The following is a 72,089-nucleotide window of genomic DNA, read 5'->3' as shown; positions in this document are numbered from 1 at the left end:
TCTTCGAAGACAATTTTCAAAAAAACATGCACCACCATCACCATCATCATGATCTCCATTTTCCGGGCATTGAATCTTAATAACTAGGAAGATTAGTTACCTATGAAGAAGATGTTATCTGGGCATTGAAAAAGATTCAAGAAAGTAGTGGAATTGATGATAGAAAGTTGAAATGTGAGGTGGGTTATTGAAGAAGAAAGATGGGTGTTGTGTGTCTACAATAATAATGGTGGTGGTGGTGGTGGTCGGAAAATGAAGATCATGATGATGGTGGGTGGTGCATGTTTTTTTTGAAAATCGTTTTCAAAGACGAAATTCACTTGAAATTCATCAGCTCAGACGAATTTCAAAAAAAATGTGCGGCACGGTTTCATTGGTAGACGAAAACTATCAGCGGGAATCCAAATGTCATGACAGAGATGAATTTGGTTGGACTAAAATTGTAATTTCAACAACTTTTGGACTATTTTAAAGTTCTCTCTCCTCTAAAGGATTATTTTGATAATTTTCCCTTAATTCGTCCATTTAGATCTCAACTATGACTTACTTTTATCAAAGGTACATAATTTTTCCGTACACTTTTTTTTATTTGAATCAACCTTCTTAAGTTGTATGGGTTTGAATCAAAGATACATAATTTTCCTGAACTTGATCACGATGGTTCGTCTATTTAAGTGAAAGTCATATGTGGACTACCTATTCAAGTACTTAGAGGTTGTTTGTTAAGTGCTGAGTCATTAAGTGTTAAACCAGTAAGACGTCTGAATGTTTAAGAGACCTAGAGTCAGTAAGTGCTGAACCAATAAGTTTTGTTTGGTTGGACCTCTGAATAATTATACAGAATGACTATTTTACCCATCTGAAATATTTCGTGCTGAATGAAATATATATGTTTATTCAGAGCTACTAATAATTGTACCGAATGACCAAACTTTCATTATAACCAACCAAAATACATCTTAATACAAACTTTCATTAAAACCAACAAAATCCAAATTACATAAAAAAACCAACTTACAACCAACCAAACTAATACAGCCCATAAACCAAACCACCCATAACTTTTTGCAACAAGCTTAATCCACACAAGTACAACCACGAGTAAACATCCCATCCTAACAAAATCTTAAATATTATATCCAAATATCAAAACAAAAACCAAGGACCAACACACAAATAGCGATCTTCTTGTCCTCAATGATTTGTGTTCACTCCTAAATACTTGAAATAAGCAATAAGGTAGTCAAACCTTTTTAAATATTTTATGTTCGAGTACTCAATGAAAATAACAGTTATAATCAATATATAAACATTCCGACCATCAAAATAGTATTAACTATAATCAAAAAAGTTCTAAAATACTTGTGAGGCTAATATATGAAAAAAACTAAATATATGCAAACTGCTAACTGTACAAAATATATGCAAACTATTAAACAATATGAAAAAAACTAAATATATGCAAACTGCTAACTGTACAAAATATATGCAAACTATTAAACTAATGAAAGAACTTGCTAAAGAAGAAACCATATATATTAGAATTATATTAATTCAAACCATATTTATAATTTAGAGAAAATTATGATTTGTGTTCATGTGCTATAAGGATAGGGACACTATACATGTCTCATTCTCAAATTAAGTGATTTGTGTCATTATAGTTTTAGGACGGGTACACTATGACTCCTGCCATTATGACCTCGCCCAACCTGATGTTGTAATGAATCTAATGACTATTATGCCCCTTTTTGATGGATTATTCGCACTCCTTTGCTATCGAAAATTTTATTTTGTGTTCCTCTAACTTAATTTTCCTCTAATATTTAAATTATCTAATTATATTTTTAATTTCTCCTTTCAAAGTTATGGAAAAATCATTTAACCTCAAAATTTTTATGAAATTATAAAAGTAATAATAATTTTTTTTAAATTATAATAATGAAGGAAATTTAATCCCAAAAGTTTAAAAATTGTTATAATATATATATATATATATATCAAATAATATAAAAAATGTTATTTTTTAAACTATTGAACCAAATAAGACCAAAACTTCAACCCAAAACATGTTTATTTTTTTTAAGTTTTTAATTAAATTATATAAAAATTTCAACCCGAAACTTATAAAAATATGTTTTTTTTTAAAAAAACTTTTGAACCAAACGAGCCCAAAACTTTAAGTCGGACTAGTTTTTTTTTAGTTTACAACCAAATTATATCAAAACTTCAACCCGAAACTTATAAAACTTATTTTTTTTAACTTTTGAACTAAACGAGCCTAAAACTTCAAACTGAACTTTACACCCAAATTATACCAAAACTTCAACCCGAAACGTATAAAAACTTGTTTTTTTTAACTTTTGAACCAAACGAGTACAAAACTTCAATCCGATACTAGTTTTTTTAATAGTTCTCAACCAAATTATATCAAAACTTCAACCCGAAACTTATAAAAACTTGTTAAAAAGAAAACTTTTGAACCAAATGAGACCAAAACTTCAACCCGAAACTTTTAAAATTTTGTTTTTTTCTTTAAAGTTTTTAACCAAATGAGACCAAAACTTCAACCCGAAATTTTTTTTTACACTTTTTAACAAATTATACCAAAACTTCAACCCAAACTTATAACTTTTTTTTTTAATTTTTTTAACCAAATGAGACTAAAACTTCAACCTGAAACTAACAAAAACTTGTGTTTTTTAAACCTTTTAACTAAATGATACCAAAACTTTAACCCGAAACTAGTTTTATTTTTTTAAGTTTTTAAAATTTCAACCCGGAGTTATATAAACTTGTTTGTTATATAGTTTTGAACCAGATGAGATCAACTTAACTATTATACTATAACGAGTTTCCGGAAAAATTAATGATTAAGTATAACGAAGCGGTGTAGATTTATGGTGCTCGAAGATTCGATAGATGTTGACTTGGGTAGATTGGGTGTTGACTTGGGTGGTGCAACGGGTGAGGTGCTCAGGTGACGGTGGTGGTGATTTGGGGCCGGAAAATCGCAGGCATTGGTGGTGATTTAGGGCCAGAAAATCGCTAGCGACGTTGGTGATTTGAGGCCGGAAAACATGAGTGATTTGGGGCCAGCGGGGGTGGTAAATTGCGCCCAGCCATAAGCACATGGTCACAAATCATCATTATTATTATTATTATTTATGTAACTATTAAATTACCCTTGCTGAAATTGATAAATCTTACGACAACTAACCGTCAACTGACAGAGGGGCACATAATAAACGGCCGAAAAAGTTCAAGGGAACATATCACTCAATTTGAGAATGAGACTTGCATTGTGCCCCGCTCATATAACACAGTGAGAAACAAATACAAATAGTATATTGTTATTTTGTGTTCATTCTTGTTATAAAAAAGAGGCAGTGTTGGATAGAGAAAATTGATGTTCGTTTTCGTTTAAAACTTGGTGTATTTCACTACGTGAATATCAAATTTTAGCCACACATGTGGTCTGGGCAATTTGCCACACTTCGGCTTAAATGTGTGGCTAAAAGGTCTTTGACCATGTTTGAAAACCTTCCAGAATGTTTTGGCCACACATGTTATTCTTCATGTGACCATTCTATACCTACTCAGGTACTTTTCGCCACACTTTGAAAAAAACTGTGACAAAACCTAGCCACATTATAAAAACGTGTGGGGAAATGTGACCTACAGTCATAGTTTATTTGATCTTTGATACATGTGACCAAAAACACATGCATTAGCCACAAACTGTGACAGTTAACTAGCCACATGTTTTAATAGTGTGGCCAAATGTGACGAACGGCTACTGTATTGATAAGAGATGTGTCTAAAAGGTAAAAGATATAGCCACTTATATTACGTTGTGTGGCCTAATGTCACATTTGTTAGCCACATTTTTAATAATGTGGCGAAATATGACGAACAACCATTGTATTTATTAGTAATGTGGTTAAAACGCTTAAAATATATGGCCACTAATACGAGGTTGTGTGACCAAAGAGTAGTTTAGTTTTATATGGCTACAACGCTTTATTTTTCCTAAGTACCATCACCTTCACCTCCTCCCAATTACAAACCTAATCCATAAACATCGATTGAAGCTCATTACTCTTCTTCACCACTTTGATTCTTGCTCCAAACTTCATCAACCATCATGCGATCAAATCTAACGTGGGTTTTCAACATGATTAATTAGAACCCTAGAGATGTTAAAAAATGTTAGGGTTTGAGTTTTGTTAAGATCAGTTGGTTGACAGATTCGTTCTCTTTTATTGATTGGTCTGTAACTCGATGTTAAACAACGATTATGTAACATCTCAAATTTCAAGATTTTTATAAATATGGATTTTAAACCAAAGAGGGGTCAAAGAGGAAATAAAACAAAAGGGTGGATGATGTATATTTTTGTATGTTCTGGATGTGTGTGTGGACAGAAGAAGAAAACAAGCAAGAAGAAGAGAACGAGCAAGAAGGAGAACAGATGATTTCACTTCTCAAATTGATTATCAAATCGAGCATTAGAAAATACATAATCATCGTCTAGTAGATCGATTTTAAGTGTTTCTAACCCTAAAGTTGGGGCTTTGTTATCTACACTTCATGCATGATGATCGAGTACGTGTTTTATGTGATTATTGATAAACTGATAGTGATAATATTGATTATGTGATCTATTACTAGTTATAATTGTTGATTCTATCATAGTAGTGTCAAACTGTGTTCAAGAGCATACCATATTTGATGAACATAGTTGATAAATTATAGATCTTTTATGGATGTGGTTATATAATTATAATCTGTACACATAAGTTGATTGTTGTAATGCATCAAACATAAGAGGTCAATGTTAAAATGTGTGAGCAAATAGGCATTTCAGATCGTACGTAGAGATTTAAAGTAATGATTTCAAATGAATGCACACAAGGTGTTTGTGAAAATGTCTCAACCAACAAGGAATTAAAAGAGTTGTTAAGATGTGAAATTCATATTACTGTTGTCAATAAAGTTCGTATAAGATCAAAGAAAAATCGGGTGAATGTGTATTATACATGCTTGAAAACCTCTTTTTATGTACTAGGTTTCATCTTTGAACACGATAAGCTAATTCAGACTTAAAACGGATCAAAACAGTAGATTAAAATGATGACAGCATGCTGTTTGAAGTTAAATTATGTTGTTGTCATGTTCTTTGAATAATCATATAAAATAGTATTAAAATCCGAGAAAGATGTATTTTATATTCTTGAAAAGCTCCTTGAGTCTACTACGTTTTATATGTGAACATAAAAAGCTGTTTCAGATGAAATATTGTTCAAAACAGTTAGTTTCTAGAGCAATACAGCAGATTCAGCATACTGTTTTGACAGAAAATAGGTTGCTGACATGTTTTGCTAAAAATCACATATAATAAACCGTAGCTCCGATAAAGGTGAGCTTTATATGCTTGGAAACCTCTGTGAGTTTACTACATTTTACTTTTGAGCATATTAAGTTAGTTCTGACTTTTAACTGGTCAAAAGTTGAGGTGAATAGGTGCTGCACAAAAGGTGCAGCACTGAAAATAGTTTTTTTCATAATAATAAATGGTGTGCGCACTTGTTTAGAAGAGATTATGACATAACTGCTTTAATGTAAATTAATGCCATGATGTATGAAGTTTCTAAGTAGAGCCTAGTCGTATATGTACCGAGTTAACCGTTAAAACGGGGGAAGTGGATAAATGACTTGAAAATGATTAACTTATAACTTGATGAACACATTGATGATTCTTGGCTTTGTTAATTATTCGGTATAAATGAGAGTGGTATGAAAATACCGAGTGTCCACATTATGTATTTTAACTTGTTGAAAGTTGACTTTAACAATCTAGGTATGTTGAAGCTTGGAAGCCAACGAGTCAAATGGACGAAGTGTAATCAAGCTCCTACGAACAAGGGTAAGTTTATCTTACATCTATTTTAAGAAGTTACAAGTCTTATTAGTATGTTTTGATTTATTATGAATATCAAATGGATACGGGCCGCCTTGACCCATTAATTGAAAGTTGATTCTTTTGACTATACTTAGTGCGTACTGGTTGTTTTAACTCGTTACAGTTTGAAGTTTACCCTACCAAATGTCTAAGTGGGAATTACTCGTGTCTAGAATATAAATAGTACTAGCATTGTGTAGTACGGTTTGATTTGGGTTTCGGACCAGTTTGTCGATTATAATAATAATATAGTAACTAGATGAAGATTTGACTCGTTGGTGAATATTAAATTAGTAGCATGATTTAATTAGAGAAATGTTGATAAGTTGTTTAGACGGGTTGTAAATAATATGTTGAAAAGTTGTAACCGTTTCTAAAGTTGAATTTTAGTTGAGACGTGAAATAGCATTAAGATTAATTTAAATGAGTAGTAATTATGTTGATGGGTTATAATCGTGCTGATTAGAAACAGGTACGCGAAGCTTATGATCAATCGGGCGAGTTAAGATACATAATAAACTGAATCTTTGGAGTTGCATAACGGTAGCCAGCATAGACTACGCTGGACCTGGTTTGGCTTAATATCTTGACTAATGTTACTCCGGGATTAATATCTTATTTATATATAATATTTAAATATTGGCAATAACTAATATTTGGTATTAGATTGCTTTAGGCGAAGCCCACAAATGGAAGCGAAAAGCCGAAGATCAAGTGCTCGGATTTGGAAACCAATACACATCAAAGTGCAAGTTTCTAATATTGATAATGAATTATGAATAAATTTTAAAATATGTACTATCTTTGATTAAAAGACAAGTTCCTACGGATATTATACGTGATGTTCGGATATTATACGTGATGTGTGGATACATGTTAGGACTTTTGGTACTGTTGACATTACTTATTATCACCAACGATTTTTTTTAATTGAGTCGTTTCGACCCTGACCTGTTTCGACCCTGACCCGTTCCGACCCATAACCCATTTCGACCCAACCCAACCCATTTCGACCCAACCCAACCCATTTTCCACCCCTATGTTTAATGTATATTGACGGGTTAGGCGAGTTGTACCTCTTAAGACACAATTTAAAAAAATATTCTAAAATAATAATAAAAAAATCATAAGTCAAATTATAAATAAAAAACGGAAAAATTAAAAAAAAAACTAAAACATTTCCTCCGTATTTCTTGTTAAAAAAAATCGACCCGAAACCTATTTTGACACGTTCTGACCTTGACCCATTTTGACCCGGACCCGTTATGACCCGAACCTTTTGACCTTGACCATTCCGACCCGAACCATAACAACCCTTTTTTTAATTGGCCCGTTTGGACCTGACCCGTTTCGACCCAACCCAACCCAACCCATTTTCCAGCCCTATGTTTAATGTGTATTGACGGGTTATGCGAGTTGTACCTCTTAGACACAATTTAAAATTATATGCATAATGGGCCCATTAGAGATTTCAAGGCCCGATATGATCCATTAGGACATGTAAGAGTTGTTTTTATCTATTATGGTCTAATATGACTCCCTATAACACGATATAACCCTTAAATATCTAATGTTACATATCACATGCCATAATAGACCACTAAGAGATTTCAAGCCCTAATATGACCCATTAGAGCGACTATGACATGAAAAAGGCTATAATGGGCCACTAACACCAACAAGGCCCAATAAGACCTATGATGAAAGTATCACATGTTATCGGCCATTAACATCTAACTATGACTAATGACATTCCTATACAACCTTCTTAGAGCAACTATGATGTGATAAAGGCAATAATGGGCCACAAACACCAGTTAAGGTCCAATAAGGCCCATTGATGAAAGTAAGACATTTTGTTGGGCGTTAACCAAACTATGACTCACTAAACTCATAGTCAACCCTTTTAGAGTAACTATGATATGATAGAAACTACAATGGGTCACTAACAACAATCAAGGCCCAAGACGGCCCATTAATGCAAAGTATAACGACCAACTATGCCTATGGCTCACTACACTCATATACAACCCTCTTGTAGCAACAGGGACATGATAGATGCTATAATGGCCACTAGTACCATTCAAGGCCCATTGATGAATGTATGACATGTTTTGGGCGTTAACATCTAAGTATGAATAATGATAGTCATATACAAACTTCTTAAAGCAACTATGACGTAACCAAGGGACACTAACATCTAACTATGAGTCTATGACTAATGATAGCCAAATAAGGCATATTGACGAAAGTATGGTGTGTTTCAGGCGTTAACATCTAACCATGACTAATGACACTACTATACAATCTTTTAGAGCAACTGTGGCATGATAGATGCTATAATGAGACACTAACACCGATCAAGAACTAGGATGACCCACTAATAAGCGTATGGTTTATTATTGGGCGTTAACACTGATTACTACACTCTTATACAACTCTTTTAGAGCAACTATAAATATCACTTGTATTTATTTTATATGTTTTTATATTTAAAATACAATTTGTTATATTATTTAAGGTTTAATTAGTTGTTATATACACACACACACTAACAACTCTTTATTTTAATTAAAAGTAAAAATATTTAATTCTATATATTTCCTATTAATTTTACTTCCCTCAAAATTTCAAATTAAATTCACCCCCTCTTTTCTTCAAAAAATTTTGAATTACCCTGTCATTCTTAAATTTAATTTCTAATTAACCTACCTTTTTTTCTTTTTCTTTATTACTTCTTATTCTTCTTCTTCTTCTTCATCTCTCTACACCCACTATCTTTCATCTTTAATTCTCTAACTCACTCAATTTTTAACCAAATCCTTTGATTCCGGGCTCTAATCTTATTATTTTTGCGAGAGGAATTCACGTATGGTGTCGGTTTCCATCAATTCTATCTCGACTTTTGCCGGATTCGTGTTGAGTGTGAAGAACCCTAAGAACCAAGTTTTGGGATTTTCAATTTTAAGTGTTATTTTATGTAATTGAAGCTTAGTACATCTTCTTTCATCTCTAAAAAGGTATGTATTTCACTTGTAATTGAAGCTTAATACATCTTCTTTCATTGCTGACAGATTCGTTTTTGTTTATTTATTGGTATGTAACTTGATGTTAAACGATGATTATTGAACGATTGTTGATTCTAGGATATAGTACTATGAGTCTAGTTTCCAGAAAGGTAAAATTTGTAATTTTTGGACGAGTTTTGAATAGTTTTATAATTTTACAAAAACACTGGTCAAAGCTGATTTGGGGAGTTATATTCTGGTCTGTCTTTCCGACACCATAACTCCCTAATGACAAAACCAAACGGGTTGGTTCCAGTTCTAAAAATTAGTATTATGAGCTTTGAAGACAACCCAATTGGTCTTGCACAATTTGGATTAATGAGTTGATAGAACCATTAAACAAGTGTTTGTTGTGCAATCTGCTGAATTGTTGGTACATATCTTTAATGCTTGAATTATTGTGAGTTTTGTATGCATGAGAAAAATATAATAAAAATTGTTTGAGAAACCTAATTCAAATATTCTACTGTGGTAAATTTTGTAGAATTTATACTTCATCTTTTCATAGTGAATAAAATCAGTTTGTACATGTTATAATTTGTATCGTGAACTAAGTGATCATACGTTAAGTTGTATGATGAATGTTTGGTTGATTTGCCATGATACGATGTGTGAATACATGTTAGGAATTTTTAGTACAGTTGTCTAATGTGATTGTGCGTGAAGGTCTTTGTGCTATGCGTCGATTCAAGTTTTTATTTTTATATTTTTTACCCTATATATGTATCATATATTGTTTCTCTTTATAGGGTTGGAACACAGAAAAATAGCTAAAGAAGTCCGCGAGCGGGAGAGACAACCGCACGAAAGAGGGTAATGATGGCAGTATATCTCAGCATACGGGCGGTTCAATAGGGTTTGATGAGCATCGTATCCGCTTGGTAAGCTAGTTTTATTTGTAAATTCAATCTTAAAAAAATAGGTAAAAAATTATAATTGTTTGTGCTTTAACGTTTATTACATTACTTCTTATTAGGAAAAAGAACATGGTCGAAAAGTTAAGTGGATTGAAGTATTCTTAGATACCCACCTTAGCAAAGAAAGCAAGAAAAAGTATTGGGTGGGCGAGCTCAACATTAATAGCCTTGTTGCATTTTATTTTTGTACGGATGAGTCAGAACACGGTAAGTTATCTTTATCAATTTTCGTTTTGTTATATAATTAGGTATAACATATCAACCAGGGGCAAGCAAATGAAATAGACCGTTTCATATTTCATATACATGTGGTAACATAAAAACTGCTAACACTATAATTTAATATACATGTGGTATACTCATAAACGGGTTGGTTCGGTTTATAACTAAAAATTTAAATGAAAATTACATAATGATTTTGTGGGTGTAATATATAAACGGGTTGGTTCGGGTTCAGGTCCAAGAAACCAAACCGGAACCAAACCGTTAGTAACAGTTTGGTTTGGTTCGGTTTAAAAGTTATACGGTTTGGTTTTGGTTTACATAATAAAACAGTTACCAACGGTTTGGTTTATAGTTTGACGAAAAACCGCGAAAACCGGACCGTGAACACCCCTACTTGGCTTTGAGGTTTCGCCTTACATTAACCCTTTATTAGTTATAATGCTAATATTTTTAACAATTTTAGGTTCAAAAAGTTAGAGCCGAAATGGAAAAAGAACTAGAAAGTTATGTGTGATGAAAAGTTCACATTTTCGGAAAAGCATTATGTGTGACAAATGGTAATACAATAGCCACACCACAAACTACAAAAGAGTGTTTGACTGGCAAGTTCACATTTTTAGCCACATTGACAATAACCTCCAGTGTCTATAAGATATGATTAGCCACACAGTACCTCACTATGTGTGACGAAAAGTTTGACAATAGCCACACTTTAAATTACGAATAACATTATGTGTGACAAACGGTAAGACAATGGCTACACCACAAACTACAAAAGAGTTTTTGACTAGCAAGTTCACATTTTTAGCCACATTGACAATAATCTCCAGTGTCTATATGATATTATTAGCCGCACAGTACCTCACTATGTGTGATGAAAAGTTTGACAATAGCCACACTTTAAATTAAGAAAAGCATTATGTGTGACAAACGGTAAGACAATAGCCACACTATAATCTACAAAGGAGTGTTTGAGTGGCATGTAAACATATTTAGCCACTTTTAATGTAATATCCAGTGTCTATATCATATAATTAGCCACTCTATTATTAAATTTAAGTAGTCATTTCTTTGCTATATCCACACGGTATAGGTCACAATGCAAGCTTAACACAACCCTATTGGCCACATTAATTTAAAATTCATGTGGCTGAAACATGAATTCATGTGGCTATATAGATGCAATGGTCACTCATAGTAAATTTTCATGTGGCCATTTTCTACCGTTTAGCTACACTTATTGGAGAGGTTTCTTGATGGCCAGCAACTAATGCATGTACCCTTTAGCCACACTTATTACCACATAAGGCCACTAAAAACTCTGTGTGGCCATATCATACCCACGGTGTCGCGACCTTTGGCCACATATGACCTGAACCAAATGTTTGTGGCTAAAGGCCTACGGCCACACTTTTTTCGTGTGGCCGAAGGTCAATTTTCACGTAATGTTTGTTGTATTGTATTTGAGTGTTATATTGTATTCTAGTCTCTTACTAGGCTAGATGTTTATTTTATATTAATAATATGGTCGTTTTAAAAAAACTAATGAGTTTTATTATTTATTAGAATTATCTTAAAATTCAAACCATATTTATCCTAATAAAATAGAAAAAATATAATAAATAAAATAATATCAAACCTAACATATGTTTAAAACATGAGAACAAATTTATTAAGAAGCTACACAAAACAGTTTTTTTATTATATTCTTTTAAGAGGACAAACATATTAAATAATAATAATAATAATAATAATAAAATAAATACAAATAAAAGCAAAATTCATGGTTTCTCAATGTTGAATTTAAGAGAAATAGAATAGCGACTAGAATAAATATTATTTTTGGTTTATTCAGGGCTAATTCTTAAACGAGCGTGAGTGACAAAAAAATAAAATAAATAATAATAATAATATATATATTATTATTATTATTATTGGAAGACCAGCGTTGCTTCCTAGTGAGATTGGAAGACCAGTGTTGGGTGTGAAACTTCTTAGGGCATTGTTAGGTAGGATGCGGGGTTCATCAGTATTATGGCCGCGAAAAAGGGCTTCTCGTGCTGTGGAGCTGATAAGTTGTCTCCCATGGTTGCGGGATCCTCAATGCGAGCTCCTTTTATTCCGCTCATGTTTGGGAGTCAGAAAGTTGTTGTTTGGTCTCGAAATGTGCCAGCCTGCGTATGTAGGGGAAACTGCTTCTGTTTTTTAACAATGGCCTTCGGGGGCGACTAAGGATATCGTGAATTTTAGTGGTGCATTCTTTGGAGATTTTCAATGGAGGTCGGCGTCACTTTCGACCCGTTTTGGAGGTTTGGGTTTATGCTCAGCTTCAGATGAATCTACATACGCGTTTGTAACATCAAGTGCACAATCTTGGAAATTGCAAGATCATATTATTCGACGTTGTGGTTTTGATGTATGGGTAAAGGTATGCGTTTATAGGATGTAATCTCGTGCATTTAATTTGTTTATATGTTTCGAACGCGAATACTTTTGAGTGGTTTTATGTATACAGGTGTGCGGAGCTTAATGGAACTAGTTTGGAGCATTTATGATTCAATGAAAATGAAACTAATGATATATTATATGATAGAGAATTGAAATACGAAGACGTGGCCGCAAACGAGGAAGAAAACGGAGTTGGAATGAAGATTTTATAAAGAAAATGATGTTCGGAAATGATTTGTGCGCATCTAAAGTAAAATGAACATATTCGGGGCTAGAAAATGAGTTACGAAACCCATAATATATGAATTTTGGGTTTCTCAACGATGAAAGTATGAAAATGATATAATGGGAGCCATAAGCCAGAGCCTAAGGGTCGTAGCCTACGACCCTAGTGAAGCCTACAATGGCTTGGCCGTAGGCTACGGCCAGGTCTGACGGGATTTGCGTTTTGGGCTTGTTTTCTTCCATATTTAAGCCGGGATAAACCCTAAATAGATAATTCTTCATACTATAGCCACCAAGGACGATTTTAGGGCCATTCTCCACCATCATAACACATTCCAATCATCCATGTTATCATCCTTGCAACAATCAATGAAGCTATTCATGATCAAGATGCAAGGTTAAACCACTTGTGACCACTTCAGGTGTAGGGTTTTGTGTAATGGACTATGATCAGATTCTTTATGCTTAGTTGATTATAAACTTGAATGAGTTTTGTTATTTAATCTTGTTTACTTTGCCAATTAAATATTTAAACAGTTTGTGTTATTGATTATTGAATTTTGCATCACTTATCTGGTTGGGTTCATCAACATTTAGGACTATGTTCTTGTGTCATTGAACTAATAACCGCCAAGTCATTTCAACCTAATTGATTTTCATAATATAAAACTGGTAATTGGGTAGACCAGGTTCAGTTGTGTCAACAATTTGGTCAGGGTATTGTTTGTCATCACAACCCAACTATTAGGTATAGTAATTACTGCGCAATCAATTTATCTAAATCTGTGATTAGTTGGTCATCGCATTACCTGAACCTGAAATGATTCACATTTCTCCAATTGTTTACAGTCTACTTAAAGTAATCGTGTTTTATTAAATCATCTTTTATAAACCGCTTGACATCGGTTGTCCACCTTAATATAATAATTAATAATTATGAACTTTACTTGCACTTTTCACTGATTTCCTGTGGAGACGACCTTACTTACCCGTACTAGTTATAGTTATTTTAGCATTATAAATACTAGTTTTTTATTAGAGCACGACATGTACATCAGGTTTGCACATGTCACTTCCTGGTTTCGACCTTAGTGGTTTCCCTAATAAAGATATTGCCCCCCTAAAGCCCAACATGCTTTGGCGAGTGCCCTTTATAGTGGAATTGTCCAGAGTTTTAAAGTGAAGTTCAATCTATCCCCTCGTTAGAAAGCGCTTTTTTCATTGATTGCCTTCAGGCTCCTCGGGCTCAGGATTTCCTAATGGTTATCCCCACTAAGGGTCTGGGCCAACACATGTCGGTTTTGGAGTATCGAACCATCCTAAAGTATCGGCTAATGATCCTTTTGTTACCGGCAGATGAGCCATGCCCAATTTGCCGCAAGGCTTGTTTGGATTCTTTTGGTGAGCATGCGGTTCACTGCAAGGGATTGCATGGTTTAAGTATAGACATGATTTGGTGAGAAATATTTTATGCGATATTATTAAACGGGCATGAAATAATGTTAAAAATGAGGCCCCCGTTAACTTTCTGATGGATCCACTTGAAGGGAGGTCCACTTTACGACCAATCGATATACTTGTTTTTGGATGGGTAGGAGGGAAACACACTTGTGTGGACCTCACAGGAGTGTCTCCGCTTGTTGGGCTACAGGACAATGGGTTTGCAGCGAGGCAGGCTGCGTTGAAGGCAGCGTCGGGAAAAGTTGCTAATCACGAGAAAGCTTGTCAAGAGAAGCAACACGTGAAATTAACTTTATATATATTTTTAATTCTACCAACTAAATTTAACAAACTGTGAAAACTTTTGATTTTCGATTAGAGTAAATTGTCATTTTTGTATATATGGTTTGGACAGTTTTGTCATTTACGTTCAAAAGTTTGTTTTTGTCGTTTCCTTCCTCGTAATTCATATTTTTATCATTTTAGTTCAAATCACTAATTATGTTAGTTGAATTATATTAAGGGATATTTATGTCTTTTTTTAATATTTTGATTTTTATATTATATTATATTATATTATATTATATTATATTATATTACCATCACGACCATTAGAGAACCACCACCACCGAGCAACGTCGTCATTAGCGACCAATTCCACCACCATTTCCACCCACCACCCCCTTCTCTTATCTAAAATCTTCAACCATTACCATCACCGACAACCAATTCCTCCACCAATTTGGAACAATCGACCGACTCGTTAACAACCGCCATTGTTAGCACCAATTAGCAACTCAACAGCACAACCTTGTTTGAACAAGAGCTTGATCTACCATCTTCATCTCTCCACTCATGCACTCGTTTTTTCGGTATAACCACCACCACTCTACAATTCCAAAATCAGCCAGTGATTACAAAAATGGTAAAAAGAAAATTGAATGGAAAATTATATACTTGATAAAAATATGAAACCACGAGGACAAATGATTTAAAAAGATTTTGGATGAAAATGACAAAATTGACCAAATCACATAAACAGAAATGATAACTTACTTTACCGATAGTATTTCATTTTTGTATGTAAACTCGACCGGTATATATTTTCCTGTTTCTCTTATAGTAATGCATAAAATTACAACTTGCAAAACTTGATAGTATTTCATTTTTGTATACCTACTATATATGTATATGTTTTTGAGATAGACGGGACCGTTTGTTTGTTTTCACCTTATCACAAAGAGTCCCAGCAAACTAATATACCTTCCATTATCACTATTAATACACAGCTTTCCTCTGTTTTCAGATCAAACTCTAAACCAAATGGCATTTTGGAATTGGAGTTTTCTTCTTCTTGTGTTTGTTTCTGTCAATCGTAGCGTTGCAACTTCGTCTGATTCAAACCCGATCACTCAACAGAAGTTGGACCAAGTTTTAAACCTTCCTGGCCAAAGTTTCGATGTCGATTTTGCTCATTACTCTGGTTATGTAACTGTGAATAAAGAATATGGAAGAGCTTTGTTTTATTTGATGATGGAAGCTACTAATGATCCTTCGTCCAAACCATTAATTCTTTGGCTTGAAGGAGGCCAGTTTATTCATTTATTAATTTAATTAGTAACTTATGTTTAGCTTCAAATTTAGATTATTAATAGTGTTATTATGTTGTCATGATTTAGGGCCGGGATGTTCATCGCTTGCGTCTGCCATTGTTAACGGCGGGCCATTTCATGTTAATGAAGATGGAAAGCCTGTTTATTTGAATCCGTATTCTTGGAACACTGGTGGGGGTTTTTGATTTACTTTAACTAATTTTAGTACGGGTTTGATTGTCGGAGGGTTGCTTTATAGCTGTTTGTTAACTGAGATGCATCGGCAAATTTGTTGTTTGTTGAATCTCCGGTTGGAGTTGGCTATTCTTACTCTAATACCTCTTCGGATATTACAAGCAATGGGGATAAAAGAACCGGCATAACTTCTAACCCAAACCACCTACTCATGCAATAAAATGTTACTATCGCACCCTATGTATGTATTAATGTTTTCCTGTATAGTAATAACTAATGCTTGTGCACTTGTCTCGATTTTTACTATTCTGTTTTCAGCTGCGGATTCACTTCAATTTCTATTGAATTGGCTTGAACGATTTCCTCAATATATAGGAAGGGATTTCTACATAGCAGGCCAGAGCTATGCAGGTACATGAGTGTACACATTGTTCCTTTTATCCTAATATTATTATACCAAATAAGTAGTCTATGAATTAACTTTTGATATCAAAGAATTAATTTACGTATTCAAGTAGTTCTTTAAGGTATAAAACAAAAAACATAAAAGTACATTTAAGCCTACTGCACTTATAACGGATCATGAAAAACTGATATTTGATTAGTTCCGCTGTTTTGACCTTAAAAGTCAAAGAGTGTGATTTATGGTACGTATTTGAATTTTGATTAGTTTAAATTTTAAACCTTTCACAGGAAATTATGTTCCTCAACTCAGCCAAGCCATTGCGAGATATAACAAAGCAAATGCAGCAAGTCCAATTAATCTCAAGGGTTACATGGTACAATTAAAATTTTTCTCTGACCAAATTTGTTGTGCATTTTTTTTAAATAATTTAAATATTAAATGCAGGTGGGAAATGCCCTGACTGATGATTATAATGATCGTGTTGGACTTTTTCAATATATGTGGACAGTTGGTTTGATTTCTGACCAAACATACAAGAAGTTAAGCGAATTATGCAACCAGGAATCATTTATTCGTCCGTCAAGCGAGTGTGGCAAAATAATTGAAATTGCTAATCAAGAAATGGGTCACATTGATCCTTATAGCATTTTTACTCCTCCTTGTCCCAACAACAGTGTCACCAAGCGGTTTCTAAAAAGATGGCATGTGAGTATTAATGTATCATAATGTTTTATTTTAATTATTTACAGTGTTAGTTGCTTAATAATCACTGGAAGTGCTTGTTGTATGACAGAACGTCGGACCGATTGGGCAGAGTTATGATCCTTGCTCCGAAGAACGCTCTGTGGTTTACTTTAATTTACCCGAGGTTCAAAGTGCTCTCCATGTTAACAATTCCATAAAATGGGATATCTGCAGGTACTACATGTATATTAAGATAAATGGATACAAATTAAACATCATCTACAAATAATACAATTTTAATATCATAAGTTGTTGTGTACTTGTGTAGCGATGCTGTAAATAAGTATTGGAAAGATTCTCCTATATCGGTGCTTGATGTCCATCGAGAACTTATAAGTTATGGACTTCGAATTTGGATATACAGGTGTTTTTTTTCTATGTATTTTAATTATAAACTTTTGAAGACATTGCTTTAAATTTTGTTATTGATTATTTTAAACTTTGTTTTCTTACAGTGGAGATACAGATGCGGTGATTCCTGTTACCTCTACACGTCAAAGGATAGATGCTCTCAACCTTACCACAATCGGCCCATGGCGCGCCTGGTATGATGATGGCCAGGTACATCACTGCACATTCTATTTTGTCGGTCTAACATGAACCTCACCAATAACGTATGCGGGCCTATTGTGGGATATCTAGTCACACATAGGGCAGTTAATGGTTGTAGTTTCTCATTTGAGTGTTTTAAGGAAATTGAAATTTGTGATGGTTTTTGAAATAGGTGGGAGGATGGACACAAGAGTATGCAGGGTTAACTTTTGTAGCGGTGAGAGGAGCCGGGCACCAGGTTCCTTTGCATAAGCCGAAGCAAGCATTGACCCTTGTCAAGTCTTTCTTAGAGGGAACCTCAATGGCACCATTTGTTGATAAGTTGTTCGAGTCTTCATCGTAAGTTAACTATTAACCGCTTCTAATGATTCCATGTGCCTTTCTAAGCACGGTATTCGGTGGTCTTACACTTGGGTTAACATGGATAAGCTTTTTACGAAGAGCGTTTTTTCGTTGAGAGTAAAAGATGAAATTTGCCATGAGAATTTGATATTGTCAATGCTTTCTTCATCTTCAACCAATTAACTAGTATATATTGGTTAATCCTACTTGAGCAACCACTCATAAAGGACCATCAATAATTGTAACACGTCTCTTCAATGGACGATTGTTCATATAATTAAGTTTGTATTATTGGAACAACTTTGATGCACAATGTGGTTAATTTGTTATAGTATAACACCTACATTTTCATGTTTTTGATAACTAACTAAAACACATCAGAAAACCTAAGTCGCTCAAATGTTATAACACTTAGAAGATCTCCAACGCTAATTTCACAAACCTCCATTTTTATGTGCCACATTAAATTTCAAACCTCCTTACAAAACTTTATTTTTTCCATAACACTAAAGCTCTACCTCACTCTTTACATCTCGCCTCATTTTACTTTTATTTAACATAAATCAAATTTATTTTATAATAAATTTAATTATACGTATTAAATATATTTAACTAGAATAAAGTTATTAATTAATAAAAAACTTAAAAACAAAACACGAAATTTAAAATAAAGCATCCATATGATGCCTTTGTTAGGTGTCATATATACATATGTTTCAACACGCACATTGTACACTACACATGTCCCAACACATAAGAGCATTTACAATTTATTCATCAAACTATATCCAATAATATATTCTTTTAAAAACACATTCTATCCATTCTCAATTTTTTATTTATCTAAACTTGAATAAAAAAAAGTTGCTTAACTTTTAATATATGAAAAGTCACTATTCATCATCTATCGAATTTAAGAAAGTATATAAAAAAAATTAGTATATGCGAGTAAGATAAAGATAAAAATAGGGAATAACATGTGAAATGTTTTTAAAATGAGAGATAAATTTTGAAAAGTATGATTTATAGTTAAATATTTTTTTTGTGTAACAACGATGTTGATTGTATCATATATTAATTAAAAGGATCCAATTACAATAGAGAGGTGGGTAAGCGGGCAACAAGCTACGCCACACCCCCTTTTGAATGACAAGCCGATCCTACTGAAAACAAAGTTACAATTCTTTGGCGTCGATAAGTTATTGTGGACGACCAGTTGAACTCTTTCAAGAAACGTAATAACTTCGGGGGCAAGGGACCCAAATGTATCAAAAGCAAAAGGAATCAAGACGTGTTGATTCTCTACACATGCTTTCTCATGCTTAGAAATTTTTCCTGATTCCGCCTTCAACACAGCATGCCTAACAACTAACCCGGTATCCCTAAGCCCAACAAAGGGGGATACTCCAGTAAGGTCTATACAAGCGTGCTTCCCCTGCCCATCTAAACACTAGAATGTCTGTTGGCTAGAGAGTAGACCTCACTTCAAGGGGATCCGATAGAAAATTCACAGGAGCTTCTTTTTTTTTGCCGAGATCCCCGCTCGCTTTAACACATCACAAGTGACATCTTTGACCAAATCATGTATATTTAAAACTCGTAAGCTCCTTGAAATGAACGGCATGCTCACCAAAATTATTCAAACAAACTTTACGGCACACAGGGCATGACTCATCAAATAGGTATAGTGGGATCATTAAACGATATTTAAGAATGACCCGGTACTCCGCTGCTGACATGTGCTGCCCTAACCCTTCGATGGGGATGACGTTCAAGAATTCTTGAGCATGGGAAGCCTGAAGGTATTCTAACACCGCTCTCTGGCGAGTTGATAAGTTAAACTCCTCTCCCAAACTTTGGACGATTTTACTATAAAGGGCACTCGCGAAAGCATGTTGGGATTTAAGGGGGCGGTGTCCTTATTAGCGAACCCGCCAAGATCAAGATCGGGAAGGGAACTATGCAAAAAAACCAGCGCACACCCCTAATCCGAATCTAAACCATCAATACCACAATTCGGAAAAATGTGGTGTTGTAACTTCCAAGATTGTGCTTTCGATGCTACGAAAGCATATGTGGAAACATCCTCAGCTGAATATAAACCTAAGCCCCCAAAACGGATTGAGAGAGAGGCCAGTCTACATTGAAAATCCCCAAAAAATGGACACCCACATACCATAAAATTCTCGAACACCTCTCGAAGTCCATTGTAAAAAATAGAGACGACATCCTTAATGCTATGTGTAGAGGACGGACTACAAAATGAGGCGTTTTGTGCCATGTGGCGCCCATTCAGCAAAGGTGGGGTTTTTGTTTTAGGGGTCTAATGGTGTTGTAGCCCACTCTTCGCCTCACCCATTGTCACCTCCTTCTCGCCCCGGCGAGGTGTTCTTGCTCCAAAACCTAAATTGTCGCCCAATTTTGCCGCCCACTACACATACCCTAACAAACATAGGCTGGCATGTTCGGAGACCAAATAACAATTTAGCAACCCCCATACAGGAGCGAAGCATGAGGAGCTCACATTGAGGGTCACACAGACGAGTAAGACATCTCATTAGGTGTACTGCGTATGAAGCTCTATTATAGAATAAACTACTGATAAAATCGGCGTCCCGGCTAACCGCACCCCTAAGGAGTTTTACACCCAGCTTCGGCCTCCCAATCCTGCTAGGAAATAAACCTTTTTTTGTTTTTACCCTATTGCAAGACGGCAAAAAAAACTTCACCTTTTATAATATTGAGCTCGAGCCCCAAACATGGCCCTTCACGCTTAAAAATATCTAAGCCTTTAGCCATTTCAATGGCATATCCTATAATTGTGTCATCATCTAAGTACCATGCATGGAAAAGTAGCTTGCGACAATCTCGTACCTAATGAATGAGGGGGTGTAAAACTAACGCAAATAGGGGAGGACCCAAAGGATCCCCTTGTTGAACACTGGTAGTTGATGAAATACAATCGTTCCCTACATATAACCTAGTCGGTTGCCTGTATAGAAATCTGACCCATAGGGAGATAGATGGGCATCTAGCACGAACCTCCTGCAGGAGGGTCGTCCTATCCACCAAATTAAAGGTATTAGAAAAATCGACTGTAAGCAAGGCTAGCGACCAATCAGAATGGAATATATTTAGAAACCTAGTTGCGCTAAGAAGCACCGCATCCGCCCCTCTCGGGATCCCCACCCCGAATTGAAAGGATCCAAGGTATTTTGCCATCTCTTTCTCAACACTCCTTATATATACCTTAGATACAAGCCTTCTCCAAATTGTGGCTCCAAATTGGTTCCTTTAAGCTCCGATCACCTACAATCATAAAATCAATCAAAGTACTTGTGTTCGATACATGTAAAATTCGTTAATTTTCAATCCCGAAAACCCGACCCATTTTAAATTTTCGGTTTTGTTTATATATATTGAGTTTCGTTTTTATATTTTTGTATATGTATTCGTTAAACCGACCCATTTTGTCGTTTCAATATATTCCTATTTGTTGCTTAACAATAATATATTATTCATAATGATTTACGATTATTTAAAGTCTTTATTTAAACAAGTTCCAACATATATCCCAGTATAATATGAAAATATCCAAGTTTGTAAACTTTTATTACAATTATTAACACATTTCAAAGTACGAGGTTTAAAATGCAAATATACTTAATTCCATTTTTAATATAACTTGAAACTAGAGGGGTCAAAAGAGTAAAATTAACTTAAATTATATTATTATAATAAAACTAACCCTCCCTTTCCTCGTCCACGTTTTCTCGGCCAAGGGCCACCACCGGCGACACCGTTTTTCCGGTCACCATCAAAGCCACCCTTAAAACTTATTCCTTGACCCAATTAATTCGTATAACGCATTTCTCCGCTAACCCTAAACGTATAGTAACATCATTAATCGTTGGGAATCAACCTGAGTAACCACCGAATTATAATTAAGACCCAGTAACAACCAATTAATCGTCATACGCTCCAATTTCTAGTATAAATAGAACATAAACCTTCATCCAAACTTGCTGCAAACATCAATTGGTACGAACCAACACTCTATAATCCTATATTAATCGCTCAAAGTTCGTTTTCCGGCCAACCTCCGTTCACCATCCTTCCGGCACCATTTAAGCTAATTATTGTATGGTTTTCAATCACTTTAACCCGTCTAACAAAACCCCTAAAATAAATTGATCAAACATAATCGGATTTGGGGAATTGAAATTTTAGGATTTATTAGTAAAGAAGATGAAATTTTAATAATTAATTATATATAATATTTTTGGGTTATAAAGCATAAATCCAATCTGGTCCAGTGGTTGTGTGTTATGAACATGGGGACTGGGGTTCGAACCCGGGTCAGTGAATTTTTTTTGTTGTTTTATTTTTTTAATCCTTTCCTTTATTATTTAAAAATCAAATAAAATATTTTTAAGTTAAATAAAAAATGTTATAAATTATTTTTAGTTTTTCCACCCAGACACCAATCTTTTCAAAACCCGTCAACTTTCATTTAAACTCGTTATTTAGTTAATATTAAATAAAAACAATATATTTTTCTAGGAATGGTAAGAACCAGTAGATTTTTGACATGTGGTATTACAACCTATGGTGAAAGAATAATACTAGGAAACTATGTTGGTTATAATGGTGAAAAAGTAATTTTAGAAAACTATGTCGGTTTTTTAGTAATTTTAAATCTCAACCATTGATTAACATTATTCAATGTCTATGATTTATTCCTAGTCTTCCTAGAAAACTACATCTTTTTAGAAGAACCTTCCCATATATATATATATATATATATAGAGAGAGAGAGAGAGAGAGAAGGGTTCAAATAAAAAACAATTGTTTTGTGAGAAGGCTTTAAAATAAGGTACACCACCTGAATAGGACACTACCATGTAAATAGGAAACTATACAACTTTTAGAAACTACCAATCTCAACCACTAGATCCTAGATCTAAGGTCTACATCTATTCTTATGTTTCTCACAAAAATATTGTTTTTACGTTAACCCTACCCTGTATATATATATATATATATATATATATATATATATATATATATATATATATATATATATATAGGTGAGTGGTTCAAGAGAGAAATGAAATTACTGCGAGAAATGAATATGGGCCACTAGTTTTATTTTAGGTTTTATAAGCTTCAAGATTAATTAAGAACTATAAATGCATCTTTCTCTTCAATTAATATATCTATTAAATTAATATAACTAATCAAATTACTATAATGAAAAATATTAAGAATTCATTTTTTTTCTATCCAAATTTTTATCCTACACAAGTACAATTTATTCATACGTTAAATTTCTTTCTATCCAAATTTCTTCCAACTCAATATATAAATATCCATCAACACGTAGTTACATTGTGATAAATAATATGAAAAACTATTTTACATGTGTTAGCATTAAATATCAACAAAAAAATACAACATACACAAAAATATATAGCCTACACTTGTTCTGAGAATAAGAAAAGATATAACATACACACAAAATTCATCATCAATAAAATATACACGCACAAGGAAACATATAAACTACACATGAAAAACTTTATCCTACACAAATACAATTTATTCATACATTAAAAAAAATTTCTATTTAAAACCAATTTCTTCCAACTCAACTTATCAATATCCATCAACACGTAGTTATATTGTGATGAATAATACAAAAATCTAGCTTACATATGTTTGCAAAAAATGTGAAATATACAATATACACAATAGAATATAACCCACACTTGTTATAAGAATAAGAAAACATAACATACACACGAAAAACATATAACGTACACACGTCTAGGATATGTGTGTATTTGTGTAGTTTATATAATTGTTGATGTCGAATTTAATATGTAAGTTGTATGCTTTTTTGTATATTGTACGTTTTTATTGCTCAAAACAAGTGTAAGTTATATAATTTTGTGTAGGTTGTATATTTATTGTTTATATTTAATGGACACATGTGTATGACATTTTTTTTATTATTTATGAAGATTAAATTTGTGTTTTTATCTTTTTAATTATTTTAGTTAAATTACCTAGATATATTAATTAGAGAGAGATTAATTATGGTTATATTGGTTGTATTAATTGGAGAGAGAGTGTGCATTTGTTGTTACATTTATATCTTTTTCATTTATATTTAAACTTTTAAAACCTAAAATAAAACTAGTGACTCATATTCATTTCTCGCATTTCTAGCAGTAATTTCATTTCTTTCTTGAACTTAAACATATATATATATATATGTTCATAAAATCTAATAACTCGTTAATAAATTCATTTTCAAGATAAAATATATCGTTAACACCAAAATTCCGTAAAAGTTATAATATTCGAACTTAGTAATAATCTCGTAATTAAAATAGTTTAATAATATTAATATACCGTTAAAATTTCGTTAAAGCTTAAATATTAAAATGCCTTAAAATAATAAAAGTATATATTGCAATAATAAATTATATAAACTATAAAACCAAAGTTAACTTCATAGTTCGGTTAGTTAGTTAATAATTCCCATATTTCTTATTTTAGCTTGCGAGATTTGCTTGTTCGGTTTTATTTGACGCGCTTTCGGTTTTATTTCAATTTTATCATCCACTTCAAACGTGAGTTTCTCGCACCCCCTTTTTATGCTTTTACACATTTTGGGGGTAACATAAATATCCTATCAAATTAACTGTTTACTTATTCATTTACAAAACTACAATTCATATCATGGACTTGTGTATTTACTTGATTACTTGCTCAAAACTTACTTGCACGTGGTTTCCTCAATAAGTATGCTCATACGCCCCCTTTGCACTCAGGGCCATTTGTTATGAGCGGAAAAGGGCCCATTATCCGAGTATGTTGGTTGTTACCAATGGAAAGGACCTTACTTGCGCAATTGTTACATTTGTCTCATGGAATTGTATGGTTGTTATGTATTTATATCAAACTATGTGAACTCACCAACTATTTTGTTAGTTGACATTATTTTATGCATATGCTACAGGTACCATTATTAGAGGATGACATGGATGAAGACAATAGACTTAGGATTTTTAATAAACGTTTGAAATGTTTCATTTCCTTGTATTTTCTTTATTATGAGCTTGTGTACTTGATGTCTTTAAATGATTAATGATAATATTGTCACTTAATAGTGTCACATGTGTTTTGAGCAATCTGTACATCGCACTTGGACGTTTCCGCTTAATCCGGGGTGTTACAATACATATAAACAAGTAAAACACACAATATAAAACACTTAAAGCACGTTCTTTCATCCTCACATCACATCCCCACACTTATCTTTATTCGTCTCAAAAAAGATTTACAATGGAATTAGAACCAAAAACTGTCTTTACAAAATACTCAGGTTATTTTAATTAATGACATATAACACAAAAACCGCGATTGCCAGAATTGCTATCTACTTAAACCCAACCGTCGACAAATCAGACCCCTAGTCATGTTTTGCTTTTAAGTTCAATTTAACATCTAATCTAAGGGTCCCACCCCTATAATCGTAAATCCACCTAATTTGTTTCAGATATGTCAAAGTAAAGATGAAAGCAAAAAGATTTTTCTACCACTATAACCCAAAAAATTGTAATGTTAAAACCTAACCTCACAGATGGATAGATGGATAAATAATTTGTGCATTGGCATGTAATTATATATTAAACCTCACCCATGGATGTTCGCATCGTGGTTGCTAGCCCAGTAAGAAGCATATAAGATGTTGGTTTTTATTCCTTAACGTGTATTGATCCTCACCTAGAGGCTTATCCGCCAAATTGCTAACTCGAGGGAAAACACATAGGTTGTTGGATCTTAATTATGCCACTATTTTTCAACTCTCATCCATAGATGTCATCTCCAAGTCACTATCCTAGAGGGAGACACATTAAATTATCGGATATTTCTCAATTATTTAACTTTTAATGCTCATTTTGATAAATTAATGAGGCGCCGCACTTGTGCGCCAATTAAATGAGATAAAATCTTAAAAGTTACAAGGTTTTACCCTATTGTGGTGCTTATCATTAACTTAGACATTTCAGTTTCTCCACTTTCCTAAGATGGAAACCCACAAGACTTAATGATTTTAATTATAGGTCACTTATGCATTTTTCAGAAATCTTTCATTATCGGCTAGGCCAACCGACGCATCCCAATTTTAGTGCGTTTATGTTTTTTCATTATTTCATATATATACTAGTTTTGAAAAAGAACTCCCAATTTTTCCATCATTTTTCATTGTTTTTGCAAAAAGAAATAAAAAATTCAGGACGTTTTTTCACTTTTTTTCACCCTTTTCTTTTACACTCAACTTCTCTATCCCGCATCCGACACTTAAACTTTACATAGTCCCCCAATGTAATTTTCGTTTAAAAATCGAGTGTGGTACACATGAACTTAAACATATTAACAACCAAAGTAAAAAAAGAAACACATGCACGTGATTCAAATTTCTTTTGTCAAACGGGTCGTGCTGATGAGTACTTTTGCAACCTTGACCTGTACTTCTTATATTATGATATGACAATATAACTCCACCGAATCTTGACAAGACCACTATGAGCTTCCCCACACTTAGGGATTACTATGACTACAAAACACAAATAAAAAGTAACACGCAAAAAGAAAACTAAAAATAAAGAAAACCAAAAATAAAGAAAACAAAACAAAATAAAAAGTTCGGGTTGACTCCCGGTCAGCGCTAAGTTTTAGTTAAGGTCTTCAGCCGGACCATTACCTCATTTTGCGGTTATGATGGTCTAAGGGAGTGCTTACCTTCCTTCACCCCATTCCTCTTACATCTCCAACAGAGTGGTACTCAACCTTGGCCCAAACCACGCCAACCTTCTCTGCTCATTCTCGGATCCTGGTGGCTTCTTTAGCTTCTCCTTCTTTGGCAGTTTCTTATTATTTGTTCCATCCGTATCCTTATTAACCACTGTTTTCATTGCATTCTTGATATCATTACATGAACTAGCCAACTCCCCAATCTGAATCTTTACTGCAATTAACTCATCTTTCTCCTTCTCTCTTTTTAACATGTCAAACACGAGGAAGACACTAGTTAGTAGCATATGACCTAGAATATTTAAAATTATATGAAAATGTATTTAAAATTAACTTACGATTACCAAAGGTCATGCATACTATTTTGTCTCGATGGTTAATATGAGAATTTGATGTTGCCAAAAACAGTCTCCTCAATATAACTCGGAGGTCTTCTTCCTTCTCATTTGTTGCATAATCAATAACAAAAAAGTCTTTAGGATAGTGAAAACTACCAACCTTTACCACAACACCAACCAACTTTCCCCGGGGCCGTCTTCATGTGAAATCAGCTAACACCAAAGTGGTGTCAACTTCCTGTAAAGGCCCGAAGTCAAACCGGTCGTACACACTTCCTGGTAGAACACTTACACTTGCACCATAATCAACTAAAACCTTGGTGGTCTTGAACTTACCAATCTAAATGGGAATAAGTGGTGCCCCCATTTCAAATTCTTCAAATGTGTCAATCACCACCTCATCTTCAATGGCGATGGCACTGACATGTGCATTTTTTCCATTTGTTGAACTGTTATCCTGATGGCTGGGGTTATTCAAAGTATCACTTGGTAGCTTAGATGGATTTCTTTCAAACTCGCCACATCTTCAGCGAGCTAACTCACTTGTTTATCCCTTGACGTATTAGTTTTGTCTTGGGTATCTAATATCTGATTCACACTTTATTTTGATCCTCCTGATCTGCCTTCATTTGTTTTAAGAAATCTACGACATCCTTGATTGATTCCCCCATATTACCCCAGAATCTCCTAGGTTATATCTGATCTGATTACTACCTGAATTGTTCCCATAGTGTTTCTGGTTCGATTGATAACCTGTTCTCTAAGAAATACACTGAAAGTTCAGGTTCTGCTGAGTGTTCGGATTTCCATAACTTAAGTTCGGGTGATTTTTTAGGCCCGGATGATAGGTATTTGAGTTCATAATGTTGTTATTGTACCTTCTTTCACCCTGAATATATTTAACCTCTTCTTCCTCGTCTTGTACTACCCCACAAATCGCCCATTCATGTCCCAACCCACCACACCCTTCGCAGGCCAGATATGTTTTTCCCAAGTTACCCTTTTCTTTCGGACTCGCAACCAATAACTTATCCATCTTTCTTTCTTATCTCTCCATTCTATCATCCGACCCTTTACTATCTACCACTTTCATAACTGCCCTTTTCACCATTTTGTTCGACTAAGGCTGCCTCTTAGAATTCATTGCAAGTCTCTTCAAGTTTCGCCAATCCACATTCTCGTCATTCATTAAGAAAGACCCGTTAGTAGTAGCTTGGAGATCTTGCACATCATCGGTAGAGAGGCTGTCATTGAATGCCTTAATCAACTCCTATAGGACAATTCCATGGTGAGTGCATGTCCTCAACAACAACTTAAGTCTCTAAAACGACTCATAGAAGGTCTCACATGTACGCTGCTGAAATATCCGAATGGCATTTCGAGCTTCTGTAGTTCTCTGTGGCGTGTAATATTCGTCCAAAAACTGTTGTGCCAAATCACGCCATGTATAAATGTTGGCTGATGGTAACGACAAAAACCACTGTTTCGTTGCATCTTTCAAACTGAACTGGAAAACAACTAGTTTCACCAAATCTGCGGTAAACCCTTGACTGGAGATGGTTTCACAAACTGAATTAAAGTTACTCAAATGTAGATAAGGTTCCTCTGTGGTTTTCCCATGAAACGTTGGTACCCCGGTCAAGCTGCTTTCTCTCACTAAAAAGTTATCCCCTCTCCCACTGGCACAATAATCGGCATAGGGCTAGTTGCAACTTGTGGGATAAAATGACTCTGTACTCCCCTAACCGGTGGTGGAATATAAGCTCTCGGTACCCATCATCATTATCAAAGTAAGGATCTTAAGGTTCCATGTTGCCTTGGTATCTCGGTGTTTGTTGTTGCTGGTTTCCGGGGTATTGGTACTGTGGGTGGTTTTGTTGGGGTATATGATTATACTGTGGGTACTAATTTTGTTGAGGTGCTTGGTTATTTTGTGGATATTGATACTGACCCCCCATGAGCATCCTCAAACTCTTATTCATCTTCATATTCTCTGCACCATTACCTATGTTACAATTCTCAACCCTTACGTCATCCTTGTTAACCCATGGCCCCTCTTCTATGAACTCTACTAGCCCTTGATGATTCAGCGAAGTGGATCTAACTGAGTGATTATCATCAAAGTTCAGTTGTCTTCTCTGGTTATAGTTACCCCCTACGGTTTACCTGGTTTCAGTTACGTTTAGCATTCTAGTTTTGAGTAGGTGGTGGGTTAATTTGACGGACATGTTGCTCTTGGTTTAGTGGTTGGTCTTGGTTTTCGGGTTAGTATGTATGTGGGTCTGGATATTAAGGTTAATCATATTATCTTCTTTTGGGTTTGAAGTGTGGTTTCGGGTTTTCGGTTCAAATTGGGTTTATGAGCTGCTCGGTTTCTCTTTGCTGTTTTTTCAATCTCTGGATCAAACTGTAGTAGCTCTTTCTCACGGGAATATTTTGTCTGCATTAACTTATAAGATTATCTGCACACACCAAACACAAAACCCCGCCTAAAATCAAATGAATAATAATGAAACAAATATAAACTAGATTAAACTAAACTACACTAGCACTTTGTGCGTTGATTCCCCGGCAACAATGCCATTTTGATTTAGATGTCGTGATCTAATAAAAAACAAGTATTTAGAAGTCTTAAATACCTATAACTAGTAAGATTAAGTAAGGTCGTATCCACATAAAATCAGTGGAAAGTGCAAGTTTGACTCATGACTTTAAAAGATTAATTAAGCGAACAATCGATGTCAAGCAGTTTTGGAAGAAGAATTTAGAAAACACGATTACTTTTAAAACTGTAACAATTATGAGAAAGGTGATTAACTTCAGGTTCAGGTAATTCGTTGACCAACTAATCACATATTCAGATAGATTGATTGCGCACTAATTACTTGAACGAATAGTTGGGTTGTGATGACAAATGATACCCTAACCGAATTGTTGACAAACTGAACCCGATCTACCCAATCACTAGTTTTGTATTATGAAAATCAATTAGGTTGCAATGACTAGTGGTTATTAGTTCAATAACACAAGAATATAATCCTAATGTTGATGAACCCAACCAGATAAGTGATACAAGATTCAATAATCAATAACACAAATTATTTAAAATTCACTTGACAAAGTAAACAAGATTAAATAACAAAACTCAGTCACGTTTGTAGGACTCGGTCTACCCAAGATACATACAATATTGATGTAGCTAGTGCGCTATGATCCAAGTCGGGTCATACCCAATAACAAGCTATACGAACCCCAGAGATATTTGTTTAAATGATGTGATCATAGTAAATAAATATCAACACTTGATTTTGGAAATTGGTTTCCTAAGCAATTGCAGTTGACAGGATAATAAATTATATTGATAAGTTATTTTAGAGAGATTAATTTTAATGTTATTTATTTGGTTAAGTAACATTTAAAAGAGTTATACATGTACATATTGCATCAACTTTATAACATGTATATTATGTTGCATGTAACAAGTACAAGATGCATGTGATATTTTAACAAAATTTGAAATTCAAAAACATATGGTGGGACCCACATGAGACCAGCCACTTTAGGCCTCACCCAACCAAATCACATGCAATTTGGTCTTGGTTATTACATCCATTAATATACACAACTCTTTTCTCTCACTTAATTCTCTCCAAGCTTTCATCTTTTGAAAGAAATCTTAATTTTTTTCTCTCAATTTTCGGCCATAAGAGGACTAAGAAGAGAGATCAAAATCAAGTCAAAATCCTTGCTACAAGGTGTTGGTTAGTTGCTTGAAGTGTATTCAAGCTTGAGGCATTCGTTTTTGAAGGCTTCCATTCAAAGAGCATCATCTACCTTTATCTTCCTTACTTTTAAAAGGTAATAATAATAATAATAATAACAATAATAGTAGTAATAATAATAATAATAATAAGCATTCTATGGTAGAAATGCTAATTAGCATGTTCTTGGTTTTGAGTTTTGATAGCATGCATGTACATTTTTGGATCCGGGTTTTGGGTTTTATCTTAAAATCGGTTTTAACATGAATACTAACAAGATTTATATCTTTAATCCTCTGCGTTTTTACGTATAATGGGTTATATGGACTTTGATAATCTTGTTAAAACCCAACAATGACATTAAGCCGCTTAAATGGGTACATGCTTCATTGGATATAAATTTTTATGTTTTCTTGGTGAAATTAACCTTTTGGCCGAAAATTTTGGGAATAAGGTTACCCCTTTGTTTTTCAAGATCTTACTATACATGTATGTTGTTATCTTGAAAAACTAATTTCATTTGTATGATTGGGATTTTTGTTTGGACAAAACCTGGGAATTTCGGTTTTAATTAACCTTGGCCGAAAATCCTAGGTAAAAGGGAACCTTTTGTCTTTTAAGTTTGTTGCATGTATATATTGGATAGATGCATGTTCGTAACCGAGCCTCGGCCCTTGTGAATTTTGGTTATATGGTTGTGTTGTATTTTTCAATATTCGATATGGTTGTAATATTTTATTTGGGTTTGTGATTTATTTATTTAATTTGGTTTGTAATAAATAAATTAGGATTGATGTATTTCTTTTACTAGAAACTTGTATTAGGACAAATCTTGTAAAAGAAGATACATAAAAGTTTGAGTTTTGGTTTTGGGCCTTAAAGGGCCCAAATGGGTTTCATAGCCCAAGATGGGATTTAAGCCCAATGACCAAAGCCCAAATTTGGAGGCCCAAAGGAGCTAGGATCTAGGGTTGGAGCCCAAGCAAGCCCAAGTAAAAGAAGAAAAGACAACACAAAAGGAAAGGGACTTGAAGCATAAGGATGCGAGATCAATTGGGAGTGCACCGCCTCTTTGCCATGTGTGTTGCATACCCCTCACCCTTGACCATTATGGCACACTTGTTTCGGCCAACAGGTGTTGCCAAACAAACGGCTTTGGTTATGATCATATTTTTGTGGTTGTTTATTTTATGCTTGTTTGGTTGATTTAATATTGTTTAATCTACTATTAGGACATAGTTGACAAATCAAAACCGAAAAACTTGCATAAAATTGATTCCTTAGAAGTCATTAGGTAATAAAATTGGTTTTGGGCCATAATTTGGTTAAACGGACGCATATCAAAAGGCCATGACATGATCAAGACTAAAGTGACATAAACGAAGACGAGTTGAAGAATTGCATTATGGTTATGGTGATGTGGTACCGAATCCCTATGGATTTCGGTTGGGCTTGGGCTATGTATGTAAACCCCGGTGGGCTTTGGGCTATAGTTGGGACAGTGTGTTGGATACCCTATTAATAGAACATGTTGTATAGGGTTTTGGTAGTTAGTTCAGTGGTTGTTGAGAAGTTATTGAGAGCCACCATAATCTCTAGAGAGCATAAGATTATGTGTGAATCACTTTATGTATTAGACGATTTATTGATAATAGAATCGTATGCATTGAAACCATATTACATCGTGTTAATCTTGTTCTTCATTTATATTATTCTTGAATCACCACGGTGTTAGGATTCCGCACTAACATCATGTTTTTTTGATACCATCTTGTAGTGATGTAGATTCGGGACTTACAATTGGTATCAGAGCTTTTGCACCATTCAAGGCTCGGGTTCGATATCAACGAATCAAGATTTGGATCTTCGTGTTTGTGGAGCATTGAAGAATTCTGGAAATTGAAGAACAACTGTTCTTCGTGTTCTTAGGGGTTGTTGAGATAACTTGCGAAAGACTTTGGATTGAATTTGGATTTTAATTCAAATCCCAGAGATTTCAGGTGTTACCAAATTTACTTGGTCAAAGCTGATTTTGGGAGTTCTCAGCTAGAAAACAGAGTTCTGGGTCAAAATCTTGAGTTTTCGGTCAAAATATTGAGTTTTCGGCCAAATTTCAAGAGTTCTCGGTCAAAGCTCTTTGTTCTCGGCCAAAGTTGTGGGTTCTCGATCAACATTTTCAGATCTCGGTCAACGCAACTGGTTCTCGGTCAAGGAGTAAAAAAAAAAAAATTTCTGAACGAAATTTTTCCTGAATACTCCTTATAAGTAAAAATTCATTTTTGAAAATTCTGGCGAAAACAATTTTTTTCGGGTGATTTTTGATGAATTTTTGGTGGGAAAATCGGAAAAATTTGTCTTGAACAAAATTTTTCCTAGACACTTCCTTTGAGTGAGACATCTTTCTTGAGAATTTTGGCGATCATTTTTTTCCTAAAAATTTTGGCGGGAAAATCATATTAATTACTCAATGGATTCTCCATAACTCGTCTTTAAACCATTTTCTTTAAATTGTGGTGAAAAAATAGAAATGTTTAACCTTCATAGCGATAGCCTAATTAGAGATATGGAGAGAATAAAATCAGAAAATTTCAAACTTAAGAAAAATGAGAAAGGTTTTCTAGATAAAATAGAAGCTCAGAAGGACATTTCTAAGCTTAAGTCTGATTTTAGTGTAAAGTCTTGTCATCATCTTGATGCCAAACAGGAAATCGTTGAATTGACTGCTAAACTGGAAGCCTCCAAGTTAGAAATTTTAAATCTAACTAGTAAATTTGAAAGGGCTGAACTAGATTTTAAAAAATTTGATGGCTCCAGTAAAGTTGTCAACTCAATGATTGAAAATCAATTGTGGTGGAAAGAGAATGAAGGTGAGGGAATAGGATTCAGTCAGGTTCCCCCACCCTACAACCACATTTATGTGCCTACCCCTGTTACCAAAGAACAGGAGGAAAAGGTAAAAGACATGAAGTATGGTAAACAGGTTCAATCTGAAATTGTGGGATTAGGATCCCTAGAGGAAATCAAGCCTGTTTTTAAATGTGTGAACAATTTTGATGCTTCTACTTCATGTGCAGATATAGTAATTGATGTTGCTTCTGATAGTAAAGGGGTTCAGGCTAGTGAAATGAATCTCATTCTAACGTGTCATCAAACTCAGATGACACCACAACTCAAAATTGTACTAATAATAATACACAGAGTTGTGGCAACAAAAGGAAGTCACATAAGAAATCAGCACAACAAGGACAGTCTCGTCCTCATAGATCCTCCGGATGTCCATGTGTTGATAAATCATTGGGTGCTTTTTATATCAAGAGGCAAGCATGTTACCACTATGGCACGCCAGGACATATAGCCAGAAATTGTGTTCATCGTCTATATGTTCCCTATTACAAGCAAAATCAGAAGGTTATGCCAAGGGGCAAGAAGAATGGAAAAACCTTTCCTAAGAAGGAATTCCAACATGAAGCAAGTGCTTTCGTTGACATTAGAAGAAGGATGAAGGCGTGTTTCGTCTGCGGGAACGGCAGACCTTTGGCAAAGGAGTGTCACTACCGTGCTGTTAATAGACAAGCTTCTCAAGTGAAAGGTAACAGGTTTCAACCGAATCCAGTGGCTAAACAAAATGCTTATTTTAGAAAACCACGTGTATCTGTACAACAGGTCACAGATACTCAAGAATTCAAAGTTAATAAGACAAGTTTGCACTCAAATGATTTAGAAACTGCTAAAAGAAAAATAAATTTTCAGAAGTCAAAGAGTGTTGGGAGTTCTAAGAATTCGAATTCAAATTCGAATTGCTCCACTCCAAAGTCTGGTCTATCAAATTTTACTAAACCAAGACAGACTTGGAAACTTAAAACTCAGCAAACAGAATCTGTATTAACAAATGATTCTGTTAAAGATGGGAAAGATATGAGTTGGCAAGAGGTCACATATGTTGATGCTCAAGGGAACCCCAAGACATTTATGACTTGGGTTCCTGTGTCCAACTAATCCCGCTATGCGTGTAGAAACAACCACAAATTCATTGTTTATTAAATGGGTTGTTCCAGGCACATGACAGCGCAAATTTCCATTTTCTCTTTTAAACCATAAAATGGATTATTTTTTGCCTGGATGGGATTTTAGGGTGATAGAACGTTTTTAATCTGCTCTCTAAGTGTGTAGGAACAAATCAGGGAATACATTGCATATTAAAAGGCTTGTTCCAGACATTCAACTCGCAAGGATGCAGAATCTCACAACAATATTTACAAAAATATGTTCACGTATAGTTTTTCAAATATAGTTTTATTTTGTTTTATTTAAAATTGAGAAAATGACTTGAACGTACATGAGAAATGATAGTACATCAGTTGGCTGACTATCACACTTCTTCATAAAAGTTTTTATTAAATACTACGTTTCGACGATTGAGTTTTTTTTAGGTTAAATTTGTACATAAAAGTTTTCCTTTCTGTCAAAATTTTTGCACAAATTTAGGGGGAGAAAATTAAAAAAATTCAAAAAGAGTGTGTGTGCGTTTGATAAAAAAATTTTATCTATGTCTTTCAAACTTCACTCTCGCTTAAAATTATGTCGTCTTCTCAAGTTTGAAGAACATATACTTGTATATGTTGGTCTGGTGATCTAGTCGTAGATTCACAGGATAGTCATTTATCTAAAGACTGAAAGCATCTGGGGCGATTGTGATGTGTTTTTTGTGTTTTGAATTCTTTCACTTAAAATTATGTCGGTAATTCCAAGTTGGAGGGACACGTATTCTCATACGTGTTTTGGTCGTGTTAACCACTAGTGGTCATACGGGATAGTCATTTACCTGAAAACTGAAGAGTGACCAGGGTGACTGAGTTGTTAACATGTGTGTCTTCTGTAATTTTATGGGAAGTGATATCTTTATTCAGTTAGAAGCTTCAAAATATTTTCAAATGAAAATTAATCCAATCTTTGGAAAATGATAGGTAAATTGTTTCTGTGTGCCTAACGGGTGAAGTTATTTAGCTTAAAAGGCTCTAGAACAGTCATTGATTTGTATGGTAGCTTTCCATGATGCGTAAAAGTTAAAGTGATATAAACTAAATATGCTAAACTTATTGTGGAGAGTCATTTTGAAGAAATGTGCATGTCTTCATATACATCTCTCCGAAGGATAGGCAGAAAAGCAATTACCCAGTCATTCACGAGCCCGTTAGTGTTTTGATCACCAAAAATATTATATTTCTAAGTGTTTGCTCAAGTTATAAAAAAAGGGGGAAAATATATAATAAAAAATAAAGAAAAATAAAAAAATTATTGTGAAGCAAAAATAAAAAATTTTCGTATTTCAAAAGCTTAAAGGGTCAAACTAGAACTACAGAGATGGGGGCGCAAAAATAAGTCTTGTCATGTATCGAATGAAAGGCCTGTAAGTCCGGATGGTTTGTAAGTCCAACGTTCAACATTAAAGCTTAAATTATTGTTCGTTTATCTATAAAAATATTTTGATCAAGCACTAGGGGGTTGGAGTCAAATTGGGGTGATCTGGGGAAAGCTAAATACGCTTTGAGAAGAGATAGGAGGCATTACAGGTCCATGAGTGATGTCCATCTAAGCTTTATGCCGAACTGAACCTAATTCATATCGCTGATGCAATGAAAATCATGCTAAGTTCGTTATACCTGCTATCAACCTGTTTCTTTATGTCATAATAACGCTGAACATGAATCTTTGTGAAAGCACCTTAAACAATATGATTCCATGTTCAGATATTTTCATAAATGGCGGCATTTTTATCAAAAAACTGAAATTTGATCCCAAATTTTTGCTAAATTACAAGAAGACCGGGTGATTAAATTTGTTTTATTTGTTGTTTTTGGTCTTATTTTATTTCATTTATTTTATTTTTACTTCTTGATTACTCATGTCGAAACAAATGTGTTAGAAATCGTTTTAAAATTTGTCTTCTGCTAATGAAATATGATTTCGGTAATTGTGTTATAGTTGGTTTAGCTGGTATTGTAACATCCGGCCCCTCGCACCACCAATATTGTCCGCTCTGCCCACAATGAGCTCACGGATTTGTTTTTGGTTTATTTGACAATTGAATTCAATTAATAGATATTGTCATTTAAATATTGTGCATGATAGTAACCTTGAGAGCTGTGACAATCAGTTTGCATGGTAGTAACCAAAGGGGGGTTGTTTGTAACACCCTTGGCAAACACAGCATCGTCCCACTCTTAGGCTATCCCACATCGGCCGTGGACAAGAGAGATCCTTGGTTCATAAGTAATGGCCTACCTCTTAACATCACCAACACGTTTTGGGCAACCAAAAACAAATCCGTGAGCTCTTCGTGGGCAGAGCAGACAATATTGGTGGTGCGAGGGGCCGGATACCTGTAACATCCGGCCCCTCGCACCACCAATATTGTCCGCTCTGCCCACGATGAGATCACGGATTTGTTTTTAGTTGCCCAAAACGCGTTGGTGATGTTAAGAGCCAGGACATTACTTATGAACCAGTGATCTCTCTTGTCCACGGCCGATGTGGGATAGCCTAAGAATGGGACAATGTTGTGTTTACCAAGGGTGTTACAGACAACCCCCCTTTGGACTCATCGTCCTCGATGAGGCTTGTCCCAACATCCCGAACGGCACAAGAGTGGCTTTGATACCAACTGTAACATCCGGCCCCTCGCACCACCAATATTGTCCGCTCTGCCCACGATGAGTTCACGGATTTGTTTTTGGTTGCCCAAAACGCGTTGGTGATGTTAAGAGGCAGGACATTACTTATGAACCAGTGATCTCTCTTGTCCACGGCCGATGTGGGATAGCCTAAGAATGGGACAATGTTGTGTTTGCCAAGGGTGTTACATGTATGATCTCATTTCAAGTCTTTTCAAGAAAATCATAAAAATTTGAAAAATAAAAAAGTTAAAAAATATGTCTGTCTTATTTTATTTAATTATTTTCAAAATATTTTTGTTGATCTTTCTATCAAAGTTGATTGTTCTTTCAAGACTGATTTCTTGCAACGAAAGTATATGAAGTATCTGAGATTCAAATTGGATGATGCTGTCAATAAGGGGGAGATGGTAGATTATTGGATGCAGATGCTGAAATTGCTGATCATGTTCAAGTAAAGATTCTGAAAGTTTTGAAAGCATCAGTCTAAGGGGGAGATTGTTGGCCATAATTTGGTTAGACTGACGCATATCAAAAGGCCATGACATGATCAAGACTAAAGTGACATAAACGAAGACGAGTTGAAGAATTGCATTATGGTTATGGTGATGTGGTACCAAAATCCCTATGGATTTCGGTTGGGCTTGGGCTATGTATGTAAACCGAGATCCAATATGGATCTCGGTGGGCTTTAGGCTATAGTTGGGCCAGTGTGTTGGATACCCTATATATAGTACATGTTGTATAGGGTTTTGGTAGTTAGTTCAGTGGTTGTTGAGAAGTTATTTAGAGCCACCATAATCTCCAGAGAGCATAAGATTCTGTGTGAATCGGTTTATGTATTAGACGATTTGTTGATAATAGAATCGTATGCATTGAAACCATATTACATCGTGTTCATCTTGTTCTTCATTTATATTGTTCTTGAATCACCACGGTGTTAGGATTCTGCACTAACATTGTGTTTGGTTGATATCATCTTGTAGTGATCTAGATTCGGGACTTACAATTGGTTTTATTAAAAGGGTTAATGATTTCAAAATAAAATGGGTTTTATTAAAAAGGAAATTTGAAATGGGTTTTCAAACTAATGTACCATACATTTGAATGCATGAAAATGCAAGGTACATAAATGTTTTCCAAAACTAGAATTTTGAAAACATAAAACCCCTTTAAAATTTTAAACAAGTTAAACACCATCCTTTTATACAACACTCGAATAACTTGGGAACTTGATGTGGGATAAAGGTCAGCTAACCGCATTTAAGGAAACTTGTGAGTTTAAGGTGGATTTACAATACTTGTGGGATAAAGGTCACCTAACCACTTGTATGTGTAAACTCACATGTGTGTGTAAGTAGGACGACTTGATTTGGAAACCATGTCAATAGGGTCACCGAAGCATGGTGTACAAAGGTGTTGATGGGATTAAACATGCCAACTAAACATATGATGTTTAACCGATCCCATAAAGCTAGAAGTTGCAAAGGGTTGCAATCATCAAACGTTGACTACCTTGATAATTTTAATAGTAGGATAAAGGTCACCTAACTACTATTTGAATTAAACATTGGGTTCTAGATTTTAATCATTAATTGTCTTGAAAACATTAAAGGGTATTAACGATTAAAATTTATTAATGATATTGAAAATACTGAAATTGAACTTTGTTAAATTTTATAGATGGCTGCAAACAACATCCCACCGAACGCAATTATCCCACCCGTCCATCACCTATCACTAAGAACTATACTTGAAAAGGATCGTCTCAACTACAACAACTTCATGGATTGGTTTCGAAACTAGAGAACTGTTCTCAAGCAAGAAAAGAAATTGTAAGTCCCCGGTGCGACGGTGATCGATACGAGATCCGCACGATGTCTAGGAGTGCGGAATCCTCCTAGACTCGCTTATGGTGTTGGAGACGAAGAACACGATAACAAACAAACAAACACACGAACGAAATAAATAGATCTGCAGACCGCTTTATATATTAACAAAACACATTACATACCGAAAGAGAAAACATGTTACGGCCAACCCGAGGTGAGCTCTACCTCGGGTCTGCCCACGAGACTCTCCCTATCTGTTTTCTCTAGACAACTTTTCTGCTCTCACTCTCTCTTTTCTAATCAACAACATTAACCCTAAACATAACTCACATATATATAGATAAATATCTTCGCGGGCTTGGGCTTGGGCCTCAAGGTGAAGTTATTCCTAACTTCACCAACACGTGAAGTTGTTCTAACTTCACCAATGACGAAGTTGGCTCCCACCACAACTTCTCCCCAACTAGTCGGAATTGCATAGCGACCGTCACAAAATGCACCAACAGAAATCCTATGTGTTGGACGACCCTATTCCCGATGAACCTAACGCTGATGATGTTAATGTCTATAACGAATGGCTTAAGTACCAAGAGGACTCGGTGCAAGTTTCTTGCCTCATGTTGGGAACTATGATTCCAGAGCTTCAAAAAGATTTTGAGAATCATGGGGCATACGACATGATCACCCAACTTAAGGAAATGATCCTTACACAAGCTAGGGTGGAACGCTTCGAAACGGTTTTAGCGCTTCATGCATGCCGTATAGAAGAAACCCAATCCGTCTCCTCCTATGTACTTAAGATGAAAAGCCACATTGATCGTCTCAAATGGCGTAATTATCCCATCTAAAAACAGTTGGCCACAGATTTGATCCTCAATGGCCTAACTAAAAGATTTGAGTCTTTTGTCATGAACTATAACATGAATGGATGGGACAAGAGCATTGGTGAACTTCACATAATTCTCAAAACGGCCGAGACGGGAGTGGGAAAGAAGGTTTCACCGGTTCTAATGATCAATGAAGGTGTCAATAAGAAAAGGCATCACCCGGAACCTAAAGAAAAAGTTGCCAAAGGGAAGGGACTCGTCAATGTGAAGGGAAAGGGAAAGAGAAAAGCTAAAGTGGAACCATCCAAATCTAAAGAGAAGAAGCTAAAGGTTAGCTTCGAGGACCCTTGTTTTGGTTGTGGTGAGATAGGACATTGGAAGAGGAATTGTCCAAACTATCTCAAGGAGTTGAAAGCAATGAGGGATGCGGGGCAAACCTCAGGTACAACTTTCATGATCCATATTGATCTTAATATTATATCTAATAACACATGGGTATCGGATACCGGATGTGGAACTCATATTTGCAATTTATTGTAGGGGTTCAAAAGAAATAAGGTTTTGAAGAAAGGAGATACAAATATTTACATGGGCAATGGAGCACAAGTCGAAGTTGAAGCCCAAGGAGATTTTGTTTTAAAACTTCCAAATGGTTTGGAAGTTATTTTGAATAACGTTTTGTATGCTCCTAGTTTGACTAGGAACATTATCTCCGTATTCCAAATATGGCCCCAACCAAGAAAGTGGATAAGACACCTTTTGAAATATGGCATGGAAGGGTTCCATCATTATCATATTTAAAGGTATGGGGTTGTGAGGCTTATGTTAAGCACAACACCCAAAACAAATGAGAGAGTTGGTCCACTAAGTGTATCTTTGTAGGATATCCCAAAGACTCTATGGGATATTATTTCTACAACCCAACCGAGCAAAAGGTGTTTATTGCTCGAAAGGCCTAGTTCTTGGAAACTAAGCTCCTTATGGAAGGAACTAGTAGAACGGTGGAACTCAAGGAGGATCGAGAACCACAAGCCGATACACGTTTGGTTGACACTAGCAATCAACAAGAGTTTGTTGAGAATGATCAAATGATTGATCAAGACACACAAAACGTTCGCAAATCCGGTAAAATAGTCATCCACCCGAAAGATATGGATTTTTCATGGATGGATGCTATGTGGTAGATTCGGATGAACCCACCACATACCGTGATGCAATGTCACAATCCGATTGTGAAAAATGGCTTGAAGCCATGAACGCTGAGATGCAATCCATGCATGACAACCAAGTATGGGATTTGGTTGTACCACCACCTAACTCCAAACCGGTTGGAAGTAAGTGGGTTTTCAAGAAGAAAACCAATATGCATGGAAACTTGGATACTTATAAAGCAAGACTTGTAGCAAAATGTTTCACTTAAACTCAAGGGGTTGATTATGATGAGACCTTCTCGCCTGTGGCAATGCTAAAGTCTATTAGGATATTGTTTGCCATAGACGCATACTATGACTATGAGATTTGGCAAATGGATGTCAAAACTGCTTTCCTAAATGGACATCTTGAAGAAGATGTCTATATGGTTCAGCCCAAAGGTTTTTTTGATCCACAACATCCTAACAAAGTATGAAAGTTAAAGAAATCAATCTATGGATTGAAGCAAGCATCTAGAAGCTGGAATCACCGTTTTGATGAAGAGATCAAGAAATTTGGATTCATCAAAAATGCTGATGAGGCTTGTGTGTATAAGAAAGCTAGTGGGAGCATCATTACCTTTTTAGTATTGTATGTTGATGATATGCTACTATTTGGAAATGACATTCCAACTATGGAAGGTGTTAAAAAATGGCTTGGAAGTAGTTTTTCCATCAAAGATCTTGGTGAAGCCGCCTATATTCTGGGAATAAAGATCTATAGAGATAGATCAAGGCGGTTGATAGGTTTGAACCAAAGTGCATACATTGATAAAATCTTGAAAAGGTTCAAGATGGAAAACTCTAAGAAATGTCTAGTACCTATTCAAAGAGGAACGATATTGAGTACGTCTCAATGTCCAAGCTCAAAGTATGAGCAAGAAAGGATGAAAGGAATCCCATATGCGTCAACTATAGGACCCATCATGTATGCAATGATATGCACTAGAGGGGACATGTCATGCGCTTTGAGCATGACGAGTAGATACCGGCCGAATCCTGGAGATAGTCATTGGATGGTTGTTAAGAGTATTTTGAAATACCTTAGACGGACTAAGGATATGTTTCTAATATACGGATCTGGTGAGGAAGAGCTCGTTATAAAAGGTTTCACGGATGCTAGTTTCCAAACCAATCGAGATGATTCTCGATCACAATCGGGATATGTTTTTGTTATGAACGGTGGGGCAGTCTCTTGGAAGAGCTCGAAACAAGATGTGGAAGTGTTGTCCACCACAGAATCTGAATACATTGCTGCCTCATTGGCAGCACAAGAAGCTGCGTGGATAAAGAAGTTCATTGCCGATCTAGGGGTGGTCTGTACCATTCAGGACCCTCTAGAGATCTTTTGTGATAACGAGGGTGCGATTTCTCAAATCAAAGAACCTCGTGCACATCAAAAGACGAGGCACATCGAGCGGAGGATCAACTACATAAGGGATGAAGTTGAGAAGGGGAAAATATGTATTCGCAAAGTTCACACTGATCAAAACATTGCGGATCCACTCACGAAGCTCCTTGAAAGTTCACACTTGCGCCTTAGGACTTCGATATTCTAGTGATTGGATTTGATCTAATTTTGTATTTGGATATCGGAACAATTGTAGTTTCACTCATTAACATCATTATGGTTTATGATTATGACATTTTGAGTTATGTTCCATTTTAGCATGTTTAAATCCGTGAATAAGTTAATTATTCTAAATGTCTGTAGTCGGTCATATTTGTGGGAACAAGTATGAAAGTAAGACTATTATGAACTTGGATTGGTGGATATTCATAAGATATGAATATAGAGCAAGAATTGCTACCAAGGTTCATAGATATTTGTGGGGTACAAATATTGGATTGACCCGCTCTCAATTATTACTACATGGAATCTTTGTGATTGATCATAAGTAAAACTTGAGTAAAAGGTGAATATCATAGTATCCTCCGACCTGAGATACATATTGGGTCTTGATTTTCACCAAATATTATACTTTGACTTAGTTCTTTGCTGTTCTGAAACATGACAGTACATAAGACTAGGCTCATGTATAGTACAAGGTGATTGTGAGAGACGTATGTAGTCAAGAAGGGATTTGTCCCTCATATTCGTTGAGAGTAAGATGTCTAAGGCCTGCTAAATTAAACCAACAGAGAATGATCACTCTATGCCTCTGGATTTGACATGACATCTGTGACAAAGGGATAAATGATTAATTTACCTAAATCTTTTCAAGTAAGGGACTTGAAGGAGATGATGTTATTGAATGGCACTTCGTCATACGTATTATGGGTAGTGAACCGTAGTTAGGCGGTATTCACTATTTGCATCAATCTTCTATGTATCTTGTGCATGTGGGAGATTGTAGGACTCGGTCTGCCCAAGACACATACAGTATTGATGTGGCTAGTGCGTTATGATCTAAGTCGGGTCATACCCAATAACAAGCTACATGAACACCATAGATATTTGTTTAAATGATGTGATCATAGTAAATAAATATCAACAGTTGATTTTGGAAATTGGTTTCCTAAGCAATTGCAGTTGAAAGGATAATAAATTATATGGATAATTTATTTTAGAGAGATTAATTTTAATGTTATTTATTTGGTTAAGTAACATTTAAAAGAGTTATACATGTACATGTTGCATCAACTTTATAACATGTATATTATGTTGCATGTAACAAGTATAAGATGCATGTAATATTTTAACAAAATTTGAAATTCAAAAACACATGGTGGGACCCACATGAGGCCAGCCACTTTAGGCCTCACCCAACCAAATCACATGCAATTTGGTCTTGGTTATTACATCCATTAATATACACAACTCTTTTCTCTCACTTAATTCTCTCCAAGTTTTCATCTTTTGCAAGAACTCTTTCTTTTTTTTTCTCTCAATTTTCGGCCATAAAAGGACTAAGAAGGGAGATCAAAATCAGGTCAAATCCTAGCTACAAGGTGTTGGTTAGTGGCTTGAAGGGTATGCAAGTTTGAGGCATTCGTTTTTGAAGGTTTCCATTCAAAAAGCATCATCTACCTTTTTATCGTCCTTACTTTTAAATGGTAATAAAAATAATAATAAGCATTCTATGGTAGAAATGCTAATTTACATTTTCTTGGTTTTGAGTTTTGAAAGCATGCATGTCCATTTTTGGATCCGGGTTTTGGGTTTTATCTTAAAATCGGTTTTTACATGAATAAACTAACAAGATTTTAATCTTTAATCCGCTGCGTTTTTACATATAATGGATTATATGGACTTTGATAATCTTGTTAAAACCTAACAACGTTCATAATCAATTAAGCATAAAGAATCTTATCATAGTCAATTACACAAAACCCTAGCCTAAAGTGAACACAAATGATTTAGCCTTACTTCTTCATCACGATTGACTCGAGTATGGATTGGAAGGATGAAACCATGGATGATTTGATTATTGGGAGGTGTTAATATGGTGAGGAATTGCCCCAAAGTCGTCCTTGGTGGCTAGGGTATGAATTATAATCGACTTTAGGGTTTTCTAGGCTTAAATATAGAAGAAAAATAATAAAATTCACTTTTCCCTTCAGGCCAGACTGTAAGCTACGGCTTGGCCACCGTAGCCTACGGTCTAGCCTAAGCCTACGGTCACCCACCATTCATTATCCGCCACCACCACCGTCCATTACCACCAACACCCACCATTGGCCACCACCACCATCTACCACTACCACCACCGTCTACCAACACGTGCATCAACACCACCCACCATTCACCACCATCGTCCACCACCACCGTCCACCATCGCCACTACCACTATCACCGTCCACTATCGTCCACTACCACTATCACCATCCACCACCAGCCACTACCATAGTTCGTACACCACCACCAATTATTTTAGCAGTCCATAGACGTTAAAACAAAACAAACAGTCTTCTGCTTGCAGGGTACAAAGGTTTAATCCACATCTTCTTTTACAGATGTATGTAAATGTGGCCCACAGACTACATGCATTTTACCTCTGAAAAACAATCATCTAAATTGTATTCAGTGACAACCTTGTGTTACATTATATCCAATTCATTATGTTTAAAAAACACAATATTTTCTACACTCATTATAGTAAAAAATATATCATGCTAAGACACAAGAAAATAACTCATTTCTCAATTACTATAGAGCAATGATAGAACTTTAAAGGAAAAACGCTATAAAACATCACAACGTTAAAAACACAATGAAATAACACATTTGTAAAAAAACATAATGAAAAACACATTTGTAAAAAACACAATGACAAACACAATGAAAAAAACACTATGTTACTTAAAACAAAATTTGGTATAACATAGTTTGTTAAACACAATATGTAAAACATAATGACCAAAACTTTTAACACAATGTATAAAACCCCACTATTTTTTATTTTATTTATCTATAATAATATGGTACTCATGTTAAAGATAAAAAAAATGATTGTTAGTATGATTATTTGTTTTTCTAAAAAAATGACGTATAAAAAGTTATATATGGACGTTTTAAAATGTTTAAGGAATTGGCATTTGTCTTACACATGAGGATATAATATCTAAGAAATATGTGTAATTTTTTTTATTCTCTTCCACTTGTTTCACACTTGATTTCCTGTCTAAATTAATCTCAAACCATCCATATCCAAAATCAATGATCAGATTACTTCTTATCATTCCTACAAAACATCGTACTTCCTATTATAACATAACTAGTTATTACTGTTATTATTATTATTATTATTATTAAATTGTGTGTTTAGAATGAATACGTATATTTTGCTTATAAACTTGTTATTGTTCTTACTTGTTGAGATATATATGTGTTAATCAAAAATCTCTTTTTCTTCTTTATCTTTAAACAAAAAGTTAGATTAACGTGCAAAGGATGGGTAACGCCAACATTCTTAAACGGCAAGTAAACGTTATAACATCCCAACAAACTAATATACCTTCCCACTATCAGTATTAATATATTATAAGTTTTCTTTTCCTCGATCAAACTCTAAACCAAAATGGCATTTTGGAAATGGAGTTTCCTTCTTCTCGTCTTCATTTCTGTAACTTCATCCGAATCAAACCCGATCACTCAACAGAAGCTGGACCAAGTTTCGAACCTTCCCGGCCAAAATTTCAACGTCGATTTTGCTCATTACGCTGGCTATGTAACTGTGAATAAAGAATCTGGAAGAGCTTTGTTTTATTGGATGACTGAGGCCACTGACGATCCTTCTTCCAAACCATTAATTCTTTGGCTCAATGGAGGTTTATTCATTCATTAATTAGAGATTATTAATTTCTGTTTATCTTTAAATTTTGATTATAAATATACATATAGTTTGATAATCTTGTTCTTAGGTCCTGGATGTTCATCGATTGCGTTTGGAATGGCAGAAGAAGTTGGGCCCTTTCATGTTAATGAAGATGGAAAGTCTGTTTATTTGAATCCGTATTCTTGGAACACTGGTGAGAGTTTAGAATTTGTACGTGTAATGTTTTTAGTAGTTTTGGTACGTATGGGTTTGATTAATGAAAAGCTGTTTAATTAATGTTAAATGAATTGCGGTGGCGAATTTGTTGTTTGTTGATTCTCCCGTTGGAGTTGGTTATTCTTACTCCAATACCTCTTCGGATATTACAAGCAATGGGGATAAAAGAACTGGTATAACTTCAAGCTTTACAATTTCATGCATTTATTGTGACAGTTTTTTTTGCATGAATACGCGGGTTAGGAAAAATAAACAAAGGGTGTTTCTAGGTGGTTAGGGGAATTTTGTTTTGCATGAGTCGCATAGTAGTTAGTGCAAGCGAGGTTCCAAAGCCCGCTGGTACGGCAAGCGGGGTCCAACTTTACAAACCCTTGTCATTTGATGTTTTCTGAGAGATAATTAAACCCAATAAATAAATTAAAAAAAAGATTATGTTAAAAAATTAATATATAGTTCTTTTACCTTTTTTTACCTTGTACTCTATGCATTTATTTGAAGTTGTTTATAGAACCTTGCTTGTCCCATTAGTGGAATCTGACATGACATGACAGGCCTTTTCGTGCAACACGTTGCCAAGATCTATATAATCTCGGTTGAAGCCCGCTTGTTTCATTAGCGGGCTACCTAGATATGCTCCATTTCACCAAAACTACCTAGAAGCACAACGTTTCAATCCAAACCACCTACTCGTGCAATAAATTCTTACTGTGACACCATATCTGTGTATAAAAGTTTTTGTGTATAGTTATGAACTATAATGGCTGGTGCAATTATCTTGATCTACACTATTCTGTTTTCAGCTGCTGATTCACTTCAGTTTCTTTTAAAATGGCTTGAACGATTTCCTCAATTTAAAGGAAGGGATTTCTATATAGCAGGGGAGAGCTATGCAGGTACATGAGTGCAAATATTGTTCCTTTTATATTATACTATTTTACCAAATAAGTTTGTCAGAGATCTTACTATTGATATCAACGAACTAATTTCCATATTCAAGCGATCATGAAAAAGTGACATCAATTTTGTGACGAAATTGATGTGAATTTGAATTTTATAAATTATTCTCAGGACATTATGTTCCTCAATTAAGCCAAGCCATTGTGAGATATAACAAAGCAAATGCAGGAAGTCCAATTAATCTCAAGGGTTACATGGTACAACATTTCTTTTTGATCCAATCTATTGTGGATTTTTTTAAAAATTTAAATATCAACTGCAGGTGGGAAATGGCCTGACTGATGACTATAATGATCATGTTGGGCTTTTTCAATTTATGTGGACGGCTGGTATGATTTCTGACCAAACATACAAGAAATCAAACGAATTATGCAATCGGGAATCGTTTATTCATCCATCAAGCGAGTGTGACAAAATAACTGAAATTGCTTCTCAAGAAATGGGACATATTGATCCTTATAGCATCTTTACTCCTCCTTGCCCCACCAACGGTGTCACCAAGCGGTTTCTTAAAAGATGGCATGTAAGTATTAATGTATTATAATGTTTTATTTAATTATATGACGTGCTGGTTGTTTAATAATTACTGGAACGTCCTGTTATATGACAGAAAGTCAGACAGATCGGACAGAGTTATGATCCTTGCACCGAACAACAATCTGCGGTTTACTTTAATTTACCCGAAGTTCAAAGTACCCTTCATGTTTATCACGGTAACAATTCAAAAAAATGGGAGTCCTGCAGGTACTAGATGCACATTAAGATAAACACATACAAATTAAATGTTATCTAGCAAATAAATTAGTGTCGTATATTGTTGTGTAGCAATGTTGTAGAGATGAATTGGAAAGATTCTCCTATATCGGTGCTTGATGTCCATCGAGAACTTATAAGTTCTGGACTTCGTAGTTGGATATACAGGTTACTTTTTGAAGAAACGTGGATCGGCTCACTGGTAGACGATCAACTTTCCTCGGGTATGAGTATGCTATTTCACCGATGGTTCTCCGGAGTATGAGTTCTTCCACCTACAAAACGAGCAGCACCGTGAACTTACCCCTCAGAAAGGGACAGAGGGGTCCTCTTTGGGGTAACCCTCCGGTGTGAGAATAAGAGATTGTAGGAGAAGATAATAATAATCTGAGAGTGAGTAAGGAATTGGAATGTATTTTCTTGCTTACCTCCCCTTGTGGAGGTGGTGTGATATTTATAGTGTTAGGGTTTCCAATGATTGGGCTCAGATCCCATTAGGGCCTTTTTGGCCACTTCCTATTGCTTTGCGCCACGTGTCCTTAGGACACCTGGTGCTTTTTCATTGATTATTCTCTGACCCAGGCATTTTACCTGACCCATGTGCAATCACGTGGTAGCACATGGGTTTTGCTGAGTTGTCCACCTTTCATTGGCAGCTGTCAACATCAGCATATTCTTATTCCTTAAAGGATACCTTCTGGAAGGTTGTCTGACGAGCACAATCAAGGTTGTCCTTATCCTGATTTGGATAAGGACGAGGTTGATTATGTGCACGTGTGATATGCGCCTATCCTGAGGATGCGCGAAGTCTTCTCTTTATTCTCACGCGCAGATGTTTCATGCGCAGATGTGATATGCGCAAGCATATGTAATATGCGCCACGCGCAGATGTGATATGCGTGAGCATATATGATGCGTGAGCATGCGATATGCGCCACGCGCAGATGTGATATGCGTGAGCATATATGGTGCGCGAGCTTGTGATACGCGTGAGCATATGTGATGCGTGAGCATATGTGATGCGTGAGCATATATGATATGCGTGAGCATATGTGATGCGTGAGCATATGTGAAATGCGCCGTGCGCATAGGTTTTGGCTTTGTGCCTTCATGATATCTTGATTTCAAGCCTCTTGTCTATATCTTGTGGGTTGACCCGCCCCGCTCGATGTTAAGGCGGGTACATACCTCTTCACTTTTAATATTTTTTTGAATTATTTATTAAAGCAGTGTTTCAAATTTTGTTACTGATCTTTTTAAAAACTTTTTTTGTTATAGTGGTGATACTGATGCAGTGATTCCTGTTACTTCTACGCGTTATAGTATAAATGCTCTCAACCTTACGACAATCGACTCATGGCGCGCCTGGTATGAGGATGGCCAGGTAGTTATATCCATCATCGCATTCACTACTTTGCAGGTCCAACAAGGGACCTCGGTGACAACATGTGTGGGTCTCTTGTGGAACATGTAGTCTCACATTAGGCAAATAATGGTTTTTGTTTCTCTTTTGAGTATTTGTTGAAATTTTTTATGATTTTAGGTGGGAGGATGGACAAAAAAGTATGAAGGATTAACTTTTGTAACAGTAAGAGGAGCCGGGCATGAGGTACCTTTGCATAAACCAAAGCTAGCACTCGCCCTTGTCAAGTCTTTCTTAGCAGGAACCTCGATGGCACCATCTATTGAGCAAGTGGTAGAGTCTAGAACTTCTGCTTAATTCACAAGTTAATGGCTTCTAATGATTCCTTATATCCTCTAAAGCATTGTGATTGGAGTCTTATACTTGTGCCAACACAAATAAGTTTTCTACTACGAGTGTTCTTAAGTTGAAAGCAGAAAATGAAATTGCCATAAATTTGATAATGTTATTACTTTTGGTTTTTCATCTCTATCCTAGGTTCTAACTGTATGTCCGAAATGTGTCATGTATCCATCTTCAATAAATTCACTAACAACCGTTGGAATATAAACATTTCTCAAAACTATGGTGTAGCTGACTGAACAAGGAAGTTCTACTAATCCTACCCTGGCAACTGCTAACCAATGTCAAGTCCCGGATCAATAATTAAACATGAAGTAAACAAATAACTCTTGTTTATATTAATCAAAAATATATAACTCAAAAACTGATTACAATCCTCAAACCCTAACTCGGTTTGATTCTTGATGAACCCTAACTCGATTACATCTTGTTCACCATCTATAATGTCTAACCATAACTCGGTTTATATAGACTAACCTAACTTGCTAGTCGGACAGTACCAAATATAATAAAACCCTAATTGCGACGGGCCTTTTAAGTTGGAAATTACTTCCAACACAATGTCCATCAACAAGTGCAATATTCAATTAAATGGGTGATAGGTCATAAAAGCAGATTTATCACTGCTCTCACTAGTAAATAATTTAGCATTATGAACCATCACAAGCAGTTATCAATCTTATGATCCATAAGGCACTGTCAATTAATTAAACGATTACCATGTTTATACCATTGTCTTTGTGATCTCTATATACATGGTTTCAAATGAGTATGTTTAGTGATAATCGTCGGCAAGGTTATAAAAGTCGTTAGGTGGACTCTAGTGTCACACCCCAACTTAGGGTATAGGTGTGTGACCAATAGTTGGTACCTATTTTGTAAATATATCAGAGTTTAAGGGTGTAAAGTTTAAGTTGTGATTAAAATATTAATATATTCCAAAAGACGGGAATTAAACACCCGTTAGTTTGTTACAAAGTGTTTGAACATGAAAACCATAATTTAGATTTTTTTAATATCAAAAGCTTCATCTGAGCCATCAGATCGTCTAATGGCTATCCTCCATCTCCAAACACCTACTTATGATTACCTATGAAACAGTTATAAAATACGTCAGCAATGCATGCTGGTGAACACATTGACACAAAATATTTTATTACTTAATTATCCCCTTAAGACATAACTTAGGTCTCGGCCCAACGTGGCTTAGGAAATAATCAAGTTCTGAAATCTGAATAACAATTACAAACTCTAGCTCAACTTGAAACCGCTCAGCAACCACCGCAGCGTTCGAGATTACTTAGGCTACTACCAATATACACAAGACAATCCCCACTCGAACATTACTTAGGTCCGGCCCAACGTGGCTGACGCATTATCAAGCGTGGTGCGGTGTGCCCACTGTTTAACCATATATGTAAGGATCCAGACAAACGTATACGATAGCTTAAGGGCTGGTGATTACCTTTGTTTATAACGTTTTAAGGATATACAATCCCATGTAAACAATTAAAGACACTTATTTAATAAGTTGTAAAAAGTTTGGACGTATTCATCTTTGTTATAATCGGCGTAACGCACTGATTAATCTTCTTGTTACCTCGGACCTATAGTATGAGAATAACCTTTTATAAATACTAGATCAATGATCTAGCTTAGACCTTTAGTCTATTTGCATATTCTTTACCTTGATAATCATTTCTTTTAAATTGGACCTTTAGTCCAACACATTTATCAACTAAACACTACGTTTCCCCTTCATTAAAAAACGTATATACAGTAGAAACTCTAAAAAATAATACACTTGAGACCACCAAAATTTATTAATTAAAAGAGTTATTAATTAATTGATAAATTAATAATTATTAATTTATATATTAATTAATATTTTATTAATTTATAGTAGAATACTTAGTTTACAAACACCTTTCAAGCTTCCACTTAATTATTGTATACAATGCATGTATATCAAATGAACGGCCCAATTTGAAAGAAACCTTCAATCTCCCACCTTATTATGCTTCTTGTGTTCAATGTATTACTTTATGGACATTAAAAATATTTTCTATATAAATACTAGATCACAATAGGTTAACACAAACAAATCATACACACAACATAGCTTCCCATCTTAAAGGTGTGAAAAAAACAACAATAGGTTAACACATTGAACAATTTCTTGTTGAGCTATGAGAAAACAACACCAGAAGTTCTTACCATGCTAAGGAAAATTAGAGACGAGATTCAAGGGGAAATTGATTTCAACAAAAAAAAAAAAGACAATTGAGTCATTTTTCAAGAAACTTTCATAAATCATTCATGTAATATGCTATATTTAGGGAATTATTAATTTATATTTTATATAGGGTCTAAGAAATTATCAAAAATGTATTATCTTATAATTTTAGCGAATTATTAATTTAGCACCCTATCCCCGAGTCGGGACCGGCAAAAAATATTATCTTAGAGAGTTTATTAAATAATCGAGTATTAACTTGTCGAGTTTCTACTGTAATAAGTTTCTTCTTTCTTAAGAAACATTGTAAACTTTATTTTCAATAAAGAAATAATATTTTATCTATACCCTTATCTTATGAAAATCATATTTCACTATTTTATACTCAAGGTATAAACTATACCCTCGACTAGGATCTAAGCCATATATAATTGATGGTTGGTTAATTTGTATATACTTTAGTTCGTGTATTTGCTAGTTTTAATTTTTTCTTGTGGGAACTTCGATACTTCATACATGTTTATTGTATCTCATGTCACAGACGTTAAAATAACTAATTTGGATCTGCTGAGGCACGGGATGAAGACCCGGGACGTCCAGCACGCGAAACAAAGAAAATAATAATTAATTGCCGGTGAGAAGACCTTGCGATGGGATTAAATATTATGTTGACCATGTCCCATCGCGATACGTGATGGATGATGTGTGGGTAAAAGTACATGCTTTTAAGTGTTTTATATTATGTGTTTTACTTGTTTATATATATCGAACACAAATACTTTGATAGGTTTTATGTTTACAGGTGTGCGGAGCTTAACAGAGCTTAAACAAGAGCTAACTTGGAGCATTCATTATGGAGTGAAAATGAAAGTAATGATGTATGAGATGATTGAGAATTGAAATACGAAGACGTGGCCGCAAACGGGGAGAAAAACGGAGTTGAAATGAAGATTCTATGAAGAAAACAGTTTTGGCCTAGCAGGACCGTAAGGCAGTGGGTGCAGACCATAAGCTACTGTGGCCAGACCGTAGCTTACGATCTGGTCTGACGAAAAAAGGGATTTTGGTGATTTTCTTCTATATTTAAGGCCCAAAAACCCTAAGATCGAGGGCTAGTCAATAATTATCAGTTTTGGGACTTCTAGGAGGCGATTTTCCACCATCATAACACACTCTAATCACTCGATTGATCCATGAAATCATTCCTCAACACAATCATCAAGAGCATGAAGATCAAGATGCAAGGCTAAAGGGTTCATAACCATATCCGGGTGTAGGGTTGAGTTGCATGTTAGGTTTTGATATTCTATACATTGACTTTGGATTTGTAATTGATTAATCATTCGATTAATCAATTCTTAGTGTTTGCTTTTATGCTTAAACGGTTTTAATTAATTGATTACTTAATCTTTTATCAGTTAATTGATTTGTGGTCATCAACAATTAGGATTAACTTCTTTCGTCATTGACCCGTTTATCGTTAACCATATTATTGATTTTGTGTTTCAACAAGTACAACCGATTATCAAATAGATTTTCATTTAACTTTGTCAATTGTTCGGATTCAGTGCTGACGATCAACACAGTCAGTCATTAAGTCTATTGATTTACATATTTTATAAGAAACCGTCCAAAGAAGTTATCAATTTATTAACTTGTTGCAAAACCCGAACCCTGGAGTTTGGTTATTTTCATATCATTGTTTACAAACTACTCATTTAAACCGCTTGACATAGTTTGTCCACTTTTAAGTATTTTATAATCAAATTTGAGTTTCACCTGCACTTTCTACTGATCCCTATGGATTCGACACCTTACTTGCCCTAGCTAGTAAAGGTATTTTACAAATATTTTTTATTGACCTTTCGACATCAATCAATGGATACTCAATGGGTTACGAAGACGGGAAAGTTAGGGTTGTTTATATTTTCATCCTATGTTGACCCTAACATTCATCACTCACTTCCAGGAGATTTTCAGAGCTACAAGAGGGCGATTCTACCATTCCGAATCATACCGAGGCTACATTCATGTTCCATATCATCATAATTGAAGATTCCATGATGTCTAGGCTCGGCTAATTTCTCCGATTCATTCCCGGGATGTAAAGTTTGTATTTTATTCAGTTTTTAACGTAACCAAGAACATACAGTTTGTAATTAGCATTGATTGATCTATGAGATTGATATTTAGTATTGTTGCGCATTTAGTCGGTTTAGGTTTACGTTGATCAGAATGATTAGTTTGTCAGTTGCTATAGTAATTTCTCATAGGTTGTTTGATTAACTTGAATGCAACAAAGCACACATTTGCCCTTAGTTGAGTCACACTGGCAGGGACCATTTGATAACAAGTGTCGTGTGTTAGCGATTGTTGGTGCCTAAGGTTTAACTCGTTAATCATTCTTTAGTCAGTCTGTGATAATTAATCGGTTAGTGTCGCACCCCGACCAAAGGTGGCGGAACATGCCGGGGTGCAACGAATTGCTCAAGAACACTATGACACTATTAAGTGACAATATTTTATCAACTCATTAATTTCATAAATCAATAAACAACACATCTTGTTCGTACAAAACAAACTGAATATAAGTAAACAAATACGTATTGTTTATTCGACTAATTACTTAGTGGTCTCAAAACAAGCTACATTCCTCAAATCTTCGTTTATGCAATTATCAAACCTGTAAAATTGCATAAAATAAACTTTGTCAACACGAATGTTGGTGAGCAATTTCATAGTTTTGAGTATAATAAATATAGAATGAAATCCACAAACTCGTATATGCAACAATAAATTAAAGGACACAACTTGGATAAACAACTTGAAAATAAATTGAAGTGGCTCTTTGCGAATCGGTAACAACCAATCGTACTCAGAGAAATGAGGCACATTTCTATATGGTAACAACCAAGTCTACTCGGAAAATGAGGCCCTATTCTATTAGCACTTAAGCTAAAATAGTTAGGGGAGCGCACAATCATACTTATTGAGGAAAACCGATCGAAAGCGATAAACACGTTAGCAAATAATAATCATATAGAGCATATAACACCAAATCGAGCATTTATTTAAGTGAACATATACTATAGAGTTTTGTGGTTTGAGACACAATGTATAAATCACTTTTGTTTGAATACGTATTTAATGCCACCCCCAAAACGTAAAGATGAAAATGAAGGATGAAAAAAGTACTCACATGAAATCAATAACTTGAAGGGTTGTTTGTGATAAACCAGATAATAAGTTCAACGAGCGAGGTCTAGGTTAAAAGGGTCTCGGGTTGGAAGATGGTCTTGAAAGACTTTAAAGTAAAATAAAATGACAAGTTAAATAATTAATTAAAGTTTGAGGTTTATAATGTAAATATTTGAGAAATTAAAGTAACAGTTTTTGAAAAGTAAGTTTGCTCAAAATCGAGTCTCGGCATTCTATTCATTAGTTTTACTTAATCTATGTTAAGATAGCTATGTATGTATAAATGCAATATTGCAAGACCCTTTGTTATATAGATACCAAAAACGGGACTTAACTAGCATTCGGATTAGTCTGTTCCGGTCTTGAATTATAAGTCAAGTCCGAAGTCGACATTCCAAAGTGATAAATGTTATGAGATAACTCAATAAAATCAAAAGTAAACTTAACCAAGTTTGTAGTTCTATTGAGAAGAACCTTAACGTCCGTTAAGCGAGTGTTCGGTTTTATCAATCCAAACTTGTTATAAGATCAAGATGGCGCCGACATGCCGAGTATGTTGAGAAAATAACTAAAATTGGTTTATAATATATTTTTAAATAAAACTACGAGTTTTGGTGGCCCAAAACACAACTAGTGTGTCTTAAGCGAGTGAACTCGGCTTAGTGTGTTTGGTTCGGTCCTTGACTCGGAATAAGACCGACGATGGTTACCACATGCCCAATACCATGGAACTTATTAAATAACTTGGAAATTATAATACACAATCTTATATGTAGCATATTATTAAATCATTTTATATATAAAGCATTTAAACGAAAGTTCGGTTTTGGTTCGGTTCTCGACTCGGGATAAGACCGAGGATAGTCACCACATACCCAATACCATGGAACTTATTAAAAATGATTTTGGGAAAGTATAATATTCAAATCTTACATACAATATGTTTATTCAACTATTTATGCAAACAAGGCTTTTAAGCGAGAGTTCGGTTTCGGTTCGGTGCTCGACTCGGGATAAGACCGAGGATAATCACCACATACCCAATACCATGGAACTCGTTAAATATGATTTAGAAACTGAAATAAATAGTAACTGAAAGATTAATAAACATTAATGCGGAATATAGTATAATCAAGGATTGCAATAATCCTTCTTGTAGTCTTGCCTTATAAGCCTGACACTTCACCGATCGAGACCGAAGAAGTGAAAGCCAAAGAAAAAACAGGGGTATATATTATATATATGTTGCAACAACAATCTTTATTTATATGGAGTTAGTTAGAAACAAAGAATAGTTCTTGCTTGACTCTTAGAAGTCAAACAAGAAAGAACTTGAAGGTTGAAGCTTAAAACATTGTTGAGAGTGTTTGGAGTGTATGAGTAGATTAGAATGAGTGGTGCGGCTTTTTTTATGAAGGATAAGGTGTTAGAGTTATCCATTGAGTTGCCTTAGAGATTTCCAAGCTTTCTCATCGGTTTAAATTGTCAACAAGTGATAATATCAACATATAATGAATCTGGCTGCTGCAGAGCTCCTTAGCGCGGCGCTAAGGTTGCGAAGGGAAAAATCTGATTTTTCAACTTTGGCGGTTTTAGTCCGTGAAGTTCATTTTAAGCGTTTTAGGGGCGCATTTTAAGGGTTGTAAAAGGTGTTTTTGAGATCCGACAACCATAAAACAAATATGTAACATAAAATTCATCATTTTTATATTATTGAAAGGTTCGGGATACAAAACGGGTCGGTTTTCATAATAAAAACAAATACAAGGTCGAATATGAATCGAATCGAAAAATGATGAATGTCACAGTTAGGTTGCATGAGAAACTGTTAAATTACATTCATGAACCCCGGGGATGATTCACTTTTGTTAATTGCATGAATTTGTGATATTGTATAATTATTGCTAAAACCAAATTATTTGCTTGTGTGATCAGCACTACACCTTATTACTTCATAATATTATAATTGGATGCACGTTACACTTACCACATACTCCTTGTGTTCGACACCCTACTTACCCTAGCTTGCTTAGGTGATTAGATACTGATATTAAATGTTTTTGACTAGATAGCGACAGTCTAGCATCAATAATAAAATATTCGGGTGAAACCCCTACCTTGTATGACTTGTATTTCTAGAAATGCCTAAGCTTGGCGTAGGCAACACTCCTACTTGTCGTTAGTATCGAGGGAATGAACTAAATTCACTTCTACACCTTGAACGTACTTCGAGACACGAATGTCGGAACGTCGGAGCAATGGCACACACTTCGAGGTTAAGTGTGTGTGTGATTTGAGGTGTGAGACGGATGACTGAGCATCACCCATGGCTGCCTAATTATAGGCAGAAAACATGTCCCTTCGCGTCGCGCGAAGAGCTTTAATCTGTCCATTCGCGTAGCATGAAGGACTGCTAAACCGCCATTGAAATATTTTGTTCTTCGCGCCGCGCAAAAAATTGGTTCGTGTCGCGCGAACTAGACCTAGTGGGTCGCTGAGTTGACACGTAGACCTGCCACGTGTCACCACGTGGTGACACGTGTTAAAAGTTGTCAGGATAAGATTTGGGTTCCTTCACGTCGCGTAAAGGACTTTTCTGTTGCTCCATCGTATCGCGCGAAGTGACTAAAATTCCAAAATTCCCAATTTAGTCCATTGACTTTTGATAACTTGTCACGTCATTGTCTTACTTTCATTTTCGAAAAATACGAAGTGCAAAGTGCGCCATCAAAGCGCCAGATTTAGCCCGTGCGTGTCAGGTACTTTGCACCCTCCGCTAGGACCACTGGGTGCATGCTAGGCATAAAAGAATATTATTACAGAAACTTATCTTTTTATCAAGAGTTTTCAAATTTTTCTTACTTTTCATGTGGGATGGGCTTCATCTCTCCTATTATACACATGTGACATACTTTAATTTTCTTTCTTCATTCCATGTGGGATGGATTCTTAATTTTCCCCCTTTCCTTAATATGGAATTCTTCCAACTTTAATATATATTTATGTATATACCTCTCATCATTTCTTTAACCAGATTATTAAAATATTCTTGGGTCATTCGACTTTCACAATTTACATTATTAACCCAAAATAAATATTGTATTTTCCGAGATGTTTCTCCTAGGCAGCCGACGAGGGCGTTAGGTGTACTCGGAGTATGCGGGGAGTACTTGGGGAGTACTCAGACATCATAAATATAAAAAAAATAAAATTTTAGATATTATATATATATATGTCAAATATCATAATTTTACTATTATTTATAGCAAAATAGATGAATATCAATATAAGTAAGAGAAATATATTTTTAAATAATAAATGTTAATCATTAATTAAAAAAACAATGTTTCTTCTTTAATATTATATATATATATACAAATTATGTTTTATTTTTTTAAGTCAAAATCAGCCCAAATTCACCAACTAGATGTGATTCCACCCGAGGTTGACCACCTTCGATCGATTTTTAGTAACTAGGCGGAGTTATAGAAACTCGTCTAGAAGACATACCTTGTAGAGAGTACTCGGTCTTGTAAACCTACTTTTACAACATTGATCGTCGACAAAATTGCACACCCTTAACTAACAAATGTTTGCTTTTGTGATACATGAAAAAGTTCAACTTACTTAAGCTTATATACACCACATAAATGTTATATGATGATATAAGAATGAAATGCTTGTGTATTATATGAATTTAAGTTTGTAAGTATAGGTACCTAACCAAAATTATGTTATCTTTCACGGTAGAAGATACTTTTTAAAATGACAATGTTCCTACTTTCATTTAATCTTTTCATATATATGTAAGAAAATTGCCAATGATCCCTAAATACTTCAAGTATAACCTGTGACAAATGTATGTATATATATATATATATATATATATATATATATATATATATATATATATTCTATTATACTATTAAAACAAATGAGATTGCATCCACATTCCCCTTCTCTATTGATCCATTACCATTGTTTCCAAATAAATCTTACACTTCTCTAATTTTATTTACAATTAAATAAATCAAAAAGAAATTAAATTACTAATAATTAATGTAAGCATTTAACTTTAAGTTTCAAAACCAGCTTTCCAAAATTCAATTGTTTCAACTTCAATACCCGGTTTCCTTGATATTCAATTCCTTTTAACCTAATTACTCAAATCCCTCTTTCAATCGGCCATTATTTTACATCGATCCTATGATGATTTCATTAGATCCCGCAAATATAATCGACACCGGAGTTTGGCTAAATAAGCGTGATCGACGATAAGATCGGTAGTTAGGACTTAGGAGAGTAAATAAAATTGGTTTTAATGTTTACAGGTCTTATGATTTGATCATTTTGATTATATTTTAAATAATACATATTGAAGATACCAAACATGACAATTTATTAATTATGCATCTATTTGTATTCAATAGTTATTATATGTTATATGAACATTAATATTAACAAATACTATAATACCAACATTAAAGTTGTTATTTTAAATTTCAATTATTTGTATCTACGTATAACAAATAGACCTAAGTTTGAATAGTTTTTAAAAATTTAGACACTCACTTGGCTTTATATGTTTGGAAATAACCAAAAATTACTTATTAAATTAGAAATTTTATTATATAGACGATAACTGACTAAATTTTGGTTTGACATTTCTTATTTTATGTATAAAATTCAAATTAAACAGTTAATTATAAAACTTGTCTTGTGTTATGCCTTTAATCTCGCAACCTTTCCCTATTTTACAAATGATGTTAATACAATTACAGTTGTTTGATATTGCAATTAAAAACTTTTAAATACATTCTATTTTTGTTTATGTGTTCTAAAATACTCATCTATCCCATGTCTCACTATCGATTAATTGTATATATTTGGGTCTAAGACGCACATCTTCCACATCGTATCAAGGTATGTTTTCAGTAACGTTTCATTAATATATAAAATTTTGAAAAAAGGAAGGGACTGTAACGAACTCTACTGAACGTTGGATTTGAATCACAGGCAAACGATGTTAAGCGCATATGTGTATTCATGCGTAACATATATGGCAAAATGATCGGTCAGGTTTTCCTTTCATATTTTATTTTGTTTTTTTTCTTCTGGTTTTAGAATGAGAGGTCAAGGATATATCAGTCATAGCACGTGCCAAGTTGAAGACGATATTTGCCTAAAGGAAGGTAAAATATGGCATTATCTACACCATATTCGACTTTTTGTTTAGACTGGTTTAGGATACGGTGATTTTAAAGTTCAATATGTCATTCAATGGGTTTTTCTTTCATATTTTATTTTGTTGTTTTACTGGTTTTAGATAAGAGAGGACAAGGATATATCAGTCACGACACGAGTCAAGTTGAAGATGATATTTGCCAAGAGGAAGGTAAAATATGACATTCTCTGCATCATAATCTATTTTTTTGTTGGTTCATAATACTAATACTCTGATTTTATCATTTTAACAATAAATATTTAATTCAACGGGTTTTTCTTTCGTATCTTATTTTATTTTGTTTTTTGGTTTCGGATAGGAGAGGACAAGGATATATCAGTCATGGCATGTTGGCATGCGTCAAGTTGAAGAAGATATTAGCCAAGAAGAATGTAAAATATGACGTTCTCTACACTATAATCTACTTTGTGTTAGACGGGTTCATGGTATTACGAATTTAAATATTTAAGATATTCAAAGTATATTAAATAAATAAGCTAATCTTCTAATCTGGAAAGAGAAGAAATGACAAAGAAAATATATATGTGAGTTAAAAGTAGAATGGTCAAAGAATGATGGGCCTGTTGTCCATAGGGGCGGGCCTGTTGACCCTCAAAAGTTCGGTGTTGAATTGGCCCGTATGGAAGTTCGAACCTTTATCGTTACTTTTGGTAACTCTAGAAATTTGGTTGGTTTGGATCTTTCACTTCAATAATATGGTTGGTTTAGTTAATGGAACGTTTAGATTTAAAACATAATTTGTTAGAGATGAAAGATTTTTATCTATTTCATAATAAAGTCGATAGGGATGTTTGATCTTTGAGAGGTAGTAATTGATATGGTTGTTATTTTAACTAAATAATTATAACTTGATTAATGTTTATTTTTTAATCTTTGCATATTTTGTTCAAAATGTTAATGCAGGGGTTGATAGGTTGTTTTAATACAGTTACGATCAAAAATAGGTTGAGTAACTATCCAAATACAGGTACATTTTGGCACGCGTTGCATTGACCTATAATGGTTTTTGTCCAATACTTAATAAAACTTTTTATGCACTTAGCGTAATTTATGTCCACATAAGTTAAAGGATATAATATCGATTTCACACAGATACATCGATTTAGTTTGGACAACCGAGAAGTACAAAAGGTGAATTGAATTATGGGCCTCGAAGATAAAGCTTAGAGTTAAAATTAAATGGTTGGTTTATCTATTCAGTGTTATGTGCCGATTTGAATTAATAATAAAAGAGTTGAAGTATATTATTTTATATCCGTGTGTTTTGATGTATTTTTGGTTTAATCCAATTTGTTATTCAGATAGAAATCATATCATTAATTTATATATATTTTTTTACCTTTTTGTTGGGTCAATAAAATTGATAAGAAAATGCTGGAATCTTCTCAACCTCCTCAATAATAGCTAAGTTGGAACTTGAGCAAATTCAGACACTTCGAACAAAGTTTTCACTATCCCGAGCAAATTATATTATGCGAGTAAGGTTATCTTCTTGAAGTTTTCTAAGTGTCAAGCTTCGAGCAAGCTACACTTCGTGAAGCAATGTTGGTATTCTATCGAGTACAGTTTTCACACAAGCAAACACTTGATTGTCTGAGCATAAACCAAGTTTACAAGCAAGCTTGGTGGGTCGAGCAAAGATAAAATAAATAAGGATCTCAAGTTTGCATGTGAGAAGTAAGTGAATTTATTCTAAGTATTTCTCCAAACAAAGTTCAATCTCGAGCAAGTTATAGTACCAGAGTATACTTTGTTTGCTCCAATAACCCTTAGTGAAGATTGAAGAGATCAAGAAAAACAAGTTAAACAGAAGACAGTTTCACTTTATAGTTTATTTTGCAATTACCATTAACAAAAGTAAAAGCCAGTCTCCCACAATCTTGAGATATACTTGAGAGACCCGGCTTTTACACATGGTCAACTGTATGTAGCTTGATCAAGAGTGAAGAGTAAATACGGTGTTAAAATGCTTATTTTAGACAACAAGGTATAGCTACAAACAAAACAACAAATATGTTTTATAAGAAAACTTTTAATATTTTATGAACTTTATGTTTTTAAGTTTCCAGTTATGTTTGTAAGCATCGTACTATAAAACTTACTTTTTCGTAAATTTATGTTTTTGATAGCTTTGTTTCCATATGAATATGAATTGCAATTATAAATTTTATTGTCATCTTAAAAAGCATATTCAAAAATATGTTTTCCTTTCAAATTGTATATGTGTGTACTTCAAAATTTCTATATTTTCACCCGTGTTGTACACGGGTCAATAACCTAGTATACATATAAAAGAACTAGGGGTTTCAGCCTTTCAGATAGGGTTAAGGGTTTTCTCACATATGGTAAATTTCCTCCTTATGGTAGAATTTATATGATTAACGCCTTGTTCTTGAGTTTTTTAACCAAGGAAAGGAGAGGGAAAGATAAGAAAGGGAAGAGAAGGGAATGAAATTTTTTTTAATTAGGTGTGTTCTTGAGTTGGAAGGAAATTAGAGGAAAGGAAAGGATAACTATGTTAAAAAATAGTTATCCTTAGTAATCATCCCATTTTTTGGAGGATAACTTATTGGGAAAATACATTAATTTAATACCTCCTAACTCCTTATACTCCTTTCCTTTCCATCCTAAAAAAACTCAAGAACACCCATTTTTTAACTATCCTTAGTTTTCATTTCATTTCCTTCCTTTAAAAAAACTCAAGAACAGGACGTAAGTGAGTCAGTTGCATGTTAGTTATTCAAATAACTGTTAAAGGAAAGAAAGAATAATAAAAAGGAAACATGCATGAATATTCTCATCCAACCCCATATTTTATGTGAGAAGTGTTTTTATAATTTAGATACAGATTTCGAGTGTTGTGAGTGAATGATTTTTACATTTTAAAAAACATATTGATTTTTTTTTGTATATTTGAAAAGTTACTGTTCATATTTTTTTAAATATATTTTGAAAGTGGTTATGATTGAAGAAAAGAAGAAATGATAATAAAAATTATTATTTATTTTCTTTTCGAAGGGTGACTTTTACAGTTAAGTTATCTCACCGCGCGAACACGTCGCACCCCATCACCCCACTCAGGCCAACTATGTTGACATGATCGGGATCCACGCTTGCATCGGAGTTTGACTTGGCGTTCTCGGTAAAACCCAGTTGGCTCACCTTGCCCGAAGGCACGACAGGTTTTAATGCTATGGTAAAATTCGTTCGAAATCAGGATTCGAACGTGTGACATCCGGGTCATCAATTATGTTCCTGGCTATTGGGGCTTGCCCCACTAGTTTTAGATTTGAAGGTAATGAAAAGGTTGCTAAAATAAAATAAAAGCTGACATGGCATGTTAAAGGCGTTGGAAGATCGAATTTACGCTATTTATTTCTTTTAGCCCCAAATCCTGTAAACATCAAACCCTAGAATTTAGCAGGGAAAAATGGCGAGACAATCATCAACCACCACCATAACAACATCCAAGAACGCTAACGTTAACGCTGAATCCAAGGAAGAAGAAGAAGGTGACGTGGAAAGAAGGCACCGTCGACAACGAATTCCTTCAGAAGAAGAGTTCCAAGAAATGCTGCATCTTTCACAAACAAAAGCCGTTCGATGAAGACTCCAGCGACGATGAGGTTGTTTTTATATTACTGTTCGGTTATTGATAATCGTACAAGTTGTATACAAACGGTATTATGATTTTGATGTATTGATTGAATCAGATGCACTGGTTCTGGTGATGTATTTGAGTTGTCGCATGTTCATTGAATTTCATATCAGAATCTGATAGATAAACTGTTCATTTTGTTTCATGACTAGTATTACAAGTCCCATGATTGATACTTGTGTCTATAGCTTGAGCCTGGTAGTTGCCGGTAAAATATCTCATATATATTGTATTCTGTAAGGTTTTCTTATGATGCTCAGATTCCATCTTTGATGAAGGCAAATCTATAATGACTCATTAGTCATTAACCTAGTTTTGAGATGAATTGCTTGATGAACTAGGGTACACGGTAAACCAGTCACATGGTTCAGATAAGAACCCTAGGAGATATGGATCATTCAGTTCAACCTGATGTAATTGATATTTAACGGAGAGATCAAAAGGTTTACTTTGAATGCACGAGGAGTGCACATTTATATCAAAGCTACTCTAGCAGATGAAGATGCATCTTCCTCTCACTGTGTTTAAAGGTTGTGTATATCCATAACACCATAAATCACAGAAGATGAACATCAAGTGGCGATAAGCTAGGTACATAAATGGGAAAACGATGACTATATCTAGAGAAGACACGTATTGAATAATATTATGCTCTACTTGATGTCGAATGTGCTTTTGAGGAAGAAGTTCTTGGTTAGTATATTTCTTTAACAAAATTGTTTGTTTAAGGCTTATAATGAAGCTAACATAAGGGATTTGTAGACCTTCCTCTATCAACATTGTAGTGGAAGGTAAAGCCACACATAATAACAAGTTTAAAGGGAACGAAAGAAAGTTCAAGTTAACAAGGTTAAATTGGGCATGTTGGCACAAGGCGAAACTGCTCAATTTAAGAGGGATTGCTGTATTGATAGAAAGGATAAAGATCTAAAATGACATGATGGCAAGTCAACAAGGTAAAATTGGTCAATTCAAGAGAGATTCGATGTGTTGATAAAAAGAATAACACAACGGGTACAACTGTACAAGTGGTCTAGGTTGACTCAAGTGCCATAAGTTATCTTCTTAGGATTATTGTTGGCTTAAGACAAACAAGTTTTGTCCTTGTTTTTGTTTAGTGTAATGCTTCTTTCTTAATTTGATTTAAATGTATATTTATATTTACATAATTGCAAATTGTTTTTTGTAGCTTACTTGCACTTTTGATGCACACATCCAACTTTTAAACCATTCTTTGTTGCTTTTTCTATACTAAACTTTTTGAGTAGTTTGCCTGAAACCGATACATGACACCTACACCTAATGAGTGTTGAAGAAGAACGAAGATTCAAATATAAATAAGAAATATTATGGCTTCAGTCGACCGTCAGTTACTTCATAGTTCATATATAGAGATAATTACTTAAATAGGTTGGCTCAAATAAAAATCCAATAGAATAATTATTAGATATAACAAATAAAAACTTTGGCGCCGTATGACCATCATGACCATGATTTCATGTGGCGACGATTGGATCAAACAATTTTTTTTTGTTTTTTTTTAATTTGATAACTAAACGGTTATTCACGTTGACTCTTTGTTGCAATGTATGTTGTCAACAACGTTCAGGTTTTACCGACTTTTTTGTTTTAGTTTTAGTACCGTCACAAATGTAATCGAAACCGACCGAAATAGCATAGACTCACTGCGTTTTGTAAAAACCGACCGGATGATGACTTTTTTATTTTAGTTATAGTATCCTGACAAACGTGACGGAAACCCGACAGAATTTGCATAGACTCACCGCCTTAACGGTCGAAATCAACAATGACCGGTTTTACCAGCACTCGAGTTTTACCGATATACACCACCCCCATTGTTCCATCTCAGTTTTTATAATTTTTTATAACGCACGTGACCGAAACCGACCGAATTCGCGTCAACGTACCGCTTTAACGCTTGAGACCGACAACACTTGACTTTTATCACCGTCCGGGTTTTACCGACTTGCCCCAGTGTGTTAGGCAAACCACTAGTTAGTATATAATCAACTTAATTACTTTATCGATGTTCAACTATATGGTTAGCTAAGAAGATTTTCCTTTTTTTTCACACTTGTAATGAGATGCAGCGTTTTACAATATGAAAACCAAACATAGTTTTAGATAACATTTGGTGTATACACTCTTTTAGAAAATCTATTGCTTCAGTTTTTGTCAAGATGATGAAGAATCAAATTATTGTCACTTACAAGTGTCCAATACCAGCAGCTAAACACCCTGTTTATAATTAAAACAAACAAACAAACTATAACTTACTTCAAATCTTCTACAGCTCAAACTAGTCGACCGGAACCTCAACTTCCATCTTCAAACCAGAGTTGCCAAGAATCTGCAAATATATATGCCCTTATAATATGAGAAAATCTTTTTGTGAAGATTAAGGTAAAATGCAAATGAAAACAACATACGTAAGTACAATATTTTGTTCTACGGTAATTTGTTTTTAGATGAAACAATGAAAAAGTTATGGGATTGTCGAACATGTGTAATAAATTGTAATATATATCATCTGAAAAGTAAATAGAATTTCAATTCACCTTCATGAAGTCGGATAGAACTAATATAGAATCTTTCTTGTAACCAGCTTCTTCAAGAACTTGGGTCAGAACAAGCTGTAAAACAAGAATCAACAAAGATTAATAATTAACTTTAGTTTAAGACAACTAAATCATTTTCCTTTCAGTTTATAAACTCACCTCCCTTTGTTGTTCAGAAATGAATTGACCAGTCAAATCACGTAAAACATCTAACAAATCAGAGAATGCAACCTTCCCATTCCCATCAGAATCATAAACTTTAAATATGTCTGCAAGCAAACAGAATCATAAACCTTAAATATATCTGCAAGTTAACAGAATCATTAACCTTAAACATGTATACTAGAATTCAAACTGTCAAATAAATAAGAGAAGGTAATTACTAATTACATTCCACTTTATGTTGTACGGTGGCTCGAGAACTAAATGCAGACAAAAATGCCACAAATTCCTTAAAATTCAACCCGTCAATCATCCGGAAAAATCGCTGAGAGATGAAACATATAAATTAAATCATTGATAGACCTAGGTTTTGATGATTATGTCATATACAATAACAAAAAAATGAGGGCTGTAAACGAACCAAACATTTACAGGGATGTTCATTTATGTAAATTTAAATTATGAATATTTGTGTTCATTTGTGTATGCCAACCGTTCACGAACCGTTGTCTTGTCATAAAAAGCTTAATGACCAAACATGAACAGGACCCCCAAAAACGACGGATTAGCTTTAATAATTAGGATATTATAAACCTGAGCGAGGGGATTGACTGCGAATTCGGGCACGGAGAGGAACTCGTCAGCGGAGATGAATCCTCCGCTATTACGATCCAGCTGACAAAACCTTTGGTACAAGGAAACTATCTCTTGTTGCGAAACTAGAATCAATCAATCAAACATACAAGAAAATGAAGAACCCAATTTTGAAATAAAGTAAGCAAGAAATTGATGACGACGTACAGGTGTTGCTGCAGTGTTCTTGAACTTCTTCGATGTCGTATTGGGTGAGCATTGACGACGAGTTCCCCATGATTTGAAACAATCCTAATGAAATGCCAGATATTTGGGGGAATGAAAAAAGGGTGTGATTTGGTGAGCAGCACACCAACTACCAAGAAATGCGTTAGTTGCGATCTTGAAACTCAATTTGGGAAAGTTTTTAGTTTTGACCAAAAGCTTTTCACATGCTATAGATAACCAAACTAAAATGTTCGTGAATTTCTTGGTGAAAAGTTCGTTTATTTACTAAACGAACGAACATGAATAAAAAAATTGTGTTTTGTTTAATTAGACGAACAAACATGAACGCATGTTTCGTTCGTATATCTATATTCGTTGAAAACATGTCAGCTTATTTATGTCCGTTTAGATATTTATAGAAAATAATTAAGGGGGCGGGATTCCTTATTTTACCTCCATATAGTTGTTCGCTTATGTTTGGCTGTGTTTAGTAACATTTGTTCATATATGTCCATTTACGTTTCGTTTATGTTTGTGTAGTTATGTTTGTTTATATACGTGGAATGTTCATTTAGTTATGAAACAAACAAACATAAACGAACACGAAAACGTTCACTTTCTAAAGAAATGAACATGAACACATATGTTTATTTATTTAAGTATTTGTGTTCGTTTAAAGTTAAATGAACGAACACGAACATGCCCTTGTTCGTATCCGTTCAGTTTGTTACATGCCTAAGACATGTTTAACCAACCAAGATGCCACAACTAGAAAAACACAAATGCAACAACAGAAGAAAATAAATAAGAGCATTCTTAGCCCGTTCCCTACAAATATGTGAATGAGTTTTGTAAATTATACGATATGGTTTTAAGTGGTTTAATATACTGATAAATATATATATATTTCTCTTATATATTTTATATAATATTTTATTAGTTTTTGTTCGTTTTTAGTGATTTGTATACTACTAACATATTCGTGTTTTGTAGGTTCCGGAAGATGATAGTAGTTGAAAAGGGCGATAAACGAGTCAAAATAAGCCTAAACGAGAAGCCAGAACGCATCAGGAGGAGAACCGGTCGGACCGACCCCCTTTTAAAGTACGCTGCGCCGCGCAACCAGGGGGTTCAAACTTGGTCGCGCGGCGCCTAGAGGCTTTTTTTCTAGAATGTTCCGTAATTTGGTCAGGTTTTGGGTCCAGTTCATTATATAAACACCATTAACCTAAACTTGAAAAATACCATTCAACCACCAGACGAGTTTGGAGCTTCTTGAGCTTAGGATTGCAATATTTGGCGGTTTTAAAGGCAATGAACCACCCGGTGAAAAGCTTTACGTTCAAGATAAAAAATACAGGTTTTATCACCTTTAATCTTTCGTTTCTATTATTTTCACCATAATTTCTATTATTACTATGTTGTTTGATTTTATGATGCTAAGTTAAACATTATAGACAACCTAGGCTTATTATCAACCTTTGTTAATGTTTGATTTTGATTTTGATTATGCTTTTCGTTATGGTTTTATGAATCATTAAATTTTAGTTTAATTTTATTTAGTTGATGCATATGTTTGCTAGGTTTTGTTCGATGAATTTTATTATTCTACATTATCCTTGGTGATTGTCTGTCATATATAGGATTTTGTTAGGTCATTTACTGTGTGTTCTTGACTAGTTTGTGGTTGATTTGCAATAAAACCATAGGAATAATATTATTAGTCAAACGAATAAAAGTGTGCTGCTAACCTAAAAAGCTGTAAGGTGATATGTTATTGTTAGATGTTTGTTGACTAAGATTGCTAGATTTAGTTTTCGTAAAGAGTCCGTCTAGGTTTGATTAATTAACGTTGTCTAGCGAGTCAATTGAATTTATTAAATTACTTTTGATTTCCGTGCTATAAGGTAAGATTTCGTTATAAAGGTATTCATTCATAATTATTTAAATAACCGTAAGGGAGTTTAAATATAAGCTGGTGTTTCTTAAAACTTACTAGAAACCCATAGGTGTCTTCTTAAGAAGGGTCAGGGGTCATGCTCGAGTTTTCTTTTGAATGTCTATTTTACGATCTCAGTTTCATAAAAAGTATTTTCCAATTAATTGATAACTGCAACTTAGGGGATTCAAGCGTAGGTGGTTTTCTTCATAATCTGAATCAGTCAAGTTAATTTGTCTTGTGGCTTAGTACTTGTCTTTTCTAAATTAGTTTAATATTAGTAATTAACCCCCCTCCCCACCTAAACAAATATAAAAATAAATAGTTGTGTCGGTCAATTAGTTAATATACGTAATTTAAAGAGTCATGTGGATTCGATATCTAGACTTACTTAGCTGTAATAGAGTCGATCGATTCACTTGCTGGTTAGTAGTTTTAGTTAAGTTAACAGTCTAGAATTATTACTTAGTGTTAGATTAGCTTAATTTTAGTTAATTATTTTATAACTACTGTTAGCACATCAAGTTTTTAGCTCCGTTGCCAGGGATTCTTGGCGATTCCGTTATTAGCTTTGATTAGACTTACTTGCTACATACGTTCCATTTGCTTTATTTATTTTGTTTGAGTCGTAGGAGTCTATTTTAAGCTTTAGTTTATTTTTGTTTTATTTTAGTTTTTGAGTCTACTCACTTTTTGTTGCGTTTTTCAGGTATATGCCACATCTTCGTGCGCAAGGACTAACATCGGATAATCTTGGACCTTCTTCGTTGAAGTCTGAGGCTAGTTCATCATCAGAAAAATATCCGTCAGAGTCTGGTTCTGCACTGAAATCATCATCACAAAGTTCACTACCGTCAAGTCTGAGAAGTTTACTAGACGTTCAAATGGCTAACAACAACAGAACTGTTTCCGAGCAAGCTATCGATGGTTTCATTGGAAACCACTCGTCCATCATCATTCTTGAGATCGATAATTCAAACTCATGGCAGATCCCATCATACGTCATGAATGCTCTCACTCAAGCTAACCAATTTCATGGGCATGAAGACGAAGATGCACCAACACACATTAACCGGCTCAGTTGTGTGACTTTCAATTTACAATGTGTTACTGAAGATGCTATATTCTTACATTTATTTCCGTTTTGACTTGCAGGATGGGCAACCACTTGGCTCGATTCACAACCAGCAGGAACATTCACTACTTGGGAGGCATTTTGTTCAACATTTATCAAGAAGTATTTTCCGCCTGCTAAAGCATCTCACCTTAGTGATCAGATCTACTCCTTTCACATGGAGCCGAATGAACCTTATTATCAGGCTTGAGAGCATTTTCAGAATCTATTATCCTGTTATTCACAGAATGATCTCACACCATGGGCTCTTATTGAGAAGTTTTACAATGGGCTTACTTATGAGACGCAGACTCATTTCAACACTGCTGCGGGGGATAATCTGATGGATAGGAAGAATTTCACGGAGTGAAATGAGATGTTTGAAATTTTTGCCCGGTCAGAATGAAAAAAGGCCACGTCACGGGAATTCCGATCCCGTCAGTAGAACTCCCTCATCTTCTCGAGGCGTGCACCAGGTTAATCTGGACACTAGTGTGGCTGCTGCTTTGGATAGTTTAACTCGAGAGGTGAAGGAGCTCAAAGCCTAGGTTGATAAATGTGAGTTGTGCAGGGGTCTTCATGGTACTTTAGAGTGTCCGTTGATGAATCAAGAGGTATAT

At 34.7% G+C, this 72,089-nt stretch overlaps 3 protein-coding genes across 3 annotated transcripts; 2 read left to right on the top strand and 1 right to left on the bottom strand.

The window, feature by feature from the left end:
• The first annotated feature begins 15,465 nt into the window (after positions 1 to 15,465).
• On the top strand, positions 15,466 to 18,340 carry LOC143550065 (serine carboxypeptidase II-2-like). The gene is made up of 10 exons (XM_077040799.1): positions 15,466 to 15,876; positions 15,968 to 16,072; positions 16,156 to 16,257; positions 16,394 to 16,486; positions 16,769 to 16,854; positions 16,926 to 17,186; positions 17,275 to 17,399; positions 17,494 to 17,589; positions 17,681 to 17,786; positions 17,950 to 18,340. The coding sequence occupies exons 1-10, from the start codon at positions 15,612 to 15,614 to the stop codon at positions 18,118 to 18,120; spliced, it is 1,410 nt and encodes a 469-aa protein (XP_076896914.1). The 5' UTR covers positions 15,466 to 15,611; the 3' UTR covers positions 18,121 to 18,340.
• A 28,083-nt stretch (positions 18,341 to 46,423) lies between these two features.
• Positions 46,424 to 50,550, top strand: LOC143550066 (serine carboxypeptidase II-2-like). Its single transcript, XM_077040800.1, has 10 exons — positions 46,424 to 46,838; positions 46,932 to 47,036; positions 47,137 to 47,235; positions 47,863 to 47,955; positions 48,131 to 48,216; positions 48,282 to 48,542; positions 48,630 to 48,763; positions 48,845 to 48,940; positions 50,051 to 50,156; positions 50,316 to 50,550. The coding sequence occupies exons 1-10, from the start codon at positions 46,589 to 46,591 to the stop codon at positions 50,490 to 50,492; spliced, it is 1,407 nt and encodes a 468-aa protein (XP_076896915.1). The 5' UTR covers positions 46,424 to 46,588; the 3' UTR covers positions 50,493 to 50,550.
• Positions 50,551 to 67,039: 16,489 nt separating this feature from the next.
• On the bottom strand, positions 67,040 to 68,504 carry LOC143550061 (uncharacterized). Its single transcript, XM_077040797.1, has 6 exons — positions 68,417 to 68,504; positions 68,210 to 68,334; positions 67,844 to 67,940; positions 67,613 to 67,722; positions 67,454 to 67,528; positions 67,040 to 67,245 (listed from the first exon to the last, which is right to left on the bottom strand). Exons 1-6 carry the CDS (start codon positions 68,484 to 68,486, stop codon positions 67,195 to 67,197), a joined length of 528 nt encoding a protein of 175 aa, XP_076896912.1. The 5' UTR covers positions 68,487 to 68,504; the 3' UTR covers positions 67,040 to 67,194.
• Positions 68,505 to 72,089: the final 3,585 nt, after the last annotated feature.

This window comes from Bidens hawaiensis, unplaced genomic scaffold (assembly GCF_021521415.1).
Source record: "Bidens hawaiensis isolate Kalapana, Puna unplaced genomic scaffold, B.hawaiensis_p1.1 tig00015919_1, whole genome shotgun sequence".
NCBI lineage: Eukaryota > Viridiplantae > Streptophyta > Magnoliopsida > Asterales > Asteraceae > Bidens > Bidens hawaiensis.
This window is presented reverse-complemented; position numbering and strand designations above follow the sequence as displayed.

Excerpts from the sequence above, each read along its gene's own strand:
- LOC143550066 (XM_077040800.1), top strand. The coding sequence starts at position 46,589 with ATGGCATTTTGGAAATGGAGTTTCCTTCTTCTCGTCTTCATTTCTGTA. Across the intron at positions 46,839-46,931 it reads AATTCTTTGGCTCAATGGAG|GTCCTGGATGTTCATCGATT; the intron begins GTTTATTCATTC and ends TCTTGTTCTTAG. Across the intron at positions 47,956-48,130 it reads AGCAGGGGAGAGCTATGCAG|GACATTATGTTCCTCAATTA; the intron begins GTACATGAGTGC and ends AATTATTCTCAG.
- LOC143550061 (XM_077040797.1), bottom strand. The coding sequence starts at position 68,486 with ATGGGGAACTCGTCGTCAATGCTCACCCAATACGACATCGAAGAAGTT. Across the intron at positions 68,335-68,416 it reads AGAACACTGCAGCAACACCT|TTTCGCAACAAGAGATAGTT; the intron begins GTACGTCGTCAT and ends GATTGATTCTAG. Across the intron at positions 67,529-67,612 it reads TTTCTGAACAACAAAGGGAG|CTTGTTCTGACCCAAGTTCT; the intron begins GTGAGTTTATAA and ends CTTGTTTTACAG.
- LOC143550065 (XM_077040799.1), top strand. The coding sequence starts at position 15,612 with ATGGCATTTTGGAATTGGAGTTTTCTTCTTCTTGTGTTTGTTTCTGTC. Across the intron at positions 16,258-16,393 it reads CAATGGGGATAAAAGAACCG|CTGCGGATTCACTTCAATTT; the intron begins GCATAACTTCTA and ends TTCTGTTTTCAG. Across the intron at positions 17,187-17,274 it reads GGTTTCTAAAAAGATGGCAT|AACGTCGGACCGATTGGGCA; the intron begins GTGAGTATTAAT and ends GTTGTATGACAG.